At 31.5% G+C, this 72,089-nt stretch overlaps 3 protein-coding genes and 1 long non-coding RNA gene across 4 annotated transcripts in view; 1 reads left to right on the top strand and 3 right to left on the bottom strand.

The window, feature by feature from the left end:
• LOC132741086 (uncharacterized) overlaps positions 1–40,547 on the top strand; it is a 40,656-nt gene extending 109 nt beyond the window's left edge. Inside the window, exons 1-8 of the mRNA XM_060729171.1 lie at positions 1–300; positions 29,355–29,446; positions 32,234–32,294; positions 37,209–37,532; positions 38,200–38,300; positions 38,872–39,100; positions 39,593–39,669; positions 40,497–40,547. The exon at positions 1–300 is cut by the window's left edge and continues 109 nt beyond it. Coding sequence (XP_060585154.1) covers positions 29,441–29,446; positions 32,234–32,294; positions 37,209–37,532; positions 38,200–38,300; positions 38,872–39,100; positions 39,593–39,669; positions 40,497–40,547 — 849 coding nt within the window. The 5' untranslated portion in view covers positions 1–300; positions 29,355–29,440. The remainder of the gene's footprint in view (positions 301–29,354; positions 29,447–32,233; positions 32,295–37,208; positions 37,533–38,199; positions 38,301–38,871; positions 39,101–39,592; positions 39,670–40,496) is intronic.
• LOC132741085 (peroxidasin homolog) lies at positions 13,747–18,302 on the bottom strand. Its single transcript, XM_060729170.1, has 6 exons — positions 17,795–18,302; positions 17,187–17,477; positions 16,464–16,763; positions 14,938–15,040; positions 14,587–14,627; positions 13,747–14,174 (listed from the first exon to the last, which is right to left on the bottom strand). Exons 1-6 carry the CDS (start codon positions 17,832–17,834, stop codon positions 13,996–13,998), a joined length of 954 nt encoding a protein of 317 aa, XP_060585153.1. The 5' UTR covers positions 17,835–18,302; the 3' UTR covers positions 13,747–13,995.
• Positions 18,100–23,181, bottom strand: LOC132741087 (uncharacterized). Its single transcript, XM_060729173.1, has 5 exons — positions 23,139–23,181; positions 22,577–22,628; positions 20,624–20,959; positions 18,920–19,265; positions 18,100–18,109 (listed from the first exon to the last, which is right to left on the bottom strand). The coding sequence occupies exons 2-5, from the start codon at positions 22,614–22,616 to the stop codon at positions 18,100–18,102; spliced, it is 732 nt and encodes a 243-aa protein (XP_060585156.1). The 5' UTR covers positions 22,617–22,628; positions 23,139–23,181.
• Positions 40,548–62,695: 22,148 nt separating the features above from the next.
• LOC132741084 (uncharacterized) lies at positions 62,696–69,726 on the bottom strand. Its single transcript, XR_009627238.1, has 3 exons — positions 69,610–69,726; positions 68,520–68,589; positions 62,696–62,801 (listed from the first exon to the last, which is right to left on the bottom strand). It is a non-coding gene; the product is annotated as an uncharacterized LOC132741084 (long non-coding RNA).
• Positions 69,727–72,089: the final 2,363 nt, after the last annotated feature.

Below are 72,089 nucleotides of genomic sequence, written 5' to 3'. Positions count from 1 at the left end.
GTGGTATCAACATTAATTACAACATACAGGGTCTTTAAATATCTAAATATTCACCCAAAGTTTACGTGCACACATTTGCATTTTGTTAATGTAAATGCAAGTTGCAAGTTGCCTATTGTTCCACACATTGAAAGGACAATAACGCAATACAAACTTTGAACCGATTTGGTGGTTATGTTTAAAATGTTATTCATTTGTAAACTCGTTAACAAAAGTTGTACGTCGATATTTGTATTTTTCCTTCTTCCTAAAACATATATTACTTACTGGAACGTGCGCACTTGAGGCTGGTAGTCTGCGGTAAGTTTTTCTTTTCTTTTTTTGTCATTAAGGAAGAATAATTATTATAAGAACAACATGTAAAGGATTAATTAATTTATATTTTCTTAAAGCTTTTAGCTTATTTTTATCATTTGTGACCTTTATTTATCAACAACAATTATCAAGGTTTCAAAAACTTTATATGTTGCTTTATTTGCTAGTGGTAAATATCTAGTTTTATAAAAGTATTTTTAAAAGTATAAGCTAATCGCAGGTTACACTCCATTGATTGAACATAAATAAAGTAAATAATGATAAAAATAATGTTTACAATTAATCAAACAATGTAACAATTAAAATCCACGTGAACAAATTTATAAGTATCTTTAACAGGAATGTTTTTGCCTCTTAGTGAAATGTTGTCTATCTCATAATTAAACAAATTACACAGGGTTTTCGAAATAAAATACAAAGTTGTATACCGTTTTTATTTGTTTTCTATTCATTTAAAAATGATCGTGTATGCTTATGAGTTATTGACTCTCATGTGTACCAACTTCAGTCATATTCATGTGCAAATTGTTTAGAAAATTACATACAATGTGATTCGTAGATTCACTGTTCCAGCATATATTTGCTTTATTTGACTTGATTTGACTCGAAAATGTGACATATATGGTACGTCGTAAGACCTAAAGCTGCATGCCTACAGATGAGTCAAACTATTTCAATAGAATCAAACTTGAGAAATATGAAGATTTAAGGAAAAGTTAAACGATTAAAGATTCAAGTAATATTTTTCCATGTTATGTGCGATTAATGACTTTCAGTATTTAGAATTATATTTCTACTGCGTTACTAACGCGCTGAACGTTATTTATGGATATTTTGACCATTTGTCTGGTAACTGATTTATATGGGTTGTAAGTGCAATTGATAATGTGTTAATTGCTTCATTTTGCTTATTTCTCACAATTTTACATTCCAATACATTTCAAACTTTTTATTAAAATAAGCATGAATCTGGGGGAATGCAACTTTAAACATGCCAATCAAAATCATAAAATATGCTTTTACAAATACAGCTGAGAATTCTTTAATCATTTGTTAATATAAACATGTATTCAGATATTATAATATCAAATTCAAAAGAAAAAATTTCATATCGGAATATAAGACAAATTAACATTGACTTACCCGAGTATGTAAAAAAATTCCGTAACGAATGTTTTTCAAATCGTATATTATTGCGCTCACTGACTACTTGGTCCGAGAGATAAATAAGGTGGGTATAAAGATAGCGATTATATCTATGAATCCTCGCTGATATGTGATTTTTTTCTGAAGTTCACACATAATGAAGACAGGGAAATCGTTTTATTTTTGGTGTCATCATACACAATAGAAAGAACATACCGTCAGCTCTCTCATTTTTACTCGGGCGGGATGGGGATGGCATATACTCGGGGTCTACATCCGTCGTGAAAATCCGATAACCTCAAATAAGATGCTCTCTTTATGTAATGACTTATAAAATACAAAGATATTTGTAATATCATATTGCATGCAGACAAACAAACCTCTCCAACCTTTAGAAATAAGAATAATAAAACTAGACAAAATTTAAAAATAAGAATGTGTGTTTAATTTTGTCAAAAGAAACGATGGTTAGAGATTAAATCTTATCAATACTTTGAAACAAAGTCCTGTCTAATAAAGAAACAATAATTTTTTTTGAAATATGAATTTGTATTAATTTAAAGCTTAATTTAGTAAAGAGTTTGAATATTTGAAGATGAATTATTAGTCTTCTCAAAGTTAACATTTGTACATAACATCTTTAAAAAACCAAAAATAAAACAACAACAAAAAAACAAAAAACAAAAAACATATTTTGTTTTGAAGGTTGTATTATGCTGGCTGTATTATCTTATTTTGTTGATCATTTTTTATAAAGTAATAGTGTTATTATATTACTCAACTAGATTTTACAAATTTATAAAGTTATACTGAATCAAATAGACAACGAAACTAAGTATCAGGAAGCATAATTGTTTCCTTTTCTTTTTTATGGAGTATTTTCATTGGTCCGAGGTTTTCATGTGACCAATGAAAATACTCCATTTGAAAACAATCTGCTGCGCCATATTACTTTCATTAAGGATGGAGAATTGACATATGGGAAAAAGGTGCGTTATAGTTTCATATGATGCTTTGATTGAACAATAATTACAAATAATAATTTAGATTTATCATATTTAAATACGCAATACAAAGAAATATATATATATATATATATATATATATATATATATATATATATATATATATATATATATATATATATATATATATATATATATAAATCCAATAACACTAAAAGTCAGTACAAACCCTAGACAGAGTGCTCGATGGTATCCCAGAGCTGTATGTATGGATTTATATTCAATCAACACATTGAAAAACACATTTTCCTTTACTAATTAGTTTCATGCGCAAAACGCAATCTTCAGAAGTGTAAATGGTAGTTCTCAATAAAGGGACGTAACTATGAAGTGTAAATGGTGGTTTCTCAATAAAGGGGCGTAACTATATTAATACTGTTCATTTTTTAAAGTTGCTTAATAGATATTTCCTGGAATGTCTGCAGGTTGATACAAGTTCGTTTCTTTTGTTAAGTTTAGCGTTTTCTTGTTTGCAGATAATGAACAGTATTAATATAGTTACGCCCCTTTATTGAGAAACCACCATTTACACTTCATAGTTACGTCCCTTTATTGAGAACTACCATTTACACTTCTGAAGATTGCGTTTTGCGCATGAAACTAATTAGTAAAGGAAAATGTGTTTTTCAATGTGTTGATTGAATATAAATCCATATATATATATATATATATATATAATAAATATTAATAAAATTTAATATATATAAAATAAACTGGGATGTTTAAGTTGTATATGCTTTAAGAATAATATGTATGTGTATGTTCATATATGTTCATACATTTTTTATGATACTCGATGACATTAATGTCATATGGACAAAAATATTTAACTGAACTATGACTATATCTCGAAGAAGAGAACAAATGACACGTGTCCTTCATGACTACGTTAAGTGAGATAAAGCATGACTTTTCAAAAATTAATAAAAAACTTGAACTGTGTCCAAAGGACACGGATGCCCCCACTGACAACATATGTATGGTATATAGTGAAACAATCAACAAAGGGCCATAGTTCTGTTAAATTTGGTCGCAGCGAAAATTCATTCCTTTACTACCATCTACACATTAAGGTTGTTCATCCTGGAAGTTTTAGCAAAATCTGCCATCCGGTTTAAGAGGAGTTGCGTTCAAAAGATTTCGGGACGTACGGACGGACGTACGAACGGACGTTCTAACAGGAGAGTAATAATGTGGCTACTCTATTGTTCTCTCTATTGTTCTTTTTGCCACACAAAAGAAAATAGCCACATAAAAGCATTACGGAATGAATGACGTCAAAAAGAAAGAACAGTTACCTATTGTCCCTCTAGCCACATAATTACTGTCCTGTGAGTGCGGACAGACGTACGAACGGACGTTCCAACATTTTGGCTTGAGGGGCTATTTTCTTTGTTATTTTATTTGTTTTCTTAAGGGCTACTAGCCCCTAAACCCTTTGATCACGGAATGAACCTATTGTTCTCTTTTGTTCTCTTTACTGTAATGTAGCCTTAACCCAAAATGTTTGCTCGGACAGACGGACGTACGGACAAGTGCAACGCTATATGCACTCCACTTTGTGGGGGCATAAAAACTATTTTAGAAGTATAATCTAAATTAGTCAGGTACAGGTGTAGTGTCATTCAAGATTCTTCGCCATGAACAATACGAAATTTATAATCTCTTATCTAATGTCATGATTTTTCACAGGCCCGTAATAGATTTTATTTTGTAAATTCACTCAAAGAACTCTTTAATACAATTCAATCAAAAACATCATTGATTATTTGAAAGAGATAAACTTGTATTCTAGGATCTCATTGGTTCATTTTGATTGTCATTTATAAAGTTTAACATAACATTTTAAGCCTATTATAGAATCCGGCACGATTACCCAGTTATGTGTTGACGTGGCGTAAAAATCCAAACAAACAAATCTAGCGCGTATATTTACTTTGTGAACTGTCAACGTATGGTTTCGCTTTAAAGCGAGTTTGTCTTCACTGAACACATTTTCCATAAATATTTCAAATATTTGTAAAAACTTAAGAAATATATCATTAAGCATATTGCTTGAAAGACAAATGCTGATAAAGTTCCATGTGACAAGGTATGCACAATTTTATGATGAATAATAATATCTCATTATACAACATTGTATTACATGTATCTGCTACTGTACATAAATATATGTAATATCTAATAAATTAATGTATTTCACACTTACCAAAAACATTCATGTGTAATTTTAAGCCATTACTTCATGAGAATTTTGTGAAAATGGCCAATTTAATAGGAAAGCCTCCTGTTACAAGAAACTATAAAAAAAGACTTCAATACTGTTCAAACTTGGCACAAATGTTGACTGGGCCATACCCTTTGTAATAGCATACTCAATCTTAAATTTACCATGTTACCATGGCAACGAGGGGACATTTCGAAATTGCCTTTAAGTTAAATAAATATTTTGCGTTGGTTTTTCCATCAAAACTGATTCTAAAGTGCTGCAACTTCTCAATGGAATTTAGATAGAGTCAAAGGATTTTCAGCGTTAGTTACACGTAACCTGAAGGTCGACCTGAGGCAATCTGTAGACTCTCACAAGTCGAGCATTTTTCAAAAGTCTACTGACCCCCTTCAAATCTCCAATCAGAATGGGGCACATCTCGTCTCTGGCAGACCCTTGATGTATCTATTTGATAGGGGATAACGCAGAAAAGTGATCACTGTGCTAACAACATTTTCTCAAACGAAAACAAGTGATTGTGGTCTAAATAGGGCATTTTTTCACTATAATCCGAGCACAATAAACAGAACTGTCTTCATATTTATTTATAGAACAGAGCAGTCCATATTAATACTATATAGGTAAATGAAATATTGCACATCTCAATGATTGTACGTTTGACTGATAATTGTAAAAGTTAATAATAAATGTCGCAATAGCTCCATCGGTAGAGCACTATGCTCAGAAGAAACCTTCTCCTACATCTCGGGATGTTTCTTCAAAAAAATGGTCTTGGCCTAACAGCCTCTTGATGTTGACACAGCCAGTGTTATATCCTCGTAACTAACTCTTTCATATACTATAACTATTACATGTAATTATTTGGTTAATCACTTGCAGTTACATATTTTTACCCGAAAAATTTGTTGTAACAGGAGGCTTTTCAATTAAAACGGCCATTTTTCACATATACATTGTACTCATGCGGTAAAAGGTTAAGGCTTCATTTTTTGGTTGAATTTTTAAGCACCTGTCATAAGCATCCAAAAATTCCCAAAAGTGTGTCGAATGCAAAATACACCCATATGACAACGTGTTCTAGTAATGCCTTAGCATGCTTACAAACTTGTTCTTGTGAGTTCGAAACTAATGGGGATGGTTTTCATTTGCAGTATTGTGATGCAAATTTTCAATATGCCAGTGTACCTTAGACGCTGTTTCTTAATAATTATTAGAAACTTAAAATCAGTATTTGAAATAAAGAATTATTACTCTCTAACCATTTAATTTGTAATGTCATATTATAAATTAAACTACGATATTTTGCAAGTAATGTATGCGTTTCATTCAGTCATTTTAAGTTCAGCGCCGTGAAACTTAACTACTGGTTTTGTCCTATTGCATTTTTTTTATTGTCAATGAGAACAGACGGAATATATTTTTTGAACAGTAATTTGATATTTGCAATGCAGTATCATTCTTTTCCATAATAAATTTTAAATGTTCAAAATCAAGTAATAAATTATAAAGCAGGTGTCTGTTTTGCAATGTAAGCCGGGATGAGACAAATTTAGGTCAGCACATCGCGTTGTGTTTTCCATAGACTTAAGACATGACATCTTCACATGTACATTTAAAATAAAGGTCAGTTACTTTAGGACATACTTAAGCCAGAAGCTCTTTAAACTTAAACGTGAAAGATAAAATTCCTGTACTTTTCAGTTTTATTTTAAGGATTTGAGTTAAATGTGTTCACTTAATGAAATGTTGTTTGATTTATGTTATAACCTTGTATTTGTATGTAAACATTGAGTAAAACACACCTAGCATATAAACACACTTATATATAAATTGCAATATAAAAAGATCTTATGCAGTGAAATAAAAATATGTGCTAGACTACCTTAGCTTATTTTGTTTATTTTGAACAATAAAATGCTTTCAAACCTACAACGAATGCACTTTATGTTTGATCAGTTGAAGGTTTTTTCTATTGTCAGATATCATTTTTAAAAAATGCATGAGCGTATACCGATGATAAAGCAAAATATTTAGTTTTATTAGGTGCGTGGTACCCGTGCTAACAGTCAAAATCAAGTTTGCAAAAACAACTATGAACAGCTATGCTACAGTTAGAATTATCGTCCACAGGTAGTTTAAATGTAACTTATACATTAGCCTTCTTGCCATTAAATGTAATATTATAATCTCATCAAAAGTACTTATAGTTTGCAAAACACAATTTAAAAGGATTATGGTACATAACAATCTGACATAAGTTTTGCCTGTCGTAGTTCTGACTGATATTTTGATGAACCATCAGTTACTTGAATTTTTTTAATAAAGTCAGGAATGCGTTAAATATATTCAATTGTCCTGTGTTGAGTGATATTGCATACTACCTCTTATTTAGCTTACAATATGTGGGCTCATTTAACAGATTGCAATTTTAAAAAGATACATTTTAACGTCTCGATTACTACCCGGTATTTCTATTTAACCTTCAATTAAAGCTGTCATGGAAATCACAAAAACATTAACAAGTTAGTAGAGATTAAACCCATTTCTCGCTATTTCATAGTTCAGGTTTTAAAAAGCTTTTGAGGGCATACTTCCTCGTCTGGATGAAATGGTTCATTTAAAGGTATGCAGTTTACATATTAAGTACACTGCGCACTTGAGGTCACGATCTGATATATGTCTCATAAAAATAAAACTCTAAATTTTTTGTCATCATGATAGTTAAATGAGATATGCTTTCACTAACTTTTAAGCAACTTTTTCAGTCTTAAAGAATTGCAAAATTGTTAGTCTAACTAATAGCTATAATCTACAAGTTTATATTCCCTTCGTTATATCTTTAGTGATTCTTAAAATAGATTTCAATAAATCAGATCGGGGTATGAGCTATTCAATTTCTCAATTTTACTCGTATATATAAATTGTAATTTTAATTCAATTTACTTTCAATAAATATAAACAATCAAGCTTTAAGATTAAATGTTGTCGTGTATGTGTTACGAATTAAGCAAAATTTGAGAAATGGAAACGTAATTTTAATGATAATGAAATTTATTATATACCTATAAATTTTCTCCCTAAAATACACGCAAATATTGAAGCGCAAATACGCTTCTACGGATAGAAATTTCCATATTATGTTAGTGACAAATACGGTACCATATATGGAAGTGCCGGACTATTTTTGACGTTGGTTCCGATCTTAGCTTTGTATAACGTTGCATTTGAAAACGGGAACCAAAATTATCAAAGGCGTGGCCGGTTTGCAAGAATTACGTATTCATCCGTCAGTCACGAATTTATTTCTTGACAACTACATTTCATTTTCTGAATACAACGAAAAGGTATATAATAAAAGGAAAATTATGTTATAGTAGCTTTCTGAGACTATGTATTTTTCTACTCGCAACGTTGGAAAATTTATATCTCGCTCGACCTTCGGTCTCGCGAGATATCAATTTTCCACCGCTGCTCGTAGAAAAATACAAAGCCTCAGAAAGCTACTACAACATAATATTCCGTATAGATTGAAACTCCTCAGTATTCAATATTCCTTTTATGTCTACAATTGAGACAAACCTTCAAAGTTTTCAATATATTAAGTTTTTAATCAAATAAATATCTTTCTAAATGCAACTTGTCATCTAGCAATTTGTACGATGTTTGGTCTATACATTTAATATGGAAATGTCAAATATCTCAAGTTTTCAGGAACATAGATCAAATATGGTTATTATATAATGGGTAGAAAGTACCCCTAATATTTAGACATATTTTTTCGATGGTATAATAGGTAAACATAACTTTCAACTTTATCACTATATTGTGTTATATTTAAAATGAAATACAAGTTTGATATATTTTTGTCTTATCTCAATTATTGCATTATAATTGAACAAAAAAATACACAATTACGAAGAAAATGGTCAAGTTTTGAGAAATCATACCGTAGCACCACACAAATTATGAACATACGTTTACACTCAAACAGAGAAGGGATCTTCTATCTGCTTTTTTCATTTTATATATATATTGGAAATAGAAATACTCCCCTCATATATGTGAGAGACTAAAATATATATACATTAGATAAATACACATATCTTATAGATAATTTAACACGGGCTTTAGGAGTGTTCAAATATGAATGCATCTTGAACGTTATATTGTTCAATTTTGCCAGAAACACAAACTGGGAAGATATTAGCTTTACCCATTAAAAGCCGTTTACTTTAGTTGTGACTTTAAGTCACGTTATATTGTCCACTCGTATATTTTAACACAACAATGGTTGACATGACGTTTAAAATGGTCGTTTATTGACAATCGTTGTTTCTTTGGCATTTCTCTCTATCGGTCGAACGTTTAAACAAGTGTCTAAAATAGCATATCTGGCCTAGTGTGTGAAGAAATTTTCGATGAAATATGTTCTGTATATGGACAAAATGCAATGCCATTTGATCAGTTATTCGTTGGTTTAATACATTCAAATTGGGTTAATTTCGAATAAGGATGCAACCCATGCCAATTGGCCTAGAACGATAAGTAAAGTATGTCAAAATGTTTGCTTAAGTGAAAGAAATAGTTAATACCGATGTACTGATGTACCACTATGTAAATAGCTAGAGTCGTTGGCATCTCATTAGGAGCAGCTGATTATACCTTACTTAAACGTGATTTGATGTAAGAAAGATATGTGCTATATGGATTTCAAATTAGTTAACCGATGAGTAGAATAAGGCCCGAGTGCAAAGTAACATGTTGTTGCCTAAAATGTATCCAGACAACAATGCACTTTTTGCTTTTGCTGTTGTCATTTAACCTTATTTTATTTCTTATTTTATTTTTGGAAATGATGTAACTGGTGACGAAAAATGTATTATTGATTTTTTTGAGCCACAATGAGAGCACCAAAACAATATTTGAATCGTAGAATAACAGCTAAGTGTAGTCTTAGCAATTATACGAAACCCTATGAAATTGATATAAATTGAATACCTATTTAAGTTATTTTATTTCATCAGAAAATGACATTATTTAAAGGACTAAAATTACTAGCGATTTTTGTTCGTAACGTTTCTCGGATTTGGGAGAATTTACTTCCCGTTTCACACGACTGCTGTTAATGCGTGACAGTGAATTTACGTAAATATCTAAACACATTGTATTATAAGACTTTTTATGCAGTAACTAAGTAATAAAATGTGTTTATAAACAATAAATAATGTACCTGCTACTTGTATTGTGTAAAGATAAAAAAAATATTTTCTACACTGCTTGTATTTCTAAATTTATATGATCATTACGTGGCTCTGATTGATACAGGGGATTTAAGGTGGTTAAAGCTAGGACACCTTAATTCCTGTGTAAATAATTGTTCTAAACACCTACAAACGCTTTAATATCAGAAAATTATTAATAATCCTAACTATTCTAAACGTCATGTTTATTATATATCATACAATATTTACACATTTAAGGTACATGCAATAGTTTAATATAGATATATAAACTATGCAGACAAAACTGTATATCTTAATTAACATAAAATGTTCATGATCTTAGAATATGAAAACAGTTTTGTGCCATGGAGCTCAATTTTGCATTATCTGACATTGAACATATTTTTTATTTCGTGTCGTTTGAAGTCTGGCACACCTTTTTGTTTTTACTATTGGGTTATATTCTTTATAACGTCATTTTTTTGTTAATTTACAATCGAAAAAAAAATTAAAAAAATTAAACATATCGCTCTAAAACTGAATTTGAATTTTTTCCATACTAACCTTAAAGTTAAGAAAAAGGTATATTATCTATCAATAAAACTTCAAGTGGAGTTTAAAACAATCGTGAAATGGCTGTGAAGTATTATTGTTACACAACCGCTGTGCACTGTAAATTTTAAGAAGGGCCGAATTAAAATCTACCTTGACGAATGTCTTTTTAGTTCCGAGCACTTTTGAATGAGAATCATATAGGCGAGGAAATTCGATTGTGTCCGTACAAGTGCTCGTTTTAGACTGTAATATGGCGGTTAGCCTAAATCAATTCCGTTGGTAAAAAGCAAATAAATTTGCCGATTATCTGACACTACGAGTCTTATATTTAAGGAAAATTCTGATACGCGCGTATTTGTTTATCATTATGCCTTTGGCATAAATCAAGTTTTGAAAAGTAAAGTATCAAATAATAAATAGCACAAAATAAAGCTTAAATTCTTAAAGTTTTAGTCCTTTCTGAAATTTTAGCATTTAGCCGCCATCTTGGCACCACAATGGTTACCAATGTCGTCACGCTTTTGACTTTTAATGAGTGGTTCAACAATATAGAAATATAGATGTACAATGTAATTATAATACAGTAATATTCTTTTTTAAGATTTACCTTTAATGCCTTATCAACAAAATTAAAAAAGCGGCCTTTCATGTTGTTGTTGATGTTTGTTTTAATTTTTTAAAGCCAGAACTACACCACATAGTTCTTTTCAGAAGATCTCAAACGGTAAAATCTTAGAAGATATAATAATAATCTATTTAAATTTGTTCAAGACGAACTTATATGAATAAAAAAACATCAGATATATTATTGCAATGCAATGCATCAGCTTTTAAAATCCGATACGTTTCGACAAATGCAAAAGCGCTCCTTTAGATACTATTAGAGAAAATGTGTTTTACGCAGGATTCAATTTAGTTTTGTAACACAATATAACGTCTTTGTAAATATCCTTTAGTACAACCTCACTATTCATTAAATATGGAGATAAGGGAAAATTGCCTTTCACAAGTGTACTTAATAATAAAACAAACAAAAAATAGTTTTGCATGAAGTTATAAATGGGTCAACAAGTATAAGAATGTTGCTAATCCGCAGTGTATGTATGCGTTTTATTCAAAATCAAATAAGGATAAAACAATAAATGGATAAAACTTGTCTGTAACTTATATTGATATAAAAACGAAATAAATATACCAATATTTTCAGAAATCACATTTTCAAAGATTGTGTATATATATAAATCGAAAACTAAATGTATGTTTCAGATACAATGAATTTCAACTTGATTTAAGGATTTTTCAAGGTGTTTTCATTTAAGTTGTGGGTATATATCAGTTATATCAGATAATATATTAAATACACGTATATTTTATTATATAAAAACGTCAATCGTTGGTCAATGTTGAAAATAAGGTTTTATTAAATAAAAATTATATTCAACAATAAGTAATGAAATTTGAGTACTAAAAGTTTTTGTTGGAATATGATCTCAACACTTCACTAGAAACACAAATATCTGTGTAACCTTCATCTTTACAACTACAAAATATACAGCGCACAGGTAGAATAAATCACTTTTTAGGTCCTGGTGTCATTTAAACTCATTGGGTGTTTACATTCATCCATTTTAAGTTCGAAAATGTCTGCAGCTAGCTAAATTGCCAATTGTATGTTTGTTTCAATACAGGTAATATCGTCGACCTTGATGGTTGGTCTTTTTACCTGACAATGAGTGTCGCGAATTGAATTCATCAGGTTGCATCCACATTGAAACTTCATTCACTAAGTTTCAGTGAATTAGATTGATTTGTATTGAAATAAATTTTCATAAACGATTGCTTAGGATATAAGGTTAACTGTCCCCGACGCTGACGTTGACATAAATCTCCATTTTTCTTCAATTATAACAAAAAAACTAGCAGTAAGATTTCAAATATATATAATTTGCTGATTAAAGCTATTGTATTGGTATAGATTTTCTGATTCATTACATTTTTTCTTATCATAGATATAATGAAAAAAGACAATACGGCTGTTTAAAAGGTTCATGGACTGTTGCTCTATTGTCCGCATTTTTTAATTAGCGTGCACAAAACACATTGGAACATGTCCCTAATAAACAGTGAAAAAATAAATACAATATATTCAACAAAAACAAATCTGTGAAAATTCCAAATAATAGGGGATACGCGACTCGGCGCACGCTCATTATGCAATATCAATGAAAAATATCATCCTCGTCATTGTTTTTGAAAGTGTTCAAAGTCTTCGGACCAAATCATCAATAACATATTTATGTGTATTATGATAAAGCGAGAAAAAACAGCGTTCACAATTTTGCTTAATTCTCCACAAGCCGAAAGCCGGCTACTTTTCGTTCTTTTTCGAGATTTTTGAGTAATCTCGACACTAATCGGTCTTAAGAATTATCAGTCTTTATATTATTTTATCAAATGACAATTACACTCTGCGGTATCTACTGCACACCGACTAGCTTTTGTCATAAAACAAATCAGGGCAATACATGCAATACAAATAGTAAATACATATATTTATTGTAAATATGCGTATATCCTCATGAATAAAATACGATATTGCTTAAATTAAATTGTTTGGTCAGAATTGAATGTGTTCGACGGTTGCACAAATAAAACATCCTGGAAACACTCCGCAAACCTTTCATAACTTCCGCATTTCTTCGTGTATAGATAATTTTTTGCCAATTGAACAATTTACTGAACAATTTACCCGCTTTAGCCGCCCTTTCCTCCCCGCCCCCTTTCTTCTTATTAGCCGAATATGAAATCGCTTAATTCCACCTGAAAACCGAGAGGACTTCGCTTCCGACATTACCCCTTTTATTAAATCTTAAACCACTTATTTCAGATTAATTTCATTTAAATGTAAATAGATGATAACCCGCTTTTGCATTTAGAAAACTGAAACGTTATATTTAATTCATTTGATTATATTTTAACATTATAAGATCATTTCGGAATGAGCCTATATAACGTTGCCATGGTATGTATGTGCATAATTATATAACATTGCCATGGTAATTAAAATTCACGTGATTTAATGTATGGAATGATAATGAGTTCTACCATTTCTCACTCTAGCAGTTTTCTTAAAATGTTTTAAATGAAAAAATAATCAAACATGCACAAACAGTGAATGACACATTTATTTGTTTGTAAATAAAAGTACGTTTAAAACTTTATAAAAAAAACTAAAGATGGAATTTGTTTTAATGAAATTCAATGTGATACGACAACGGATAGCAGAGAATAATAGAATATTAGTTATAATTAAATTGATAGGGCTCTTTTCCGTGATCACATTCTATAGATAATGTCAAAAAAACGAAACAATGTTCACGAAAAATAGATTTGAGTTACAAAATATCCAAACAATAAATGGAAAAAGAAAAGTAATAATAATTACAAATCGACTTTACATAAACACGGTGTATGCTATCGATGTCTTTTTAACAGTTTAGGTCTATATTGCTGGGGTTAAATAACCTCTGTTTGGATACTTGTCCGCTTCCAGAGTTTGCAATTCCGTGTATCTTTCATCATCAAAACAATGCTCATACAGTTGGCTATAGGCATGCATTGTATGAACTGTATGAACATCAGGATTGAAATTCAATGATGTCTGACTTCCTGAGATGATCTCTAAAGAAATAAAAAAAACATTTTTACCAAAATAATAAACTTTTAACATGTAGGCTGTACCCTTGATATTTTTATAATATTTTGTAATCTGTTAATAAACCTTGCAGAACGTCTTTTATTTTTTTCAAAACAAAAATATCTCTTGTCATATCATATTTTTTATTTGTTTTAAATATTTTTTTTGATATCAAACAAATAAGGTATATGTTGACATACATACTAGGGCCACTCTGAATGAAAAAAAAACACATTCAATGAGTCCCTCATCTTTGATTTTTAAACATGTTCATTCAAGGCAGTTATTCAAGATCACCGTACTGTCACGTTTTTATCTTAATTGTTACTAAGTGAGTCTTTATCTGAATGTTAATGAAACAAAATTCATAGCTTCATAACATAGTATAATACTTACCAGCTGTTTGAGTAACGGATAGGTTAAGGGTTCCTCTTCTTCTGGAATTGAAAGGTTTTAAAAAGTATTAACTGTCTCAATACCAGTATTAAATTTTCCTTTAACCAAAACTATAACTTCACAATTTTTAAGCGGAGTTTATATTTGATTATTTCGTACACTGATAAAGTGTAGAAAACTGTACATTGGATATGTGTTGTTGTTTTTTTACTAACTTACATATGTTTTGTTTCTTTTTATTCTGTTTTCTTCGTAAAATCTTTGACGTTTATATTTTTATAAGTATGCTATATTTAGCATCTGGTGTGCGGTTACTTATTTCATTGCCACACAATTTCAATTTTACATTACCTTATAAATACCATTACAACAACTGAAATGGTGAAAACAAATGTTCCAACTGAAACGCATGTTATTACCCACTTCATTGTAGAGTATGTTGTCTGTTGTGTTGCTGTAATTGTGGAAAGAAAAATGATATGGAAAAAATGAGGCTAGGCTTACTGAATATTAAAACACGCTATTTGTTTCAAGGTTCAAGGTTAAAAAGGTAAATGTTAACTTTAAAAATACTATATTTCTATCTATATCTATCTATATTCTGTCGCTTATATAAAGACAATGTTATCAGTAAGTATCAGACCATATACAGTTATATTAATGCTAGTAAGAATCACATTCATATCTTAGTTTGCATAGGACAGATTGTTTTTAAACAAGATTGTTCAATCACATTGTCTACAAGATTTACTATCTTTAAGAAATATAAAAGCGCAAGGTTCACCAAGCCCCAAAAGGCCCCATTTAAGATATTGATAAGACACTTAATGTGTAGAGAACTAGGAGGGTCAATTTGGTGTGTAGTTGGTAGTTTGATTTTCGAATAACGAACTACCTACTAGCTGAGAGTTCGTTATTCGTAATCCCCAACTACCTACCAGCAGGTAGTTGGTAATCGAACTGTGCATGTTTTCCTCTAAAAAACAGAAAGTACCTATATAATTTTTCGGAATAAATAAAATGGATAAAACTTATATAGCATGAAACACCTTGTTTAACTATGTCCATCAGCGGAATCAAGTTGGTTATAGTTTAAAATATTTATGACTATTCTGCTTTACCTTTTTAAATTTTTAAATGGAAAGCCTGAATCTATAGAGAAAAATTAGGGTTTTGACGTAAAATTTTTTTAAGCAATGTGAGATATATTACAAATTCTACATCTTACAAAACAATAAAACCACTAATGACCGATTACAATTTAATTATTATTACTTATTAATAAGTGACTCAAGCAGTATTTTTATAGTGACTAGTGCTAACTAGTTAGATTTATAAATGAACTATTGTTTTTATTTGTCGAGGAAACTTATGTACTACTGACCAAATGAATGTAAGAAATCTTTTCATTTTGTATTTTACACAAACTGTTTAAATCTATATAATCCACATTATCATTGTCCATGACAAAATTTTATTTTGCTCATTAACGTGAATGGCCTAAACTTAATTTGATCTAAAACTCAACTTTAATAGCACTTATTTATTGTTAAAATCAAAAATACAAATATTAAACATTGATTCTCTTTTCGGTTAATTAAACAAGTATTTTAGCCATTATCAGCAAAAACTTGATTTAATTAATTTACAGTGGCAACGTACATGTTTATTATATTGAAATAGCACTTCGTTCCACATGAAAACAAGACAATGGCAGATGCCAAACGAATAAGACATATGGCATGGTCTTTAAAGAGTTGGTTTAAATTATTTCCAAAATGCTTTATAGCAGGATACCATATTTAGTTTATGATTTGGATTTTAGATGCAAATGATATATCCTCAGTTTTATTCCGGAATAATTATTTTATATTTACCATTTGCATTTAGAAAATACAACTGTTCTAAGAATCCAACTGCATTATGTATCCTCAGTTTGTATTGTCCGTAATCTTCTTCTGTAATAACGCTTATAGTTAGACTGGAATAATGTCCACGCGTTCTGATTTCGTATTTCACGTCACTACTAATTGTCTTCCATGAAGAGTTGTCAAATTTATACCATAGGAATTCCGGTGCTGGATAGGCAATTGCTTTGAATGCAAAAGTAACAGTTACATTCTCTGCACTGGTAATGTTTGTTTTCAGATCAAACTCCGGTGATAGAAGTGGTATGCCTAAAATATAAAAGCTATTTTATCAGAAAACTTACCATAATGATATATTCGTAACAAAACATGATTTCTGCCAAAACATATGTTTACATCTTCTATGCTATCTTCATCATATATTTTAAAAATATAATTCGGTTCTGTATAATATGATATAGTTTTCGAAAAGAAAAAAGTGTCAAATTATGACCAAAAAAATCAGTTTGACATAGCCTGTAAAAACTATATGCATGACAAAAGTAAATTATTATGTTGTTATATGACATCTGGTATGTTGCAAAACTAACCTATTTATCATGATTAGATGAAAAACTTCCTTTTAAGGAGCGCATTACCAGTGACCTTAGACTGGAACACAGAAACAGTTTGAAATTGCTGTTTTGAATTGATCTTATGTGATTAAATTTCGACAAGAAATACGTAACTTACATCTAACAAGCAATGTCACGTTTTTTAAAGATGGTTTTATATTGTATATGTTGTGTGCTGCACATTGATAAACACCACCATCAAGACAAGAGTTGACTCTATAAGCAGAACTTAAGCTGTTTGTGGATTCACTGCGCACCAGTTCTCTTTGTTTTAATGATATTGCTATTGATGACACTGGATTACTGTCAACACTGCATATAAAGAGGACAGTTTCGTTTTCAGTGACTTCGAAATGTTTTCTCCTTCTTTTAAGATCAGTAACACTGAACTGTAATATCTTACTTCTATCTGCATAATAGATACAGTTTCGAAATTTATTTCACTATTTTAGTAATAAAGAAGTATAACGGTCAACACTTGATAACCCATTCGAATATTGAATATTAAATATATGAGACTACATCATATGTAATAAATATGACCACTAAATGTGAAGAAAATTTTCATTATCATTTCGATTTACTTAAATGTAAATAATTAAATGATATATAATTCTGTACAAAGCCGTTGAAAAACACATGTGTTTATAAGAAATAATAATAAAAAGAAATTTAAGCAGCAAGTGAACGTATTTACAATTGAAGTTATAAAAACAATCAATTTACATCTAACATCTATGTCAAGGCTTGTCGTCGATTGCGTCATATATTTGTCATTTTTTGAAAACCTTCGAATCACGTTTTTCGCAATACATTCATACAATCCGGTGTTTTCTTTTGTTATATTTGTAAACGTTAGATTTTGAGATTTTGCATGATTTTCAATGTTCCATGTGCATGTCGGAGGAGGATCACCATCGGATCTACATTGAACAGTAAAACTGCTTCCTTCCTTAACGAATAGTTTATTATGTTGTAATTCACCATCACTTGCAATTTTATTTTGATCGAAAAATAGAAGCAATGGCTCACTAGGAGGATCTGAAAAATTGAAAACATTAATTCGTTCTTTTAAAACAAATTAACAAGAAATCGAAACTATGAAAACTATAAATATCACATCAATTAACAAAAAAAAAAAAAAAAAAAAAAAAGACAATGAAAATTGAAATATATAAACTGTCGCATGAGATATATTCAAGTATTTTATTATTTAAATTCCGGGTTTATACAAATCATTGAAATACACTATCGCAGGAATTTGAGTCACCACTTGGGTTCCGATGTGACAGCAATGACCTATTAAAATTGTATTGAGTTTGTATAGAATATGCGATGTGCATTAAATAATGGATTACTTGTTATAATAAACAGAACAAGTTTGTATTAATTCATAAGAAAGAACGAAATAATTTTAAAAGAATACTTTTATGTATGAAAAAATTATATTTATTTCAACATTGCAAAATTATATGTTGACTAATTGAATTCAAATTTAAACAAACTTATATGGTATTTCAATTACTATGGTATAATTTTCAACACGAGAGCTATTATTTTAACAGCCTATAAACTTAATCTCTCGGTCCAGCTACTTGTATTATATGCATGTAAATTGATAATAAACAAAATAGTTGCCGGAACATGTAACAAATGAATATCTATATACTCCAATATTTATATCTGTAAACTGAAACAGTATTCAGAAAAGTGCATATTGTCAACATAATTATGACTTGAGTGAATTAATTAACTGATTGACTCTATATTGCAAATAACAGGAACATCAAGTATCTGCTTTTGATATTAGAAACATTTTGATGCTTAGCGACATGTTTAATTGGTACATACAGCACGTATTTGCACTTACATTGGACATGAAGTGTTACTTCAGTTTTTATTATATTTGATACTTCGTTTGCTGATTCACAAATTATCCGTGTATCATTGTCCCCTCGAAGTGGTTTCAAATCAATGCTGCTTTGTGCAAGTAGCATACCATTTCTAAGTTTAGTTACTTTATATTTGGCATTATGTGTAAGATCTGTTCTCATTTCTGTCTTAGATACTTTAGTCCAAGTAATGTCAGCAGCAGGTCGTCCTTCAGATGTCTCACATGTTAACGTTGTTTCCACATGTTCTACTGTCTCTATGATATTGTCGGAACTGTTTCCAATTTTCACGTATTTGATGGGAACTGAAAAAACAGAAATTTCTAAACTCACTGCTTATGCAAGGGATAATCCATGAATACCGGATTTACCAATAAGTGCAATAATGTTTATTAAAAAATCATATAACAAACACCATAATAATGCGTAATTTATTATTTGTATATAGGAATTGCAACAATTAAACATATTATGACAACAACATGCATACGGCGCAGCCTAAATGCTGTCAAAACGTCATAAGTAGCGACGTCAAAAACATCCAAAGCTGTTTACAAATTCCGGGTTATGTTAGATCATCCCTCGTATTGTATTTATCTGTCAAAAAATCAGAACAGTAACTATAGGTATATTTCGATGCAAAAAACATGTATCGCCTTTTTACCCGGTTGTATTATAGGAAAGTCCCCGACGGGATGACAGACGGTTTGGCAGGTGGGTGTTTGGCGTCAAATTTGTTTGGAGCATATCTCCTACATATACAGAGGGATTTTATAAAAACTACATAGAATTGTAGGTGTGCAAAATTCAGGTACCTGTGGTCAAGGTCAAACATATGGGTCAAAGATCAGATAAAAATATGAAAATGTGTATTGGAACCACTGAGTCATCATTTATCGAGGGATTGTAATACATATGGTCATTATCATGGCTTAATCGGTGATACTTGCTTTTTTTATATCAATATATGCAAGGTCAAGGTCACTAAAGATGATAAAAGAAATATTGATTTTGTCTGAAACCCATCTCCTACACGCCTAGGGGGATTTTAATGGAACTTTATAGAATTGTTTACTTCTATGAGAAGCGATAAGCTTGTCCATAAACCAGGTATGTAAGTTTTGAGCAAAATTTATACATGCATAGGTTGATTTTAATTTAACTTGGTACACATGTTCACCATTGTAAGACAGATTGTCAAACGCAAAATTCATGATCCTGCGGCTTAGGTCAAGGTCACATTTAAGGGTCAAAGTTCAGATATAAAATTGAAGATGTATAGGGACAATTTAGTCATCAATTATTGAGGGATTGTAACACAAATGGTCATTATCATGAATACCGCCATGGCACTTGTATATTAGGTCAATTAACGCAAGGTCAATGTCACTAAAGATGATAAAATATCTGAATTTTGTTTGCAGCATATCTCCTTCATACGTGGAATATTTTCATGATACTTTATAGAAATATTCACTACAATTAAGTGTAGTGCTTCATACATGATGCAGGTCAAATGTAAGGTCACTTTTAGAGATTATTGCTATGTATATCTATAATGCCCTCATGTCCATCAAAAGCTTTTATGACGGGCGTATTTTGCGACAATTTTGCCCTTGTTGTACTTTGAAAATGAATAAACGATGGCAACAGAAATTCTTACCTTTAACATTGATATTTGCAATACTACTCATATTAAACTCATCAAAACAATACCATCCTTGGCCATGGTGACGGACTGTTAACCGTTTGATTTTTACTTTAAAGGTGCCATTACTATAACAACTTATTTCATAATTTCGATCTTCAGCAAGGAACCCGTCTGTTGTACAAGTCCCATTTGGCCCAGAAAACATGTATGAAAACTTGTTTTCATCGTTGACTATACCCCATTTGGAAAAAATTGTGTTTTGAGGAGCATAACACGTCAATTCCAAAGTGTTGTTTTCCATTTCATCACTAACAAGCGGTGACAGAATCGGGTTTTCTGATGACAGACCTGTAATAGCAATTTGAATGTATTGGCAGTTAAAAATAAGAAAGAAAGAAAGAAAGAAAGAAAGAAAGATAGAAAGAAAAAGAAACACATATAGGCTCTTTAATGGATATGGAACTATTTATAATACAATACAACTATTATCTTTGTAACATGCAACCATTATGGTCGAGTCTGGAAAATGTTGAATGTAACATAAATTTCTCTTTGGTTTATAGGGTATTAAGCAATATCTTATTAGGTTTTTTATCAGAGCTATCAACATTAAAATTTTACTTTAAGATCGAGTCTCGCAATAGTTGCCTTTGTTTTTACGCTTGAGTATTAAACGCGAACAGAATGATATGATCCGAATAAAACATTATAATGTTATTTTAATTAGGAATTTAACCATTAAACAATGATATTGTGCATGAACAATTTACATCTGATAAAAATATACTTCCTTATTTCATTCTCATGCAATCATAATGCAATCTCATACAATGGAAGGCAAAATAAATCAATTTCTTTGAATTTATGTACAGTAACTTTATTTTTATTTGTTTGGTTTAACGGCACATTGACACCTAACTGGCCATACCGGGTCAAAACTATAATTGTTAACTTTAGATTATTCATCCTAATAAAAGGTTATTTCAAGGCTATTAAATGATTTAGAGAAATGTTAAAATACAAGTTTATTCCTTTCATACATGCAAAGTGTAATGTAAACAGAATATTTTTTTCCGAAGAAAGTATAATGCTGCTGCTTGTCAACATTACTGACACCTAAACTTTATATTTACATGTACAGTGTAACTTCCGAAAACCGAACACCCATGGGACTTGTCAAAAAGTTCGGATTTCAGAGGTTTCCGGAATTCAGAGGTTTATGATAATGTGGACAAGACTAAGCCACTTAATATCACTAAATGTCAAGGAAGATGTGGCCATTACTGTAATATCATATATAGTAGTCTTTTAATCAAGATGAAGATGTGAATGAAAAGAATACATTTTTATCTTACACCTGCAAATGCTTTTGAATTTCTATCAGTTTGTAGAAATGTTGTCAATTGCATAAAGTTACATATCGTCCGATGCTAGTTAATTAATTATTACATCAAATGCAATAAAATCCCTAAAGACGTTTGATGCATACATTGTCCCAACTAATTGTGATTTAATCCGCTAATAAACACTTCAAATTAACTGACCGCGGTCAATTACTTTGATTAACCGCATCACTTTCACAGTTTGTGATTTTAACGCGTGTCAAATTACACGATCACCGCTAATTAGTACACAATCGATAGGGAGATTAAATCTTCCTGCAGGGTAAACATTCTCGATTTACAAGTATTTCACACCTTTGGATATTTCCGGTTTTCGTAGGTAAAATTGCATTGATTTGACTCTAATTTTACGAAAATATCGTCCGGAATTCAAAATTTAGAAGTTCCAGAATTCAGAAGTATTATATTAATAGAAAATAGAAGGGAAAAAATCGGGACCGAAAAAATTGTTCGGTTTTTAGAAGTTTCAGGATTTCAGAAGTTCCGGAATTCGGAAGTTACACTGTACAATATGTAGCCCATTTAGATGATGCAACATATTTTTTTTAGAAATGAAACGTACAAAAGTTTACCAAGCCAAGTAGAAACGCTCGCCAAAACATGTTCAATGCAACCTAAAATAATCAAAATGGTAAAGTATTAGTGAACAAATTCTTTAATAGTACGCCTATATGACTGAAATACTGTTGGGAAAAGGAGTAAAATGAAACAAAAAACTTTAATAGTAGTTATTAATACTATACATGTGTTTGTAAGAATGTCTTTTATAATAAGTGATTTACATGACTGTATAATTTAATGTCGTTTTAACAAATTCTGAAATACCGACGAATTCTTCGAAGCATGTAGAAGAGGTCACTAAACATGTAGAAGGTCATTAAACTTGCAAAAGTACATTACAAATGATATTTCAAAGATGAAAAATAAAAATGCAACATATAATTGCATCGAACTTACTACAGTTCTAAAGTGTTCTAGATATAATCTTTCATAGTTTCGTATTTGTATCTATTTCCGCAGTATTTAAAACATAGTTACACAGAAATAAATTCAAAGTCTGTAAGTTGCCTTGTTAAGCATTTCATATTGTCTGAGAAATAAATACATATGTTTAAACTACTTACTTTACACTAATGGTAAATATGATTTTTAAAATTGATATTCCTTGTCGATGAGAAACGTCAAAATACCGCAATTTACTAAATTTTAATAGAAACTCATGCCTGCACATTCTCTAGAGGAAAAATCAGTCAGTTAATAACCGGCAGAAACAGAGAACACACGTGATGTAATTGTATGCAATACTATGAAAGACGAGGGGGTACGAAATACTACGAAAAACGATTAGGGACAATTCTACTTCAGTAATTCGAAGTTCGTGAATTCATAATTTTAACATAACTGTGAATGCACGTTTTCATCATACATATTTCATGAATTCACCATTTCAATAAACGAGTTAAGTTTCCCGAATCATCAATTTTAACTTCATGAAGTCACGATTTTAACTTGGATTCTACTTCGTGAATTAACGTTTTGAGCGTCACGATTTTAACTTCACAAAATCACGATTTTAATTTAACGAAATGACGAGTTCAACTCCACGAAATTACGATTTCAACTAGTACGATATCAGCTCACGACATCACGATTTCAACTTCACGAAGGAATTTAGATACAGATGATATTGAACGAGTGTAAGTTTAATATTGTATTTATTGAACGAGTTGAATAAAATTATATTATGAGAGCCTCTGGCGAGCATGATATTAATTTATTCAACGAGTTCAATAAATTCAGTAATAAACTTAAATTAATATTATTTTTATCACATACCAAAAATACAGACCGTTTGAAGTGAAAAAGACACATTTTTCATTTACGCACCTATAGTATAACGCTTATATTAAGTGCGTCATAACACTATTATTATGTAACGCAAATGACGTCACGTCAAAAAATATTGCACGGCCGTGCAATACCATTTTTATGGTCTCGCAAAAGCTTCACGGGTATGTGATAAAACAATCTGTATTTTGGGAAGTTGAAATAGTGAAATTCAAACATGAATTCTTAAAAATAAATTCATGAAGTTTAAATCGTGAATTTGTGAAGTCGAAATTGTGAATTCATGAAGTTGAAATCGTGAATTTACGAAGTTGATATAGTAACGTTGAAATCGTGTTTTCGCGAAGTTTAATTCGTGAAGTTGACATCGGGAAATCATGATGTTGAAATCATGAATTCATAAAGTTAAACTCTTAAATTCGTGAAATCCGTATGTTGAAAACATAAATTCACGATCTTAAAATTCTGAACTCACGCAGATAACATCCAGAATTTATGAAGTTGAAATATCCCCACCGGTCTTTCGTAAAATTGACATATATTTCTTCAGTAGCCTGATCAATTGAACTTTTAATTGCACTTTCCGTTCAACAATAAGATTAAATAATTTCCTTTTTCATTATATTCATAAAAATGACACAACTTACACAGAATATCAATTATCTTTTTTATTATTCATACTGCAGTGACTAAGAGGTTGATGATTAGTAATTAAAATTGTTGAATTCAACAATGATGTTTTGTAATTTTCGAAACAAAGTAAAACTTAAAAAAATGATCATAATAAATTAATAAATATTAAAATTTAATACAAAAACTAGCTTCCTATTTCCACCAATCAACAAGCGTAGTTAAATTATCTTATAGGATGTTTTGATTTGCTTTATCAATCTTTTTGAATTCCTATTCCTACACAAGTTTGCTTATACAGTTTTCATCTAAAATATATTATAGTCCAATCAATTTCGACACAAACTATTTAAATTATAAGACAACATAAAAAATTTAAGTGCTGAAGGCACTGCAGTTGGGACGTTCTTGAAGTAGGTGCGTCATAAGATCAATATCAAAATAAACATTTTTTACTATTTCGGGGCAAATAATTTTATGAGTGAAGGGTGTTGCCGGTTGATAAATATAAAGTGCTCGATTCAGTAAATGAATATTAGTTCAATCAAATATTCTATGACATACATATTTAGTTTCTAACATGTAGGTCTATCAAAAACTGTAATTGGTCATTTTTGACAAGAGCAACAACTGAAGTAAAAGCTGCCAGAGGAAACTGCTTGCTCGACTATTTTAACACATACCATAATAAAGGGAGACAAAACTATGAATCAAATATCAATTATGATATAAGTGCAGTGTATATTTCTGTATCAGTAGCAAGAAAACACTCAAATTGTCAATATTTTGCATCACATTATATGAATGTGGCCATGTCATTAAAAATTATGATGGCTTTTTAACACTGTATCTGTCAAGCTTATCTCTTTCCATGTGTGAAGTTTGATTCAAATTTATTTAATATTTAAATACTCTCTCTGAGCAAGTATCATGAAATAATATAAAAGGAGATAATTAAAAAACTAAGTAATGTAGAATTTTGGTTATTTGACACAACACTTCTGCTCACTTGTCTCTACAACCGGGTTAAGTTTGAGTGAGATATCATTGAAAGTAAAAGAAGATATACTCCAGACAACCATTATTTTAAATTTTGATGTATTATCTGAGATGATAATTGTAAAAATAAGCTAGGAAAACATATGGTTTTTTGAAACTACACTTTCTTTCACTTGAATGTATTGGCTGTGTCAAATTTTAAACAAATTCCCTCAACTCTTTTTAAGCTTTTATGCGGACAAGCATTATTAAGCTCATGTATAATAAAGGGAGATAATTTAATAATAAAGCAATGTAGTTATGGTTCTTTGACACTTTGACAAATTCAAGTCTGTACAACTGTGTATAGTTTCAGTGATAGTTTGGAAGTTAAACTAACTAAAGCTTTTTTAACTTGTATTCACTCTCTTTTGGGAGCATGAATGAAAATAGAAGGGGGCTAATAACAACAATTTATTCTTGTTTCACTTCTCAGGTTTATTATTTTTCATTAAACCAAGAAAGTCAAGCTACATGTAATAACTTATTAAGTATGCTAGCTCCGAATGTATTTCATTGCTAAACATTACACATTATTTTAATGAATTGAAATGTGCAGTTATACAATCATGTATGTTACAGGACCTTTAATTTATAAAAGCTTTTGTTGAAATCAGTCAAAATATCACCATTAATTTAATATATCACTGCTTGGTAAGAGTGATGGTTTTGTTCGAAGCCAAAACAGCAAGATTTAACATTTTCCTCCAAGAAGACTAAAAGATAAATTGTGATAATTATACCATGTATCAACATATACAGATATAGGTGATAATGAAATTTAAAAAAGTTGTAAACTTTTTCAAAAGTCCTATAATTATGTCAAAATTGATGTCAAAAAAGCACTTTTACTGGCAAATCATGACATTTTAAATTATCTATGACTATTTGAAATGATAAATTCTAACGTACAGCATATTTAAGATGTGTGAAGTTGGCCGCTGGTATGTAGTGAAACATGTGTCAAGCTTGTCGTAATATTAGCAATAAGCAGATGACATATAATAACATGGTGAATCACCACAGACCTATATTTTACAGTCTATATCTATGAAATTTTCGAAGGGCTGACATGAATTGGTCGATTATCTCGAGATATAGTACCAATGTTTCATATCTTAAAATACCTTGACTTTCGAACTGTTTTCGTCAAAGTAATATGCTCCAGAATGAATCATACGAATTGTATCAATAAGATCTGTATGGCTTAAAGTAAATAAAGTAATCAATAAAGAAATGTTTATAGCTGCAAATCACAATAATTTGCGATACTAGTTTGGCACATATTTTGACCATATAAGCGGGATAAAGATTTTTGCAAGGAAAGGGAAACAACTCGCACAAAATAACCTATTCACACTTGCAGAGTTCTCGCCCCGACAATACATTCTGAAAATTTTGCACAATGATTATGTTAATATCTACATATAACTACCAAATACATATTTTATTCTAATATGATTGACATTCGTCTGTAAACATATATATATATATATATATATATATATATATATATATATATATATATATATATATATATATATATATATATATATATATATATATATATATATATATATATATATATATATATATATATATATATAAAGTGTACATTTTAATTTAAAAAACAATCGAGCCTTAAAATAAAGAACTAGGAATAGAAAAAATAGGAGTTAATCAACGTCTTGATATTTAGTTTTAACAAGCCGGTCAGAGATCTACACATGTCTAGACACAATTTTGTAAACGAAAGTCGGCAATGTCAGTACATCGCTTTACTCTTCGGTATATAGCCAAGGCTTGTATTCATTCCCGGGCAATTCGAATATCTGCTAACACTGATTCAGTTTAAATGAAACTTTAATGAATTTTTTTAAGTAGCTCAGGTATTTGAGCATCTTACACTGGTTTTCCGCTTTAATGAGTTTTTGCGGAGTTGTGGCCCTTGGATACTCATATTATACCACTTACGGAATTTAGATGAAACTTTACAGGATAAATCCGTAGCTCAAGTTCTTGTGCATCTTACACAGGCTTTCGCTTGAACAATTTTTCCGAGTTATGGCCCTTGAATAAAAAAGTGTTTGTCTGTGTTGCAAGCAGCACAGTAGCTTGTCTGGACCTCTTCCTCAGTACCACTGGTGCAATTTCATCCAAACCGTTCACGAATGATTAAAGCCATGTTTTGTTGCGCATCTGGCCGGCATTTTACAGTTAATATATTTGTGTCAAGGTCATGGTCCTTTATTCGTTTTTGATTTTTAAAATTGTCAAGAATACTCTTCTCATACCACTAATGAAATGTCAATGAAACTTTACAGGATTGGTCGGTAGGTCATCCATTTACACATATTTCTTGGGTTTTCAGCTTGATAAATTTTAGCGAGTTAAGGCCCCTAAATAAAAGACGCGTTTAGCATCGTAAGTGATCCGTGGGTCTCCTGCTACACAGTAGGTGCAACATACAATACAACTGGCTATCATAAGGTGACACATGTGATCACTGATTGCTCTTAGTTCAATTTAAACTTTGTAATATTTTTTTCCTCACTTTTTTTCTTTATGCCATTGATACACGATTCCTTATTGTTTTTTTTTTCTATCCACCCTACTTTCTCTAATTATACATTTTCTTTATACTGGAGAAAACAATTCATGTTTTTTTACTACTTAGATTTATTAAATAAACGCGATACATTTACTCTGAATCTGATACATTTAACATCAGTAATCAGTAATAAGTTCAGATCGGTTTAAATTTAAAGGGACCGTTATTTTTATATGCGCATACATATTATACATATTGACCTAAATTCTTTGGAATGATCGAAGAATAAAATATTAAACTAGTTAGATTATTTGTTCATTATTTTACTAGCATGTTTTCACCGCTTACCACCGTCTTTCCATGACCTTTTGTTTTAGGCCAGTACCTTCATTGGTCGAGGCATCAAAAATAGTCCAAAGATTCTGTTTCATCAACGGATTAAGATTGAATACGACACAGGTTGGATATAAAAGGACCTGTTCTGTGCATGTTTATAATGTTGAATATGATAGCCGTATGTTTGCGTAGAGATATCTATTTGACTATTTAAAAGAAAAAGACGAAAAAAAAAAAAAAAAAAAAAAAGAAACAACATCGTAATGAAATTGTGAATATGACAAAGGCAGATACGAATATATCATTGTTGGAATGATAATATTGCGGTAGTTGCTTAAAACAATTATAGTTTTAGCACACTTTCCTTATCATTAATTAAAGTAAATGTATGTTACTGTCTTGATACTTAATAAAGGTAACAAAGTAAACTTCAAATCAGTTCAATTGAAATGTAATGTTAACATTTTACTACCCTCTGAAGAAAGAGACTTGAATGAAGTGGCACAAGCTGGATCTTTTCAGCTGCATGATGATACTGTAGGCAATTCCATTTTGATACATTTGATGGTGACATTTGATGGTGTCATTTGAACAATGACGTAGAGATATTGCCTTATTAATTTGGATTTTCTTTTTATAAAAACGTATCTCCCTGCAATAATGGTAACACTACCTTTTAGAGTCACAACATGACATCACGTGTTTGCAATCAATGTTGAGTTGACACAATTTTCACTGTTGTGGTCATTGAAATTAAGTAGGACTACATCATATGTACAAAACGGTGGAATTTCCTCATTTGATTGTTGATCATTATGTATTAAAGCAATACGAAATATATATTAAATGTATAGTCTATTTTATGTACTTATTTATTTATTTATTTATTTTATTCATTTTTTGTTATATTTTATTTAATTTATATTTTTACTTTCAGAATCTACTTTCTGAACAAAAAGTGGTTTAAAGAATTGTTTGTTACCTGGACATTGTTCCCAACCAGAGTTTTGTTTAAGCCAGACAATGACTGTAAGCAAATATGTTTATTAATAACAGGATATCTTTTTTCGTTTGAGTGAAATATGGAATATGTTTTCACAAAAAAAATATAAAATGCCACAAATTTTCACGAGCTTAATCATTAAAGTTTAATTTAGCACCTAAATTTCACTTTCAAAGACGAAAATTATCATTTTTTGACGAGTGTTTTGTAGTATATACTAAAGTTTTCCGACGAACTCCTTACCAATTATCACAATAACTCCTGACAAGTTATCATAAGAGCTCAATCCTCCGCGTAACAGTTCCTCCCCCGAGAGTGTGTGACGCATTCAGATACGTATATATAGATAGGAGCAAAATATTTCGCAGCACTGTTTTTCGCTAGAATATGGAGGTAACTAAATGTGTGAAAATATTGAAGCGAAGCAATAAGGTTATAGTGGAGCGGGAAATTCCTGTCAAAATAGTGCAAATTGTGATACAAGCATGAAACTTTCAGGAAATCATCTTTAGACTATAGAAATGCAAAAAGTGAAGTGGGCCCATCCAAAATGGCCGCCATTTTCAAAATGGCTGCCTTATAAATTTGACATACATAATAGCTTATTCAGTGAATTTTTTTGTGCAGACCTGAAACTAACACTCATGTATAAAGTTTCTCCTTTACAAAAATTCAAATCTTGAACCAAATCAGCGTTCAGCCCTCTTCAGAATTCAAGATGGCGCCCATCTTAGATTGAGAAGAGGTATGAACGCGGAATTGTGTAAGATTTAAATTTTTGTAAAGGAGACGCTTCATACATGCTATCGTGTAAGTTTCAGGTCTTTACAAAAAAAATGACTGAATAAGTTATTTATGTATGTCAAATTTATATGGCGGCCATTTTGAAAATGGCGGCCATCTTGAATGAGCAGAGATATTTTTGGGCCCACTTCACTTTTGAAATCTTTGTGGTCTAAAGATGATTTCCTGAAAGTTTCATGCTTGTATCACTATTTTCAGTATCTTCTCAATTTCCCGCCCAATATTATCCGTGGTGAATGGAAGTGATTTTAACTTTGCACTAATTCTGTTAAATCTGTGTTCTAAGATGACGATAGGAGGACCTAATCTAAAAAGCAAAACTGCTGAAAGGGACACCATGTCATCGTCAGGATATGTACATAAAAGATAACCTGATGTCAAGAGAAACAATCTTATCCGTAAATTGTTACCTGTGTTTTTTAAATGATTATTGAATAAGCTTTTTTTAGCTGTTCAAATTACCCATGTATTGTAACGAAAATATACCTTATGCTTAACTTGGTTACCTCCCTTTTCTATAAATTCGCCATTTGCATTAAAAAATGTAGCAATGTATCTATAAATTCATCATGATATAAAGAGTAGGTATTTCAATCAGTTGTACTTTCAAATCTGATTAAAATAGGGGTATCATTCAAAGTGTTTATATTTGAAATTGTTCATCTATTGTTTCAGTAGTTCATAAGAAAAATATCTTTAAGTAACAGACGCTTATGATGTTTTGTTAAAAACAGTATCAAGAAATGTCTGTTTTTTATATGCCAATCAAATCATTGTTTTTTATTCACTGCGGAGATGGTGAATCACAAGTATAAATAGAGCAGGAGCAGCGCAAAAGAGTCAGTTAAGTTTTGTCCGTGAGGCAGATCAGAGCACTATTATATTTATTGGAACGCAAAATCTCAGATATCTGGTTCTAAAAATATCTTGCTGTTTCTGTGAAACCTCATGGACAAACGTTTGGAAGAAGAAAGTGTAAGAAATGGGTATTAAGTTTAGTCTGAATATGTATGTGTCTGGAAGGGAACACGTAGTAAATACATACTAGTATACATAAATCGCAGATATTTGGCATAAAGGTCGTTTTACTATTTCTGTCGAATCTCTTACTAAATGTTTAGTTTAAGTATTTTTGAGAAAAAGATATTTGACATTTATTTGGTTATGTCCTCGTAAGAGTCGAATCGTAATGATAGTAGCTTTTCTTGTACACAGAAATCTCAGATAGCTGGTAATGAAGTGTTTTATTGTTTCAGCAAGACCTCTCGGGTCAACGGTTGATTTGAAATATTTTGGTTGATGTTTAAGCTTATACATGTATAGTTACTAGTACACACATATCTTGGATATCTGGTACTAAGGATGCTATGTGTATAAGGCAAATGATTAATGAGGAACTATTTTGTATGAATGAAGTATTGAATTTTCGGAAAAAAATATATGATAAGAGATTGTTGAAAATAAAATCTGGGGAATGAGGGATAGGTTTACTTTTAGATTGATATCTGGTTGGGACTAATTTTTAAAAACAAATAATTTGTTATTGGAATAAATATTTTTGATTGATTTTAGAAAAAGATTAAGATTGTTATCATGAATTGAATGTTTTTTTTTAGTTATTTTCAAATCATAAAGTTAATAATCCCTAGAAAAATTACATGTATTTGCATTTAAAAATATCAAGATTAATAATCAACCGCTCCGTGCACGCTACAGTATTTCATGAGCACTTCGTATTTTCTTTTAATAAATGTAGTCTCAAACCCTTACGGACAACTCTAGTATTTGACCTATTATGATAAATATCATATTTTATTTATAACTTACTTTAACAAAAACTAATAAAATACTCTACTTTTACACATTTGGAAAAAGCAAGAAAAAGAAAAAAAAAGATTTACAAAACCACGTATTTGTTGTCAACAAAAGCAATGTAAAATTCATTTAAGAGGATTTTTTTAAAGTAAGAATTTGAGACACAAGTCGTTTTTCTTCATTTTTATTTTCAGTTCTATGTGATATTCTCAATATTGATCCTGGCATTTAGCACAACCTTCTTCGAATGCATAGGTAATCTACTTTTTTGTTTAGTTTCTTCTTCTCTATGGTTAAACTGAATTTTGGTATTGAAAGATAATTGAACTTTTAAAGATCCTGTTACACAATTTTTTATGATTTTAAATTATTTAAATGCTCAAATTAAGATTATTTATCAATAGTGTAGGTTCCAAAAAGCATTATTCATAAAGATATTTCCGAATTTAACATCTCATGCAAATAAAGGGAGTTAATAACAAAATTATTTTCTATATTCTATAAAGTTTAAGTCAAATTTTACAATAAGAAATGAATGCATATATTTTAATGATTACATATAATATGCACAGATATTTGCAGTATATATTTTACATATTCTTCGATGTTTGAAAGTTGTTCTATTTGCATAATTTTTTACATATATATAATTTCATTTAGTGTGGTTTACCACTTTGATCACAACATACAGGATCTTTAAACCCATGTATTCACAAAGTATGCAGGGGTTATATTTTGGCTAATAACATTGACCAGTGGACCTCTCAAAAGTAAAATAAATATTTCACCTACTGTCAAATCGGGCTGTAGCCCGGGATTCAATTCATTAATTTAAACTTGTAAAGTAAAAATGATTTAAAATATTTCTTTTTGAAAACTAAAATGTCTGAACCTGCAGCATTACGTAGAGATCTTCAACAAAATTGATATAAACAATGTTCCCAAAGCTGGCATCAAAATTGCCCCGGCTAGTTAATAGCCATTTTAGTCGCACAAACACAGTGTATGTCTGATATGGAATTTCCAGGTTGCCTGTTGGAAGAAGATCTCATGTGCAAAAAGGGTTTTAGTATTTTTGTGATACTTCAATGCAAAGAGCTTATATTGGCATGTAACTTTGTGTAATGGGTCTCTCCAAAGGAACCATAAACGGCAAGGCCAGGCGTGTAGACATTTAGTATGATGCATCACCAAGTGTTCTTATACAAAAGTAATATAAAATCATGCTCCTAGCAAAATTGGTCCCGCTCCGTGTGTTGTGGCGGTCACTGAGTTTATAAAGACTTGTAAAGGAAAATAAGTTCATTCTTGCCTTTTCTAATGAAACTTACAAAATTGTTTTTTTTTCTACAAAAGTTATAAATTTATCCCCTCGGGGTCAAAAATGACCCAATACTTGTGTTCACTTATTTTCTTCTACTTAAGGGCATTAAATATTTCCCTTTTAGCATCGCCTTTAAGTCTTTTTCAAAGGCTATAAATCAAAGCCTTAAGGACAAAATTGGCCCTATCCCGGGGGTCACTTTTATAAAGACTTATATAGAAATATTTTTTGTGAAACAACAGTGCTTAGAGGTAAGAAGTTTGACGAGTAGCATTGCCTAGTGGACCTCAATAAATAAATATAAGTCTTTATATAAGTGGAATGAGCATTGCATCTTTGGTCAGGAATGATCCCGCTCTAGGACTCGACTTATTTTACGTAGACCTTGTTAAATTGTAAACAATGTCTTAGAAAACTTGTTCTTGTTCTAAAATTACAATCCCAAGAGCTTAGGTATTTTGCATTAAAAACATCTCTCCTTTTCAAACATTACATTGATTATGCCCCACGAGTAAAACTGGTCCTACATGGGGTCATTTAGTTTAAATAAACTTGATTAGATAGGAAAATACATGACAGTCTTCTTTTTCATAAACTTTAATTTAATGAGTTTAGATTTCTGGCGTACATGGTATTGCCTATTTGACTTCTAAGCAGGTTAGGTAAGTCATGCCACTGTGGTTAAAAATAATGCAACCCTAAAGGTCGCTTAGATTAAATAGCCTTGTAAAGTTCTTCCTTAAGAGCACACTTCCAAGAATTTAGATATTTGATATTTTGCATTTAGCATCATCATGTAGTCATCAATAGAAGTTACATAACTCATGTTCCTGGGGTCGAAATTGACCCGTGGGTTATTTTGTTTACATGAAAGTGTATAGTAAATAGACAAATCAAACATTGTTATAATTTAAATATAATATTTAAATGTTAACTTATGTGCCAATTTCCGAGTTTAAATTCTGCTTAAATTAGACCAAATAATAAATGTGTTACTTATTGGTCACTACAAGCCTCACGACCTGGCTACCAAATTATTATGCCCCCTACCCCCCTTCGAAGAAGAGGGAGTATTTTGTTTTGCTATTGTCGGTCGGTCGGTCGGTCTTCATATTTCACATACTGATTGGCCATAACTAGTGGATGACTTTTCTGGATTTTGGGGTCACTAGGTCAAAGGTCAAGGCCACATGAGCCTTAAATATCAGAATGGTTTCCGCTGATTATCTTGAAAACTATTTATCACTTAGCCTTCATATTTCACATAGTGATTGGCCATAACTTGTATATGTCTTCTATTGATTTTGGGGTCACTAGGTCAAAGGTCAAGGTTGACAGGGGCCTTAAATGTCAGAATAGTTTCCTTTTTGAAAGCTTTTAATCACAAAGTCTTCATATTTCACATATTGATTAACTTGTAGATGACCCCTATTGATATTAGGGACACTTTATCAAATGTCAAGGTCACAGGGACCTTGAATGTAAGTATGGTTCCCGTTCACTATCGTGCAAGCTATTTATCACATTTTTTTGATATTTCACATAGTGAGTGATCAAAAACTAGTAGGTGACCCCTATTGATTTTGGGGTCACTAGGTCAAGGTCAAGGTCACAGTGGCCGTGAATGTTTGTATTGTATCCGCTTATTATCTTGAAAGCTATCTACTATAAAGTCTCCATATTTCACAAACTGATTGGTCGTAACTAGTAGATGTCCCCTATTGATATTGGGATCTCTAGTTCAAAGGTCAAAATCACAGGGGCCTTAAATGTAAATATGGTTTCCACTTTTTACTTTGAAAACTTTTGATCACAAAATCTTCATATTTCACATATTTATTAGTCATAATGTGGTCACTAGTTCTAAGGTCAAGGCCTTCATATTTCAAATATTGATTGGTTATAACCAGTAGGTCATTGTCTTTTTTTCTAATACTGAACACTTCTGTTGTAAAGTTGGATTCCAACTACAACAGGTTATATAATAATTACATAATATTGTATAATATTACTCAAGAAATAAATCATATACAATATTCATATATATTTTTCAAGAAATATTAAGGATTTAACCTTTAACTTAGATTTAAGTTTATTTTAAAGTTTAATCATTGAACATGTATTGTTTTATAGACATTTCATTCTTATCATTCATTAGTTGAATTTTGATTATAGTTTGTAGAACTTATTGATACACTTTTTAACAGTAACTTAGCATGACCTAAGACTCTTTATATATAACATATAGAGAAGAGAATGGTTCTACTTTTACTTATACTGGCCTTAAAACTTAGTGGGATACAAGTTACTGATTTAGCATTCATATATGTTTGTAAATATTTTTAGTTGATATTAGTTTCTAGTTTTATTGTTTAGAATATTTTTGTAAAAGTTTATTACTTTATTATTTTTGTGATCATGGTCAATTGATACTGTTGCAAAATTTTCCATGAATCATAATCCATTTTTAGGATAGTTATGTAAAGTCCTAATGAGCACTGATTTGGCCAAATTCCTTGACCAATCAGAACAGTTCTGCATTTTTACTGTTCCCACAAAAGTGCTGGTTCCCAGTAGTGTGCATAAATACAGGCACTTTACACAATTTTGTCATTCTGCTGCTAATTTTTTGGAAATGTATCATCTCTAACAGCTCTCTAAGGTTAATTAATTAATTATTTTATTTATTTTAGGCACTTTGGCATTTAAATGAACCTTAGAGATTATCTAAATTTACTAAAACACTTTTGATATATTTATAAGTAATTTTAGTAATTATTTTTTTCAGAATTAATTAAGATTAATTAATATCTTTTCTTTGTTTTAAGTGGCAGCCATCTTGAATTATTAGATCTTTATTTTTGTTCATATAGATTAAAACAAGGCTTGCTACTATTAAGATTAATTAGTTCAATAGCACGGAATCATTTAGGTTAGTTTTCATATTTTCAGTTTAAACATTTTAACAACTTTCAACTTATTCAAATCTTCTATTCAACTAGTTTATTCTGATTTTAATATTTTTGGTTTAAATAATAACTGTTTCTTTTTAGTTCACATTGATAACTTGTTTAGCTTTAAGTAACTTTTAGTTAAGTGTAAATAAAAGCTTAGTTCATTAAAAATTTGGTTGATTTAAATTTATTCAACATTTGTGTTTTATTTCCCTTTGCATTCAAAGGGTGGTGTCATCCTGACGATTAGATTTTTCCCTATTCAAGAGTACTCCTGAGCAAACTAAGAACATTAGGTAATAAGTAACTAAATTCTATTTATAGAAAACATAAGGCTTTCAATTTTCAACACCACAACAATGGTGCCAAGTGGGATAGAGGCCTACTTCAATTTTTAGAAACACCTATTAACAATATAATTTTTTCATCACCACAACACTTCCATGTACCCCTTTATTGAAGTTTCTATAACAAAATTACAAACAACGAGAGTCAATGGCTAGAAAGGAGGGCATATGTGTCGTTCGACATTTCTTGTTTAATTTAGCTTTTGATTGTGATAACGCTGTTATCATTATCGAGTTTGACATATATTTAGGCAAAACGGCTCTTTTGACAAAATTAACATTTCCTTTGATGTGTGCATTTATTTTGCTTCAAGTTAAAAAAAAATCGAGTATCTTTAGAATATTTTTTACGATAAGGTATGTGCTTCTCATAGAGAAAACAGTAAGCATTGTAACTTAAATTAGTAAAATTCTATTGACTTTAGTTAAATTTTTTTTTTTGATTTTATCGAATATAAATGTTTTGCCGAGTAATTTCACAGTTTAAGTTACTTCATTGTTATATTTTTTGCTAATAAATGTCATATGTTTAATTTGAATTCAGGAGCAAACATTTTTATTAAGAAAACAGACAACCAGACTGATGAGATAACTTTTGAATGTGGCGAAAATAAAACATTAACTTGCATGTTTAAAAAAAACAAAACAATTGAATGGATGAATAAAAATAACTCAAGGGCAATAGCAATGTGTGTTCTAAATACGTGCACGTTAAATCCTGATTATGGTGGACAGTACAGCATTTCAGCCGATATGCAACGAAATATTTTTAATTTAACAATACTAAAGATCACTAGGAAAGACGATGGAAGAAGGCTTGTTTGTTCGGATGGTTCTCATACTGATTCTGTATTATTAAGAGACATAGGTAAATATATGCATTTCATTAACTTACCTATATTCTGTTTATATACTACATGATGTGCAACTTACGATGTGTGTGTGTGTGTGCGTGTGTGTGTTGGTGTGTGTGATTGTGCGTGTGCGTGTGTGTGTGTTTTGTCTAGACTTATTGACATATATTTATTATAAGCAATCAATGTAAATATTCCCTCGGTAAGATTCTGCATTTAACCCTAATGCATTTAATATATGTATAGATACGTAGATATGACACTTTCATCCTTTAATTGAAAAAGATAAAAATATTATACCTGATGCTTAAGTGTTTTTGGTTCAAACACAGATGCATTGATAATAACCTTGCCTGGGGTTTTAACTTTTTCTGTGGCAGTGAAATGAGGGATAATTGTAACGACACATCATTGTTTCAACATTTTAATTTGATTGAAACTTGAAAGATATCGTAACAGTTTAACTACCATAAACATGTAGCAAATATTAAAAGCATCCATGCTGAAAAGTTAATTTACTCGATCGTTCTACTTAATTTTAAATATGACCACGTTTTCAACACATCTCATTACTTTGTATAATTCATAATTCCAACAAAACGAATGCTATTTCTTTAAGAAAGTTTATGTATCATGGATATTAGCTATTTGTAAACGTTAATAACGACATTTCTTTTACAGACTATAAGCCTCAGATTTTTGAAGATACACATTCTGGGACAGTAAAAGTGACATCTGGCTGTGTTTCCCAAAGAACAAAAGTTTCCTTTAAGTGGACAAGGGTATATTTTTCTTTTCTTTAACTACAAATACAAGTATTTTAAATGAAAGTATTTCCATCTGTGATCCGAGTTTCGATTCCATCTGTTGTTTGTAATGTAAACTCCTTGTTGGCTTAAAAGGAGATACAAATGACGTTTGAAATCAATTCTAAATTAAAGTGTATTTCAATTTAGACTTAAGTTACTTTAGAAAAACATTGTTGAGTTTATTTGGAAAAGAAATGTCTTGAATACATTAATAATGACTTTTTGATTATTTAATTAAATTGACAAAATATCAAAGATAATTTTCCGAGCACAAAATGTAGTTGGCAAATTAAAGGTTCATTGTATAAGATCTTGTGCTATTAGCCGCATTTTGTTTCTTTTCACATAAAACCCCTCACAACCATGCGCGTGAAATGTTCAGAGGGCAATTATAGCTATGGTGACAATTTTATCCAAGTATGTGCTTTCATTTTATAAAGCAATAAATATATAGAGGATTCAATAAATGTAAATATTAGAAACATATCACGCGTCCCTGCAATATAAAATACTGAATATATAACGCGTTCCTTGTTTCTTTTAGAAAATCAACACTTTTGAAGAAGAATTCTTTCCACAACTTCAATCCAACTATTCAACAAACTGTTCAAGTGATGTTGATTGCAGGCATTACCAGCATATACGATATACGGAGATTGTTTATGTGACAGCAAATGAAGTTGGGAAATACCATTTTAAAATAGTAGCGGTGCATGGGAATAAAAGCAAAGAATCAAACATTGTTGTTGAAATGTACATCATCGAAAGTAAAAGTAATGTTTACATATTGTATCCTTCGGCATTGTTTTCTAATGCGCCTTCAGTTGTTTTATTATTAAAGCTGCATTTAAAATAAGGATTATTTAAGCATAGCTGTTTTAAAGAAACATCCGTTCTGATTTTAAATCATACGTATAGATCTAAATGTGTTCATGAAGTAATATGTTTTATAGCATTGTTGTCGAATCTTTATATAATTAAACGATAATTAGACTTAAATAATAGGCGTTTTTTAAGTTCAATGTGCAAATATTAGATATAGTTATAGTTATTTTCCGCTCAATTACTGACTTTTTTCTATCAAGATGTAAAGGCACTCACAAATTTATGGTTTTGTAAGAAAATGTTTTTTTTCCCGAAAAGCTGAATTAATGTATTTTAAAAGTATATGGCATTTAAGGTAAAGAAAAAGTAAACAATGTATAAATTATAAAGCTAAAAAATATATGGTAAAATGAATTAATATATGTATTTTTGTTTCACAGGGGAAAACAATGGTAATCTTCTGATCGAACACATTGTCGTGATTATTATAGCAAGCCTCATACTGATCTGTATGTACGTATGTTATATTATATATTTTCAACACCATATATACTAAGCTATAACATTACTGCGTGATTATTGAAATGTAGGAAACATGTCGGTTTAGTCTTTTAGTGACCTCTGAATATTCATAATGTGTTTATCTGTACTGTGTACTTGAAATATTAATTTGAGAAAGATGATTCAGATGCCTATTAAGCCTTAAAAAATGATAATATTTTCATTTTCCATTCTTTTTCTTTCATTTTTTCAAATCATTTTCCAAAGTGTTTCTCAATGGCCATTTAATTGAGCAGTGTTTTTTTTTGCTTTGGTGATAAGAACATTTATAGTGATTTAGTATTTTGTATTGAAGTCAAAATACCACTCTGTTTTCATTTTTCAAACCGTTATGAGTAATTATTTCACATTCAACGCTATTTACTTCATTTATAAGCATTTATATCGGTCAACATCCATAAATACATTATTTATAAAATACAAATTTGCCTTTTCTAAAGATAAGCACAATTGCTGAGGCTTAATGTCCCCTTTAGTGTATGATAAAATAATAAGTGTTAAAAATGTGCCTGTCTTTCCTAAATTTCTGTCGAGTTCTGATACTTTTAAGGACACCTAGTCCAGTATATTGGCATAAATCAAAGCTTTCAACTATGGCACATAATGAGAATAGTTTGTTTCTGTTTTATAGCAGTGTGTTGCGTACAAGATATGTTACAAGAGCTCATGAAATGAGATGTTATCTCAGTCAATTGCTTCTTAAGATAAAGCGATTGTGTAATTTGACGTTATATCATTTTAGTTTCGCTTTTCACAAATAACATCGTTTATATCTTTATTCAGCTATATCGCGATTCAAAGGAGGAGAAACTCACATCAATATCGTCAGGTTGATACTGCAGATGACAACCCGTCCGCACAAGAAGGTACAATAAACGATCAAGACAATACCGCCAATGGAATCCCAAATAATGGCAACATTCGAAATAGTCCGGCTCCTACTGCAGAAGACAACCCGTCCGCACAAGAAGGTACAATAAACGATCAAGACAATACTGCTAATGGGCTCCCAAATAATGGCAACATTCGAAATCGTCCGGTTCCTATATCAGAGGACAACCCGTCCGCACAAGAAGGTGCAATAAACGATCAAGACAATACTGCCAATGGGCTCCCAAATAATGGCAACATTCGAAATCGTGCGGTTCTACTGCAGAAGGCACCCGTCCGCACAAAAAGGTACAATAAACGATCAAGACAATACTGCCAATGGGCTCCCAAATAATGGCAACATTCGAAATCGTGAGGCACCTACTGCAGAAGGCAATCCGTCCGCACAAGAAGGTACAATAAACGATCAAGACAATATTGCTAATGGGCTCCAAAATAATGGCAACATTCGAAATTGTCAGGCTCCTACTGCAGAAGGCAACCCGTCCGCACAAGAAGGTACAATAAACGATCAAGACAATACTGCCAATGGGCTCCCAAATAATGGCAACATTCGAAATCGTCAGGCTCCTACTGCAGAAGGCAATCCGTCCGCACAAGAAAGTACAATAAACGATCAAAACAATACTGCCAAAGGGCTCAAAAATAATGGCAACATTCGAAATAGTCCGGTTCCTTCTGCAGAAGGCAACCCGTCCGCACAAGAAGGTACTATAAATGATCAAGACAATACTGCTAATGGGCTCCCAAATAATGGCAACATTCGAAATCGTCAGGCTTCTACTGCAGAAGGCAACCCGTACGCACAAGAAGGTACAATAAACGATCAAGACAATACTGCCAATGGGCTCCCAAATAATGGCAACATTCGAAATCGTCAGGCTCCTACTGCAGAAGGCAATCCGTCCGCACAAGAAGGTACAATAAACGATCAAAACAATACTGCCAAAGGGATCAAAAATAATGGCAACATTCGAAATAGTCCGGTTCCTACTGCAGAAGGCAACCCGTCCGCACAAGAAGGTACAATAAACGATCAAGACAATACTGCTAATGGGCTCCAAAATAATGGCAACATTCGAAATCGTCAGGCTTTAACTGCAGAAGGCAACCCGTCCGCACAAGAAGGTACAATAAACGATCAAGACAATACTGCCAATGGGCTCCCAAATAATGGCAACATTCGATATCGTCAGGCTCCTACTGCCGAAAGCAATCTGTCCGCACAAGAAGGTACAATAAACGATCAAGACAATGCTGCCAAAGGGCTAAAAAATAATGGCAACATTCGAAATAGTCCGGTTCCTACTGCAGAAGGCAACCCGTCCGCACAAGAAGGTACAATAAACGATCAAGACAATACTGCTAATGGGCTCCAAAATAATGGCAACATTCGAAATCAACAGGCTTCTACTGCAGAAGGCAACCCGTCCGCACAAGAAGGTACAATAAACGATGAAGACAATACTGCCAATTGGCTCCAAATAATGGCAACATTCGAAATCGTCAGGCTCCTACTGCAGAAGGCAAACCGTCCGCACAAGAAGGTACAATAAACGATCAAGACAATACTGCCAATGGGCTCCAAATAATTGCAACATTCGAAATCGTCAGGCTCCTACTGCAGAAGGCAATCGGTCCGCACAAGAAGGTACAAAAAACGATCAAGACAATACTGCCAATGGGCTCCCAAATAATTGCAACATTCGAAATCGTCAGGCTTCTACTGCAGAACGCAATCCGTCCGCACAAGAAGGTACAATAAACGATCAAGACAATACTGCTAATGTGCTCCAAAATAATGGCAACATTCGAAATCGTCAGGCTTCTACTGCAGAAGGCAACCCGTCCGCACAAGAAGGTACAATAAACGATCAAGACAATACTGCCAATGGGCTCCAAAATAATGGGAACATTCGAAATTGTCAGGTTCCTACTACAGAAGGCAATCCGTTCGCACTAGAAGGTACAATAAACGATCAAGACAATACTGTCAATGGGCTTACAAATAATGGCATCATTCGAAATCGTCAGGTTGCTACTGCAGAAGGCAATACGTCCGCTCAAGAAGGTACAATAAACGATCAAGACAATACTGCCAATGGGCTCCCAATAATGGCATCATTCGAAATCGTCAGGTTGCTACTGCAGAAGGCAATATGTCCGCACAAGAAGGTACACTAAACGATCATCCGGTTCGAGATACCAATGTAGTGCCCCAAGGAATTGTTCAAACAAGGGTCAAAGGATATGAACCTAAAATATAGTCATCTGTAATATATGAAAATTTAAATGGTTTAAAAATGAAAGAACAAACTAATAAAACAAAGAAAATGCTATATTATATTGATATTATCAATGTTTTATTCCGAGTGGCAAAATGTTGTTTTTTTTTTTTTTTTTTTTTTTTTTTTTTTTTTTTTTTTTTATTCAAATCACAAATATATTTCAACACACAGTAAAGCACGTGAAAGAGCCAGAAAATTAAACCTCAAATCTTATTTAAGTTAGCGTTTTGGTTTTCATTATAAATTCATGTTTTATTGAAGCAGAAAACTTTATACATTTCAACACTTAATTCAATACGACATAGTTGACTTTTATAGACGACGTTCAAATGGCTGTCTTTCATTGAGATTCATGTTTGATTTAATCGAATCGCTCAACATTTAAACAGGCACTCAAAATGTATTTCATCAATGATAACGTTATGGTCCTCTTATATGTTATGTTTCCATTTCGGCTTGCTAAATTCGATTATAAAGGGCGTATGCATGGTAATAGAACAACCACATCCTGCAGCAATTGCATACGATTAAATTGGTTTTCGATATGATAATTATCATTGCCTATCATCTTATTTGTTTCAATGCTCACTATTATTTAGTTAATTTGAGCTCGAACATGTTTTGTTTTGTATCTTTATTGATTTTGCACAGGCGTTTGGTTCATTGTGGCGGGTAGGACTCTGGCAAAAAATTCTTGAATATAATAGAAATGGCAAGTTCTTCCGACTGATTAAAAATTTGTACCAAAATGTAAAATCGTGCATCTCCCTAAATGGTGAAAACAGTAATTTCTTTTCATGTAATTGTGGGGTCCGTTAAGGGGAAAATCTTTCACCGGTTTTATTCAGCCTATTTCTTAATGATTTAGAACAATTCTTGGCAGAAAAGGTCACACGGGAGTGAAATTCATTGATATAGAACCAAACATAGATACTTTTTTAAAAATATTGATACTTTTCTATGCAGATGACACAATCTTAGTAAGTGATGATCCAAAAAAACTACAAAATTGCCTAAATGATTTTGCCGAATACTGTAGAATCTGGAAATTTAAAATCTATGTTAGTAAAACTAAAGCAATGGTAATTGGATCACATAATGACAGGAACTTATCTTTTAAAATAAATGAAGCACCAATTGAAATAGTATCAATAATATCAAATATATAAATATATGTTTGAAATGCCAAATTTTGAATCAAAATGGATAAAAGGAATAAAAAAACATTTTAAATGAAATAGGGCGAAATGATATTTGGAAAAATCAAAATAACCTCCAAAGTCAAAATTTGGGAAAAAACAGTAAAACAAATATTATTGGACCAGCATTATCAAAACTGGCTTCTATGCAAGTCTCAACTAAAGGACTAAATTATTCAATTTTCAAAGAGTCAATTAACCTTGAGGGCTATTTACTTAATTAAAAAAAGTCTGACTGGCTGTCTTTAATAAAATTTAGATGCGGCAATCATTACTTCCCATGTGAAACTGGAAGGTGGCAAAATATAGACTATAATGAAAGAATATGTCAACTGTGTTTAAATGAGAATAGTACCCCAGAAATAGGAGATGAGTTTCACTATTTATTGACCTGTCCCTTTTTTAATCAGACTACAAAATTATACAGTAAACCTTATTATTTAAGAAGATGTATTACTCTTAAATTTAAAGAGCTACTTAATACACAGTCAAAAAAGCTATGTACATTTATTAAAATTATTTTAGAAACGGTTAAACAGTAAGGAATCACATGAATATTTTCTCTGTAAAAATGGTAATACTGTCTGTCATAGGATCTGTACACCAATACTGTATTAAAGTTTTATTTATTCCATTTGCTTTTCCTCGAAACTGCTGTCAGTATAGTTGATCAGTTTTAATATACAAGTATTATAATCTTTTTTCATCTTTTTTTTGTAATTAATGCAAACTGTCACTTCATTGATACAGATTAACTCATATGGTCATTTTCTATTCTATTTTTTCATAGGTCAAGCTTTTTTCCTTGACTTCTATAGTTCTAGTTTTACAGTATTGAGTACATTTTTTTCCTCATGCTGAATATAGGTCAGGTTTTGTTTTGTTTGTTTTTTGTTTTTCATTAGATCTAGCACATTTTTTTTCTTATGTTGAATATAGGTCATGCTTGTTTTCATTAACATTTTACACCTGTCAATATGCCTATATAGATGTAGTTTATCAGCTGTATACAATCAAATTAATCCTTTTCCACGAGTATACAATAGCTATGCACATTCTTATTTAATTGATGTTTACATGTTCTACTTCTGTGAAGACACGTGACATTATCAGGTTATGACATTTCTCAGTCTTCTGCTAAATTTTCTAAACTGATACTTTTATGATCAAATGGTGAATACTTCCAGATGCTTCGAAACATTTTACATCCATCTTTCGAATATTTAAACTAATCATTCGTTGATAATCGTATATTAATTAATATATCTTACTTAACACATTTTACGCGAAGTTACCTGGTAAGGCTTTACACAGCGGACGATTACACTACCTTTTGGGTATAGCGCGGTTTCGATGCAGCGATTTAATTCAGGCTGCACAAATACAATAAGAATAAACTCTGTTTCTTTTAAAAACAATAAAAAATGGTGTTAATAGTGTTCAAAATTCACATAACTATTAACAGCGTAGATTATTAAATTAGTTTCAGGCACCCAATATCCAAAAATGGAACATTCCCAGACAAGAATTTATAGTCCTTTTCAAAAAATAAATGGAATAACACACTATTACTATTGTCAACCCCGTTAAGCAAACAATCTGTCACGTGACCTCACAAGGTATTTTTGTTCAAATGTATTATTCGCTGTATGCTCACATGCTTGTTATCATTGCTTGAGCTAAATAAAGTTTATGTTGTTGTTGTTGTTGTTGTTGTTATTATTATAAATAACTATATGTCGTATTCTAACATACTTCATCATACCCCTCTATCAAACATATGGAACAATCAGGTGCATTATTGCACCATACATGCACAGCATAAAAACCTCAAATGCGTACGCTTCATGTGACGTCAGATATGACATCAACAAACTCATGACATAAAGAAAAGTACTTTACGTTAAATGTGGTTGGAGATGTATTTATCAATTCTCTTTTTATCAGCATGTTAGAATGTAAATATATATTTTTGTATTATAGTACAGCAATGCCCGGTTTAAATGCTTTTTAATTTATCATACAGGCCTTTCGGTCATCGTGCTGATATTCATCCGCATTTCAGCTTGAACCATGCACTATTCTACAGCAATACACTGACAATATATATATATTTCCTTAATAATCATTACGTGTTGTCTTTTGATTTTTTTGTCTACAGTGATACGCTATTTGAGGTTTACCGTAAATATAATGTATGTTCATTTATATAGCAGCTCGAAGGTAAGATAAACTATCTTTACATTTAATTGACAAATCGTTTAGATAATAAATATTTAATGGCCGTACATATTTTAAGGAGACGTTTACATATAGGCAACTCTCTGAGTGTGTAGTTTTATAATTTGGGTAGAGAAAATGTTGTTTTGACACGGGTTTTGTTAATTTGTTGAATTCGTTTGAATTCATTTGCGGTGAATTACCTAAATTATATGGATTATTTCGTTTTATTTGTTTGTATTTGATTGTTGGTTTATATGTGGTGGTTTAGTTATATTTGTTTGTTTACATATATTTGGATGGTATTAGGTCAGTGGTACTTTTGTCATGTCAAGTTGTTTAAAGTTGAATTAGAGATATCTATGTGTAGGAGTATTGAAGGTTTTGGGTTTGAAGCTGTTTTGAGATGCTGATAAGGTTCTTTGCAATTTATGTTTGGATAAATGTTTGTGGTTCATACTTTATTTTAAAGTTAATTACAATAAATAAATGAATACCAAACTGAAAAACAAGAGCAGTTAATTCATTTAAAAAAAAAAAACAAAAAAAAAAAAAAAACAAACAAACAATATCAAATTTTGTAAGATATATGAGGTATATTTGGCAACTTAATTTTTCAGCTTAAAACAATTTTGTTGTTGTTTTTTTGTTGTTTTTTTTTTCATGCATTCTGAAATGGTCCATATTACGTAATTGTACGTTTTATACAATCATGCATATTTACAATACAGCGAGATTATATTTCAAAGATAAAAATAAAAAACCCTTTCTTAATTCATTCATATGCACGCTTTACAGATAAAGATAAAGATTATTTGCTGTAACAAAGACTTAAAAAATATGCCGCAGCGTTATAGTTGTTAATATGCGAATTGATATAAAAATTAAATATGTTTTATTTTTAATATATTCATACAAGTTATGGATTTTTGAATAATACTTGATATTAAACTTGTTTAATAAGTAACAGGTGTTAATCATTCTTTGAAAAAAATAGAAAAAAGTCCATTGAAGACGCATCCTTACGTACTATATCGAAAGCAGAGAAATGTGATTATTAGTTATGGCAAAGTTCTTGCTCTGGTTAATATACATCATGAAATGATCTACAATGTCAAGCTCTCTAACCAATAGAGCTATGCGGACTGGCAGGATGTAACATACAGTTAAGTGTTCAAAACGAATGTTTTTAAAGCATTTCTAGCTAGAATTATATACATATTGATGATTAATTGCGATCGTCATTAAATAAGTTATGTTTGATTTGGTTTTCAGTTTTACTAGCGGAAAAGGAATACGGTAGTCCCTCTCAGCATTATTTTAAGCACAAACAGGCGCCTTAGAAGAACCACCGATGTTTCGTAAGCTAGCTTGATAACTTCCTCAAATACAAAAGCCAAGATCCCTGGTGGGATTCAAACCAACAAAGGTGAAGTGGTTGGGAGTCCACTACCTTTACCACTCGGCCACGGACACGCACAAAATAAGAACAGCGAATTTAGTCTATATAAAAATATTTGCATCCTAGAGTCGGAACCACACAAATACCGAATTAAATGTTCATGTTTTCACATAAAATTCCATTTTACTGCAACATTTCGTAGTTTATAAGAGAAATATTGAAAGTTCTGTTTGCTAAAAATAGTAAGTATACATTTGTGTATTTGAAGAATCGAAATAGTTAATATATACATGTATAATATTTAAAAAAATGTTCATATACCGATTAATCATAAAAATGTTACATACATAGCAGATAGAACTCAATAAATAGAAACAAAATCAAATACACAAAAGTTCCTTATCATACAAATAAATAGTTGAGTGTTTTATCAGCATTCTAAAATGCAAAATATAGTTTTAAATGGAAAACGAGACATGTTAAATCAGTCATTCGTGACACATATTATGCAATATAGTTGAAGAAGTTATCTGCCTTAACAGATAATTTCCTTCCCTTATATATAAAAATCAAGTAGATGCAATAATGCTGTTTTGAACTTTAAATAACAAAATGTTATGACAAGTTCTGGAAAGGACATTAAGATAATGTTCACTTTAACGACACCAATGCGTTATAAAATGTAAATCTGGAGATCTGGAGATTTCGGAAAAGCTGAATCATTTATTCATATTCATTACTTAGACAGGTTTATGTTTACGTTTTTTTACGTATTGTAATATTTGCGTATTTGTATGTACAATGTATTGAATAAAAATAGTTTATTATAAGTTATATATTGTTTGAAATCTTGTCATACTGCATCCATTGTTAGAGAATCTATAGAATGTCAGTTGTACTAAATATGTACCGAGGGTAACCGACGATGCGCTGCACCTCAACCAGGATGTTCTCCATCTGATGTATCAAGTCGAGTCAAGTTCATTTGATGACAGTAATTCGTACAATATACATATATATATATATATATATATATATATATATATATATATATATATATATATATATATATATATATATATATATATATATGTGTGTATTTTTTCTTTTTCTTGTTTTGTATGTTTTTGTTTTTTTGTTTTTTTTTGTTTTTTCTTTCCTTATGTTTTTCCTTCTTTTTTTTTACCTAGCATCATAAAATATTTATATAAAATAAAGAAAAAAAAGAAAGAAAAAGAAAATAAAAAAAATACAAAACAAGAAAAAGAAAAAAGAAAAAAAATCATATGAATACTTCATCATATGGATAAGTTTAGAGATATCAATAATATTTCAACGAAGCATTAAAGCTGCATGAAATGTACACTAGTATAAAATAACAAAAGAACAGAAGAAATAAAAGACAGTTATTGGTTTTGTTAACAATTATTCTCATTTAAATTACCAATGCCAAGAACATAAATTGACGGAGTTATAAATTGTGAATCTTTGCCGGCTTTTATTTTTGCGATTCTATTACAAGCACGATCATTATCATTTTATTTACTCATGAATCGCAAACATGTCAGAAGAATAAAAGCTTTACAGATTTACATTGTTAGAAAAAACATCAATGTGATATTTTTTTTTTTACATTTAGACCAAAAGAATTTCTGCCTTAGTTCTGAATTTCTGTGTATAATTGTCTTTTATCTTCCTATTAAGAGCGTGCCGACAATGTTTTTAATATCAAATCCTATATGATTAAAGGTATTCCAACGAGGTTTTTTTGACATGGCGATGCAAGAAAATATCTAGTTACAAATATAGAAAGGATTGTTGTTTGGCCGAAACACAGTGTTTTGGGGTGTAAATATTAATGTTATTTTACACAGATGGTGAATACATAAAAACAACAAGTGACTCTTTTTCACACATAAAAACAGAAACATGTACGTGGGTGCATCAATCAATAAATTTGTAAACTAATTCAATAGCGGGGAAATTATTTAATTCAAGCACCTAAATGATTACTTCTTCTCATAGTAACGTCCCATGCACGATTTGCACTTGTCCCATCTCTCGACCCTTTACTCGAACACGTGTTGTAGCCCGTCACGTGACATCTCCTGCGACTGTTTGTCCACGGCACACCTAAGTTCCTCTCTTGACTCAAATTTCGTACTAATATGACTGTTTTTTATAGTTGGAAACAACCAGAAGTCACAAATTGCTAGATCCGGACTTCAGGGTGGGTGCGATAGCAGTTCGACGTCGAGTTTTCATAGTGGATCCATGACAACGTCGCTTCAATGGCTCGACGAGTTGTCGTGATGTAATATGAATCTGGACCTAAGTAGATGTGGGCGTTTTCTTCTTATTACCGCCATGAGTTCCGTTCTAAGTAATGTTGCGGCTGACTCGGAAATTACCGCTTTTGAAGGGGAAGGCAAGGAAGGATGCTTCCAGACAGAACTTTGACGTTTGCTTTCTGGTTAAAAAAAGTGAATCCACGTTTCATCACATGTTATTACTCGATTTAGAAAATATCGCTTCTTTACGATACCTCCTGTCGTATTGCTGAGACAGTTTCACCCTTACCCTCATCTGCTTCGACGTCAACAAACGAGACACCCATCTTGCTGAAACACAACGCATTCCTAATCTATCAGTCATAATGCTTTAGCTGTACCATATGAAATAGCGAACTTATCTGCTACATGCTCCACACTTACTCGTCTATCTCAGAGTATATATTCCTGAATAGCAGTCACTAGTTCTCACCTGTTACAGTCACTGGTCTACCTGCACGACTGTCGTCTTCAGTTGGCTTCTTAACGTCTTGAAACCGCTTCATCCACTTTGAAATGGCACATTTTTACAGAGCAGCCTCTCCGTAACATTTTGCAAATCTTCACAAATATCGGAAAAAGACTTTCCGAGTTTTGTGTCAAACTTTGTAACGATGCGCTGTTCATTGACGCTGTGTGACGCCATTTTCGAACGGACGCCCATAACGTGACGTCATTTACGGTTTATGACGTCATAAGTGATAACGTCAAAGTTGTGTACATATGAATATCAGTATGCGCCAGGTCTAGGCTGCATTTTTGATTGCTCTGCAAACTTGATTGTTTTGTGAAAGTTATACTTGACTGAAATTTTTCAAAGTTTGATATATTACGTAGTTTTATTTTGTAATCACAGTGATTATATTGCATGTGAATTACTCTTGTGGTTTTAAAGATATTTGGAATTTAAAACTTTGATGATTCTACAGATTTTAATATTTTTTTAAAGCATACAACAATAATGTGTTTTAGTGAGCGAAACTCGACGAGGATTATATATACACGGTAAGACCTGCATAATATCGGGCAATTACCAAGTTTACAAAAAGGACTTAATCCTATTATAATCAACACTTTGAAAGGACTTAAGGTATTAGGACCCTAATGGGCACTATCAGGAACTAAAAAATTGACATCATAGGTCAGATGCATACCTTAAAGTACACCTGTATGCAAAATTTAAACAAAGTTTACCGTACGAAAATCAAGTTATGGCCACTTTTCTGAACTCAAGCTAGGATGTTATGAGGGCCCTTTTTTTAGAAATGAGGAACCTTTAAATAATCTGCAATAACATTCTAATGAAAAATGTTTTCCAATTAATTTTGGTAAGAAACAAATAGTACCATTCAGCTAACAATCCACAGAAGCAAAATTATGGTTTCTACTTAAAATTTATGAAATCTGTATAAAAATGTTACCCTACCCCAACCATTTTTACCACGTGTCTGACCATTTTTCTACTTAGGGAGCCTAATTTAAAAAAATTCTTAAAATTTACCATTATGAGTGACTGTTTTCAAAGTTTCCCTAAATTTTTAGAAAAAGTATATTGGTTGATCATGTAAAATATGAAATACTTTTACCGTCTAGTTTTGATTATATTACACTTTGAAAATATCAGGTACCATATTTATTACTAGATTTAGCATAACTTAGCCAATAAATACCTATATAAATTAAAAAATCAAAATTAAACACTTTTTTTCTTTCCAAATGGGACATGAGAGATACATAAATAATGTTAAAAGAAAAAAAGAAAGAAAAAAAAAGTTGACCCTTCTGGGGATTGAACCCATGACCCTCATTTTCAATGTAGTTAACAGTAGTTCTAGCCTATTTGAATACTCTTCAAAACGGAGGTAATGCATTAGGATGCTAATACCTTAAGTTAATGCAATACAGAGTACAATTTACAGTTACTTCCCCAAGAAATAACAAAAGATAATCAGGGAAGACGTATAGAAAACTCACTCAGCATGTGCAATGTGAAAAACTTAATCCGGGTAAATCTTGAACACAGTACAACAGTAAAAGGCCAAACACACAAAAATATGTTTAATGAACACACGCTCAGTGAAAAACAAAACCCTATTCAAATGTGACTTTATTCTCTCAAATGAGTTTGATATATGTGCCATAACTCAAACATGGCTAGGTAGTTCCGTTGATAATGTGTGTATCAGTGAACTTGTACCTCCTGGCTACAAAATGAAACATGTCCCGCGTGTTGGTAGGTGAGGTGGGGGTGTAGCTATTATCCATTAATCTTCTATACAAGTCACCACTTAGTCGTCAAGTCAAAGCAAGGAATTCTCACAATTTGAGTTCATGGACTGTAATGTAGTTATTGGACGGTACTCTATGAGGCTAGCGGTAATATACAGACCACCTCCTTCTAAACAGAAAGGCTTAAATACAAACACTTTCCTTGATCATGAGTGGCCCCTTTTCTTAACTAAGTACGCTACAGTTGACAATTCTGCAATCATAGTAGGCGAACCCTCATCTAGATATACCAGACAACAGCGATACGAGAAAATTTACAAGTAACCTTGATGCATGTGGTATGCATCAGCATGTACAAGAACCAACCCATGTTGCAGGTCATACCTTGGACGTAGTGATATCAAGGGAAACAGACAACATTGTATCAAACATAGAGGTCATAGATCCTGGACTCTCTGATTCTAGTGAAAATATCTCACGTGACCATTTTGCTGTTACATTTGCTGTTAAAGCCTCAAAACCTGCACCGGTACGGAAATTGGTTTCTTACAGAAAACTTCGCGCAATTGACATTGATTCCTTTCGAGATGACATACGGAAAACGGAATTCTTCAACAAAGAGTTCATCCCTTCTGACATAGATGGTTTTATGATGGAGTATTCAGACAGTCTTACCTCTATTTTGGATAAACATGCTCCGATGATTTACAAGACTTTTTCTTTGAGACCTGCTTGTCCGTGGTATACAGAGCAACTCCACGAAGCCTATCATGAAAAACGTAAACTGGAACGGAAATGGCGTGAAACTAAACTTACAATAGACCATCAGGTCTACAGAACACAGTTTTCTAGTGTGAACAAGATGTTAAAACAAGCTCGTGTAGAATACTATACATTCAAGTAAAATGGAGTCTTGTGGCAATGATCATAAAAGTCTATCTAAGATTACTAAAGGTCTACTTGGAAATACAAATGAAGTGACTCTACCATCTGAGTCATCTTCAGAGCGCCTTGTCCAGAAATTCAGTGACTTCTTTATCGGAAAGACTGAAACAATAAGGAATAACATACGTTCTCAAACACAATCGGTACCTGATAATGTAGATATGGAATCTGAATATACGGGTGTCAAATATACTGTGTTTGCTCCAGCCACAGAACAAGAAGTGAAAGCATTGATTAAAAGATCAGCAACTAAATCCTGTGAGTTAGATCAAATTCCAACATGGCTGTTAAAAGAATGCCTAGATGAACTAACACCAGTGATAACCAGTTTCGTAAACGTGTCCTTGGTTCCGCTTATGTACCAAAAATGTTCAAACGCTCACGAATAATACCACTTCTAAAGAAACCAAATCTAGATCCTAACGAACTGAAAAACTATAGGCCTGTGTCTAACTTGTCATTCCTGTCTAAAAATCTTAGAAAAGGTCGTTGACGTACGACTTTGGAGCCATCTGAAGACAAAAAATCTACACGAGGTCAACCAATCTGCTTATCGCAAGTTCCATTCGCCCGAGACTGCATTGTTAAAAGTTCAAAATGACATTCTACAGTTTTTGGATGATAACAATGTGACTATTCTCGTGATGCTTGATTTGTCTGCTTTTGATACAATTGATCACGGAACGCTCCTTCGCCGCCTTGAACGACACTTTGGAATAATAGGCAAGCATGGGTGACGTCATACCTGACCGACCGATACCAGACTGTATGCATAAACAACAAACTATCACAGCCAGTCCACATGGAGTACAGTGTACCTCAAGGGTCTGTCCTGGGACCCAAGAGCTATATGATGTATACGAAACCTTACGGAGAAATATGCCGTAAACATGAGCTAAACAACCATTTCTTCGCAGATGACATCCTTTAAACCAGTGACTAGTTATTCAATTCAAGAGAATATAAACCGTATTGAAAGGTGTCTTGATGATATTGTAAGTTGGATGAATGCCAACATGCTGAAGCTAAACGGCGACAAAACAGAGTTGATCATCTTCTCATCTGAACATAACGCACAACCCGTTTCAAATGTTACAGTAACAGTCGACGGTTCGAAAATCAGCCAATCATCTAGTGTGGGCAATCTTGGTCAATTCTTGACTCGAACATGAGGATGGAACAAGGTTATGCACAATTAAGACAAATTGGTCAAATCAGACCCTATCTTACTGTTAAAGCAACCAAATCTCTAGTAAATTCACTTGTTATCTCTAGGTTAGACTACTGTAATGCACTGTTATATGGAGTCTCTAAGCAGTCAATGACCAAGTTACAACATGTTCAAAATACAGCAGCTAGAATTGTGACCAAAACACTCAAATATGACCACATAACACTTATCTTACGTGAACTGCACTGGCTTCCGGTAGAATATCGGGTCGAATATAAAATTTTGACTTATACATGTAAATCCCTCATCGATCAATCACCAGCCTATATAAAAGACATGATAGACGTGTACATCCCAGCCAGGAATCTGAGGTCCCAAAATAACTCAGGGGCATTAGTTGTGCCTAAATCTCGGACAGTACGATATGGTGACAGGTGCTTTCAGACAGCCTCAGCGAAATTATGGAATGCGTTACCACCTGGCATTAGAGACCATAATACCTTGACAAGTTTTAAGAGAGCTCTCAAAACACATTATTTTATAAAGTTTTTTGGACGTAAGTTTCATAAAATAGCATACATGTATTACTTTTGCTATAATATCAGTGTAAATTGTGTGTTTGATTTTATGTCTTAGGGTTTTACTTTATAATTGGTTTCTTTTTTACTTTTGTTTGCTACTTTGTTAACAACTTATTTCGTTCAAATCTTTTATAGGATTCTTTTTTGTTTAATTGAGCCTTGATTTTAAACTAAATGTGTCTGAGTGTATTTCTTACCATTTTTACTGGTTTTAGATTATCATTATTGTTTAATAGGTTTACTTAATTAATATTGTACTTTATGTCTTATATACATACATGTATATATATGAACTGTGTTATCAGATTTATGTAAAGCACTTTTGAACATTTATTATTTATAAAAAGAGTGCTAGAGAAATGTGGTATATAATAAAATAGTACGAATCAATTTGAAAAAAATCTGTTTTCATAGTATTTAAAGTTTCATTTTAAACGGACCAGTAGTTTTGACGCTATAGAATTAGTTTACGAATTTATATGCGCAATACTATGTCTCACACGTTTTGCTCCAAACAAGCGTTTTTCAAGGAGATCTAAGTGTGACATGGACCTTTGAGATAGGGTCCTGGTTCATGCGCAGGGCATTGCGTCTCTTGGCGGTGAACAATTATATAAAGTAACATCAAAATTTCTCCAGTAGGCTTAACAAAGCTTTGCACTCAAATCGTGCTAAGAAGGGCACAAAGAACGGTTTTCAACTAATTTCTAAATTATATATTTCTTGATAATATTTTATATCTTTCTGTTTGAAGTGTCCTAGCTGATCTACGTCGACATTAAACTTTCATATTTGAAATTCTATGACTTTGAGTCTCAGTGGAAATCCTTTATTTATGTGCTACTGAGGTGAAAGACTGGGTGTAGGTTTGGGCTGACTTGGCTCACTAAACATCCTCATATAAGTTTTTATTACCTTTCCAGATGTTTCTTTTTATTTATTTTAATTTTGATCCGCCGAAACAAATGATCTAACCGAGCAAGACAGGTAATATACACATTAAAGGAACTACACTGAGGTTTATAAGCCTAAAACATAATATTTTAATTTTTCACATAGATAAACATGAGCACTTTTAACAAAAATATAAATATAATATAACTAAGAAATACACAAAAAATACATTGACAATTGTATATTTGTGCTATTCTCAGTCCGATTTGAGTGAAAAGCGTTTAAACGCTTTTCAATTTTGGGTCATTTTTCACTATTATAACAATTATTCCGGAAAAACGGAGCGAGCTAATGATATGAAATGTTATTAGTATAAATCTACATCAAATAGGGTAATAATCTCAAAAATTATTTCCAGTCCCGTCATGTCAAAAAAACCTTAGTGGAGTCCCTTTAGATTTCCCCGTTTGGGAAGGGGAATAAAATTATTATTTGGGCTTTGGAGTGATGTGTGGTAGAAAAAAATATCACCCTCGCCGTGATTTAAAACTTTGGCAGGTAATTTATCCACATTTATCACTCCATTACTCCGAAAACCGAAATAACATATAAATTAAATATAATTTTATAACAATATAAAAGTGTATGAAATAATCAATTTGTTTCCTCCCTATATATAATTATGTTACCTCTCTTTATTTCATTATAATAATTTTCAATGGGGATGCTATAAATTGTACGTAACATTGGAAAAATATATAATTATAAAGAAACAGGGATGTTTAAATTGTTCATGCACTTTTAGAAAACATATACTTTAAGAATGATATAAGAAGGTATATATCTTAACTATCAGGGTATTATAAAATGTACGCGCAAGTATAAGAAGCAAAATATAAAACTGAATACGCTCTGAAAAAGCACACAGACCACATGCTACTAGTAACACCATGTTTGACGTCATTTAAACAACATGTTTATCACATAAGTTCGCGAAGATTCAATACTGAACTGGTTGCACTCGTTGGGTGGAACATTGTTATGTTCACAAGAGGTCTGCATATTGTAGGTTTTTTTTTGTTGGTTTCTTTTCACCCGTTCAACAGATTTTGACAAAATATTGAATCAACATTTAATCCTCAATATACGTTTTGTTCGTTTACATTCACTTACTTCAGCTATATTGAGAATAACATGCTACTGTCTTTTGATATCAATTTTATCAGGCGAGAATGATATGGGCTAGAAAGAGCGAGGCTTGCCGAGCCATTTCTTCCCATATCAGCCGAGCCTGATAAAAATGATATCAAAAGACAGTAGCATGTTTTTTCTATTTATCATGTAACACATAAAAACTGTCAAAATTACAAAATAATCTACTTATAAATAGCGAATTTCGTAGAAAGGGGCATTTTTGTTCAAAGAAATAATTGTTGATAACAAATTCCTCCGCCCCTGAAACTTTGAATTTTTAAATAACGGCCATTTTTTCTTACATCGATCCAAAAAAATCCCTAAGAATCACATTTAAACTTTATATCACTTTTTGTCTTGAATTGTCAAATTTATAAGTTCATGATAATTTTAATTAAACAAAAGTCAAATAGGCAATCAAATACAAGCTACACAAACATGCGTCTTTTTCAAAACGAAACAATTTGTTCACTTAAAGTAAATATTTACAAGTTCTCAAAGAAAATCTTCTAGCCTGTGTGTTATGATTACATGTTTAGTATGACGTGAACATCGATGATGCCAATTGTAATATAAATTATGACGTCACTTCAATTAGTTGGTGCTTAACTATTTGCTATCTTATTTATTCGTAATTGAAATCGAAATAATAAATAAATTGATGTCGCATCTTGATTCAAGACTTGTAAGGGTATGAGATTACAAAGTAGAATTCACATGCTGGTAAAAATGAGAATATAAGCAATTGAAAAATGTCCGTAAAATGGACGGGGCTTATTTTTGATATCAGGTTACTGACACAAAAGATTGGTCTCTATTCTAACCTTGTATTTGAATAACAACAGATTAAACAACAAACATTGACATGTGTTATTTTGTTAACAATTACGTTGTGGTGAAATTCTTATTGAAATCTACTTATTTTGTAATAGGAATCAAACAGGTAAGGATCTATGAACTCTTTCAAAGTTATCTTTATACAACACTTTATTGTTTTCTATTTTTTAACTTTGAATTCGATGGAGAAAACAAACTTGTCAGATGGCAAATATAAAATGTATTGTTCTGTGTAAGACACCTATTCACCGATATTAAACTAGAAAGTATTCAATTATACCTGCTCAACGTTCAAGTCATTCAAACATGTAAATATAAAAACACTCTTAGTCCAAGGGCAGGAGGTGATAGCCGAATAATTGTTTTGATTTTGGGAGTTCAAATCGGCGATAAATGCAAATCTATTTACAAAGGGAGAAATATCTACTCTGACCCTTATATTGATTTGAGTATTTAATTACATTTTTAAACAAAGCTTATTTTCTTAAATACTCAGCGTGCACTACACTTATTTAAATCCATTTACTTTACCAAGAACAAATAGGGAAGGAGATTAAGCGGCTACATATTCAGATTGAGCATCTCCGGAAGATTTGGGAGATGAAAATGTAGATATGAACATTCGCTTTCAAGTCATTGATCGGGGATATGTTCTTGATTTCCTTATATATATAAACTCCTATTTATTATAAGATCTAATTGATATATATGTGTGTCTTGTGTTTGCAGGTGAATGAAATTGCAGGTGCCTGTCACAGCTGTAAATCTAAGCATTACCTCGGTCGTGCTGTTGATCTACATAACCCACCCGGACAGTCAAGTACCATGCTAAGTCTGTGCAAGAGTATGGGAGGTTGGGCACAGAACGAAGGAAATCACGTGCATTGCGAGTTTTAATCCATTAACTTTTTGTGCGCTTATTTACTAGTAATTGGAATAAATATTGATTAAAAATTTGATTTATTTATATTCAGAGAAAAATAAAAAGAATATAATGTTTTATAAATATAAAGATTTCAATCAACAACAGTCATTGTCAATGTAATGTGGTTCACCTTACATTTGTTATTTGTAAATTGTCATATACATTTCCACTTTACATTGATAAAATTTCTTTCTAACTTACTTACTTACTTTAAATACTCATTAATTGATAAATTAATTAATGTACTTATATGTTATATCCAGCAATTTTTGGCGGGAAAAAGAAAATAGTCAAATATTGGACAAAGTTATTGTTTTTTTGTTTGTTTTTTTTTTTGTTGTTTAAAGGATGGCGAATTGTATACTACTGTCGATCTTGACATATTTCTTTTGACGGTTCGTATTTCAGCTGACGCTCCGTCTTAGACTGAATAAATGAAGCATGCATTTTACTCACTACAGTGTTGCGAATAGAGTCGTACCTCTAGACGCTTGCATAAATCATGATCACAATGTAGAAATGTATCACCTTGTTCGCCACTCGTACACTTTTCATTTATACTAGCAAATAAATCGTGTGAACAGAAGAATAAAACGTCTTAAAGTACATTTCGGTTCGTTAAAAGCGAGATTTTGGAATTTTATCATTTAAGCGCCTTGTTCGGTATATACCGGTTACGGTATTCAGTGTGGTGCACTTTTTTCAAGGGGCAGGACGTGAAGTGGTTGCACCAAAATGTGCTTGAACAAGATCTTTTTGTGTATTGAACGTTATCTTCGGACTTGCAAACTAAACCACTTGTACAGCATTGACAGAAACATATTTTGTTATTGTTAAGTGCAGTTTAAAACTTACAAATTCGAATAAATTAGGAGAAAAACTGACCAGAACAGTCACATGTCAAATTTCAAAATATCTACATGATCAGTTTATATCTTCAATAACTTCGTCAAAACATAATCTAGGATGCTGAAACCTTTAACCGAGTGTGGCATATATATTGCATTATAGAATAGACATACTAATGAACTTCAAAATAACAAAGAAACCCACTTGCCTGGCAAAAATTCGTTCACCCGTTTCAAAACATTACGCCGATATCGCCATTTTGTCAAGTTTGCAACCAATTCGCTCGCTTGAACCAAGTGTGCAACCACTTCACGTCCTGCCCCTTGTTTTTTGTTTAACTCATGGAGAATACTTTAATAGAGCACATGATTAATATATAAAACCGAATCTTTAAACAAATCAACAAGCTATTTCATAAGATGTATAAATAACAGTCAAAACCTATTTGTTATCATCAACAGTTAAATAAATAACTTTTACGGTTACATTCTTTATAAAAATTTGTTTTTGATCTCTTTATCAGTTACTAAAATGTTTTTTAAATGTAATACTTAGACGAGGCTTATGCTTATGTCGCAATTAAATGTATCCAGTAAACATTTGAAAGATATTTATAAAATTTAAAGGGACTCAACTGAGGTTTTCTGACATTACGGGGCTGGTGATTAATGCTCTTTTTGATGTAGGTCTAGACCAATAATGTTAAATAATGATACGCGGAAATGTTTTATGAATGATCGTCAGCTCGGAACTGCCGAGATATTCCAGACAGGTTTCAAGTGCATATAAATTGTGATCGGTTTTCAGCATTTGAAAATATAAACACATTACCAAATATTTCAACTGTGAGTAACGATTGTAAATGACTAAACTGAATCTTATACGACACAAATAACATGTATGTACAATTTCAGATCAGTTGCTCACTCCAATTTTAAGAATAAATATTTCAATTGTGAAAAATGACCCAAAACTGAAAAGCGTTGCAACGCTTTTCACTTAAATCGTGTTCAGACAAGCATAACAAATACGGGTTTAATTTATTTCTTGTATGTTTCTTAATTATCGTTTGCATATCTGTATGTTTCACGTGCCCCAGGTGATTTTTATCAGAAAGAAGTATTATTTAACATTGTCCGATTATAAGGTTAACGTACCTAACAATTTAAACACGCTCTATTAATGCTTCAGAAAAAAAATCCCGGCGTTATCTAATATTTGTCCCGTTTAGTTAAATGGTATCAATAGATGTAATTTAAATAAACGCTGACTAATTTTGCTTCCTCTTTCATTGTACTGCCGATCGTCGGATACCCACGGTTGATTACCATGTAACATAACTTCTAATCATCTGATAAATGTTTTTTTTTGTTATTGATCTTCCTGTAAATTTTTGAGAAATGAAAATACAACTATATACATCATAATTTGTTAAATCGTTGCGTACGGCAACCACCTCTTACACATATTATTGTCATTATATTTAGTCATTTTGATTAATTGGATATCATGTTGAAAATAATTTAAAGTCCAAATTTAGAGCAACATCTTCGAACACGTTGTATCCTTTATGCTTAAAGTATTTGTTGTTGTTGTTGTTGCAAAATTTGATTTTATAATTTGTTATTTTTAATTTTATTGTTTTGAATCATCATAAAGGTTTCCATTTTTTACTCTTTCCCATTGACTTTTTTAAATACATTTATAAATAAATATGTTTAAACATTTATAGTCATATATCTGATGCAATAAGGTGTGAAAATCGGATAAACATTTATTAATAAACATGTATACATATATCTAGGTTAAGAAATTAAATCAAATCAAAGAAATGTGAATTAAATTCAAGCATACATATATTTGACCAAAAAGACAAAAGAACATGTAAGTAAGATAGTAGCCGCACTTGGAATATGTCTTCATATTATTTACATACACTGGTTAGTGTTTTAGATACCTCGATCGCTACGCTCTCTCCTGCGTCTTCAAATCGTCACCAGGCGTCTGTCAATACTATGGAGACCTATTCCAGCGTACGGTAACTATTACTTATCCGGAACTCAACAAAAGTGGATTTATTCCTAGCTTCCATCCCTCCCCCCGGTAAATATTCCTTTACGGTTAGAGATTAACGTTGTACCCAGCAATCAGAGTTGTTCAGTCAGCATCGTTTTGCATACCCACCTTATTTAACCTTGCTTCTATGTTCGTTCGTACACCTGATTATCTTGGGAAACCTCCTAAACACCTATTTTAAACTTCTAACTTCAATAATTTCTTGGTCAGTCCGTTCTCACAAATTCAAACATCTCCGCGTAGATTTAAACCTGCGCAACTCATCCTTCCACCTAACGTATTATTTATAACTGAGCAACGGTCCACTTAGACATTACACCTCGGTCTTTGTCTGTAATATCTCCTTTTAGAACTAACCTTTGTTATTATGTAACCGCGATATGTGACCCATTCAACCCGATTTTACTAACTGCATTGTTTAAACCTTATAACCGTAATAATCCGTGTTCGCTTTCAAAAGTAACTTGTGATAAATTAGTTATAAATACAGAAAGGGATTATTTGTCTCCGCTCAGACATATTACCTCGCACACGCCGGCTCATCACCATCATTGTGTACTCCAGCTCTGGTTGCATGTCACTGGCTAATCGAGTCATCACACGCTATACTTCCCACAAGAAGATGTACAAGCTCAACACCTTCTACTCATATATTCAGGCAGCGTTTCTTATTTCTTAATCCGCACTTATGGAACATGAATCGCAGTTATGCAGTATTATCCACCGTGCAGGAGATCCATACGGGACGTGACCTTGATGCTCAGGCCATGACCTAACTATACTGTATACTCATAAGATCGGTGGGTGTTTTGAGCCTTACATTATAAAATGTCTTAGGACAGGTCTGGATCATATATAGTACTATTCTCAAAAATTCAGGGTAAGCGGGAGTCAAGGCTTTGGTATGCCACTACGTGACTTGTGTATTTGTATTTGTATATTAAAAAGTATGTAACATCCGTGAGTTCTTCCTCCGTTATACGACAACGGTTGATTTGGCGCCTAAGACCAGCGATGTCGAAGCGACGATTTTGCACAGCGGGACACAACGAAGTACCTGAAATAGAAAATTAAAGGTGAGTGATCGTTTATATACCTGTAGTTTGCTAATTTTGAAGATGTCAGATCAAGATATAGCTACAATTTTTGAAAATTTGTCAGATAAATTGAACAATATTTCAACTATCATAGGTACACAGGGTTTATCAGAAATAGTACAAAATTTTGATGGAAATTCTAAAATATTTTAATGACTGGATAAAATCTATAGAAAAATATGCTGTTTTAAAAAGGTTTGGATGATAATAAAATAAAATTAGTCGCATTTCAATCAAGTAAAGGAACTGTAAGCGATTTTATATGTAGATATTTGCGTGATAATATCACCGTAATTCGTGGGAACAATTAAAAGAAGAAATAAGTACTAGATTTGGGGAAATTAAAGATTTAAATCATGAATTTTATCTTTTGAGAAATTTAAAACAAGATTTGGGAGAAAGTGTTCAAATTTTTGGGGAAAAATTTATTAATTGTGCTGAAACTGCTTATGAAAATTATAAACTAGGAGATAATAGTTTAATTGAACTTCAGTTAGTAGAATTGTTTACGGATAATTTAGCGCATAATTATTTAAAACTTAAACTTATGAGAGAAAAGCCAAAAACTTTACAAGAAGCAATTACGTGCGCAATGAATGAACAGAATTTCAGAGCTAGATTTTCTGCCAGAGTAAAATTTTCTAATTCTCAATATCACGCAAAATATAATAATTACAGAGCAAATAATTCTAATCATTATTATACAAAAAATTTGTGCATGTACTGTAAGAGACCAGGTCACCATGTACGTAGTTGTAGATTTAGGAAAAATGAAATATATTCTGTATTTCACCGACAAAATTTTTCACGATTTAGGAAAAATAATAGCAATAATAGTTTGAAATCAAAGATTAAGTGCTGGAAATGTAATAATTTTGGTCATATTATGCGTGAATGTCGTAAACAAAATTTTTACGACAGAAACAAAATAAATTTTCAGGAAAACTAGCAAGTTCCTGTCACAAAGGGGTCATTGACAGGAACGATAAAATACCAAAATTTAGTATATAGCATTAGCTGGAAGCCCTAATTCGTGTTTGATTAAAATAGAAAACTATAAATACAGATCGTTAGTAGATTCAGGTGCTGAAGTTTGTCTCCTGCATCGCAGAATATATAGAAAATTGAAGAATCCCCCTCAACTTATAAAACAGAAAATAAATTTATGTTCAGTTGACGGAAATTATTTACATATAGATGGTTATATAAATCTTAATTTTCAAATAGGGAAAACAGAAAACAACTCAAAAATTCTATGTTGTTTCTAAATGAATAGAAATATTATTTTAGGCCGTGATTGGTTAACACAAAATGGCGTTAGATTATATTTTGATTTAGGCTGCTTAAGAGTTAATAATACATATGTACCCCTCGAAAGAAGATATTCATATTGCATCAATTGTTAGATTAAAAAAGGATGTTATTCTGAAACCTCAAACGGTTAATGTGTGCACTGCTAAGTTAAAACAAAATCCAGGCTTGGAAAATGATAAATTACATGAATTAAAAAGTATAGAAACTGGAATGATTGCTTCTGAACCAGGTCTTATGATAACAAATTCTGTTATGAAACTTTCGGCTGATAGAAGATTTCCTATTATGATTGTCAATAATACACATAAAACTATAAGATTGAAACGAGATTCAGTAGTTGCTAAAGTTTCAGAAGTTGACAGCATTAACTCGGTCACAGAGGCTCTTCAAACAACTTCCCCTCTTAACAACGATTTCGAACGTGATATTCATACACCTTCAGAGCATTTTAATATTGTTAGAGACTTATTAAGGAAAAATAAAAATATTTTCGCAAATAAAGATTCTGAATTATCACAGACAGATACTGTAACCATGAAAATACCAACAGGTAATCATCCTCCAATCAAATTAAGCCCATATCGCACACCTTTAAACAATAGAAAATTTATGAGTGACGCAATCGATGAGATGTTAGATGCTAATATTATAAGAAGAAGTCATAGCCCTTATTCATTTCCTGTTGTTATTGTCGGGAAACGTGACGGCAGTAAACGGTTTTGTGTTGATTTTAGACAATTGAATAAAATTACAAAGCCAACATCATATCCTCTCCCATTAATTGACGATATTTTAACACTACTAGGGTCTTCAAAATATTTTACAACACTAGACATGCGCTCAGGGTTTTGGCAAATACCCGTGCATGAATCAGACAAGGAAAAAACGGCTTTTACGACATTCCGAGGCTTGTTCGAGTTCAACCGAACCCCTTTTGGCCTAGTTTCTGCCCCTGGAGTTTTCCAAGAACTCATGTCACATGTCTTACAAGGTTTAGAGGCATTTGCTGTCAGTTATCTTGACGACATTCTAATATTTTCGAAGTCATTAAATGAACATTTATCACATATACAGACAGTATTTTCAAAGCTTAAAGAACATAAATTAAAACTTAAACTGAAAAAGTGCAGTTTTATTCAGCAACAAACAAAGTACCTTGGTTTTTATAATTGATCATGAAGGTATAAAACCAGACCCAGAAAAAGTAAAAAGCTATTAGGTCACTTCCGGTACCAAAATGTGTTAAAGATGTCAGATCTTTACTTGGTGCTGCTGGTTTTTATAGAAGATTTTGCCCTAAATATTTCTAAAATTGTTGAACCTCTAATCAATCTTACAAGAAAACGTGTTTTGTTTAAATGGACAAAAGAATGTCAAGAAAGTTTTGAACAATTAAAGAAAATGTTAACACGTATTCCACTTTTAGCATTCCCAGACCCAAATAAGCCTTATATTCTATACACGGACTCCTCAGATTTAGTGGTCGGAGCATGTTTAAGTCAGAAATGTGACAAATCTGGTATTGAAAAACCTATATACTTCTTATCTCATAAATTAAGTGAATCTCAAAGAAAGTACAGTACCATAGAAAAAGAAGCATTCAGTATTCATTATGCGTTACAAAAATTAGATGTTTATTTACATAATGCAGAGTTTACTATATTTACAGACCATAAACCTTTAAAATATCTTCTAGAAGCACCTATGCAAAACAAAAGAATTCAGCTTTGGGCTTTAAATATTTCTGCTTATAACTGTAAAATTGAATATTTGCCAGGAAAATTAAATTTAATTGCCGATTTCTTTTCTTGACCTCCAGCTGATGATAAAAATGCTAACAAATCCGATATTGAACTTTATGAGCCTGATATAAATGACAATGCCTTCGAAATAACAGTCTCAAATTCAAGTAATAATTCAAATAATGATAATGTACATGTTGTGAAAAATGATGAAAGCTATGAAGTAAATGCTTTTGATTCTACGCACTTTAATGCCAAAGAAATAGCAAACAAAGAATAACAATTTCAAGAGCCAATTGTAGAAGATATTAAACAATTCGAAAAATTAAATATGGCCTCAGAGCAAGATAAAGATCAAACTATTCTTGAACTGAAAATGTTACTACGTCACGGACAGCCAACTAAATCAGTGCAGAGCAAATATTTAGAAATTGACCAAATTCTTTATTATCTGTCTAATGTAGATGATAATCCTAATCTTAGATTGTTTGTTCCGCAACACTTAAAACACCTTGTCATTACTCAATATCATTTAAATAATGGTCACCCAGGAACACAGAGGTTATTTACAACAATAAAACAAAAATATTTTTGGCCAAATATGTTCAAAGAATTGTATGAATATGTTTCTAAATGTGTTGATTGTCAGTCACGTAATCTTACAAAAATAAAAGCACCTATGGGCGAAACAAGAGTACCAATGTATTCATTTCAGACCATGAGTATCGACGTTATAGGGCCATATGAGAAAACATAAAGTGGTAACCGCTACATTATTTGTTTTATTGACCTTTACAGTGGTTATCCCGAGTGTTTCCCTACTGCTGACAAAAGTACTGATACAATTATACATTTACTTTTAGAAGAAATTTACCCTAGATACGCATGTCCATTACAAATTGTCACTGACAATGGATCAGAATTCACAAGTAATGCTTTCAAAGAAACACTTAATGAGTTAAGAATTGATCACGTGCGTACAACTACCTATCATGCTGCCGGAAACGCGAAAAATGAACGTTCTCACCATGTCATACATGATATCTTAGCTAAAAGAATCCAGAGAAATCTCAAAACAATGGGATATTCATCTTAACATGACACTAGCCGCACTTAGATTCAATGTCTCTAGGACTTCAAAGCATAGTCCATTTTATTTGTTATATAACCGTGATCCAATTCTCCGGTCGACCTGTTGCTACAACCAAGGCAGCGCTATCATGGCGAAGAGTATCACAAAATTGCATTACAAGAACAACATAATACTTTTCTATCTGTTTATAAGAACCTTAAAAAAGCAAAACGAGAACAAGCTAGCTATGCAGATAAGACCGCAAAAGATATCAAATTTGAAATAGGCGATCCCGTATTTTTATAAAAATTTTCGTAAGAGAAGCAAACTAGATGTGAATTGGAAGCCATTTTATAGAATTATGGAGAAAAGGTCACCATTAACTTATATAATAAAAAAATCAGTTTGACAATTCAACAGTTAAAGTCCATGCAGAACAAATTAGGCTCGCAAATATTAATGACTGGTCAATACCAAAGCAGATGATACTGGCCGACCAAAAAGAAATGCCACATTTGTAGTAACACCTGAAAATAGCGATACTGATGATGCTTCAGAAATACCAGAATCAGTATTACCCCAAGTTGCTAAAAATGTTAGAAAAGAAAGGTCAAATTCTGATAGTGAAGATGATATTCCATTAGCCGAATTACAGAAACATCTTCGACAACAACAACAAATTTCAAATAATGAAAATGCTCAAAGTAATGCACATTCAGACGAAATGCAATCGCAGACTGATTCAGAATTATCAGACTCAAATTCCATACAAGTAAATAGCAATCCTCAGTCACAAGCAGCATATAATGCTATGCAGTCAGATTCAATGGCTGATGATAATGATTCGGATAATGAAATGTTTATAAACTCTATTTCTAGCAAAAAGAAAAGTATTGTAAAACCACGATATAAAGTATCTGGTAAGGTAAACACAAAGGTACATAGTAATAATAAACGCTTGAAACCAAATGTTAAAATGTTTTTACAAGGATTAGCCAGTATGCTATAGAACGTTATATTCCGTGTTATATGCTATACTAATTTTCGGTAAATTGACCTCAGGCATTGTAAATAGTAATTATGGAAAGAAAAAAATATATATATGTTACAAGAAACGATAATAAAACAAAACAGAAAATTACATTATTTAATCATATATCTTTTTGGTGGTTGTATTCATTTATATCAAGTTTCAACTTGATTTTATTAGAATTATATATCTTAGATTTTTTTTATTATTGCTTATAATGATCGTTATTCGCTATATGTTTATTAATAGATCGGTTAATTAAAATGCATTTCAAAGTAAATGACAGCACTTAATCATGAGTTTCAAATTGATTATATACTTTATTTCATATTAGAATAACATGTGTATACATACATGTTTCAACTGTCAACGCACAATCATTAAATAAAGTTTAAATTGGGATAAGTCTTATTGTCGAAATAAAACTAAAGTTAATAGCTTAGTTAAAAACTAACAAAATATGTCTAGAAAAGTAAATTTTTTTTTAAAATATCAAGTATTACATAAATAAGATACTTACACTAGAGAACATCTTTCATTGGAATTCTTATCCTATACATTTTATGACAGTTGTCTTGTTGTTCATATATCTGAAACAAAATTATGTTTATTGTATATAATATCTATTAACCGATCTGACAACGGACGAAAATGCAAAATATTGGTCTAACGATCACTTGTCGTCCAGCCAAGACAGAGAGGTGCGAGCGAATTCGCCGGTACAGTCAAACACCGCCTGACTAGAAATATTACAGTCAGCCTCTACGATGTCAAACTATGTACAACAAAAAACCATGCAGATATAACCATAAAACACCTTCTTCGATGTAAAAACCATGCAGATATAACCATAAACACACCTTCTTCGATGCAAAAACCATGCAGATATTACCATAAACACCTTCTTCGATGTAAAACCATGCAGATATAACCATAAACACCTTCTTCGATGTAAAACCATGCAGATATAACCATAAACCCCTTCTTCGATGTAAAATTATATGAAATAAGCGTCTACGATGTTTAAAATACATAACTATACTGTTACAGCCGTCAACAACAACAACAACAACAACAACAACAACAACAAAATTGTGGAATCAAATAAACTTTTGTTCCTGTCTTCAACCAGAGAAGCCGAAAACTTCCGTTTATCGATAGAATGTGTTTTTCTATGTGTTATATAAACTTAAAAACAAAAACCCAGAGAAATACTGATGACAACTTCTTATCAAAATAATTATTTGTGCGCGACAGAGATATCCAAAATAAATATCACATAAGCAATTGCCAGAATCGTGCAACAGCAAACTGTAAATTTAATTATCTTTTACTCAAAAACGTTGCTACATAAATGAAGAATTATAGATCTATCATCACTTTGTTGTATTGTTCAATACAAGACATTCTTTTTACAACTACGAAACAAGAACAGCGTTTACAGATGTGCCAATAAATATTCGAATATAACTTTATCAACTTGTGTATCAAGTCTACGTTTACACGTATCAAATAGATATATACAAATTTAAAAGAATCTTCAAGAACATCAAACATTTATGAACAATTATGAGTGTCAATTTAAAATTATACTTTATAAAGCTACATACCAACGATTTGAAATTCCCGACACGTCACGACCACCAAGCCATACCGATGTCAGCAAGTACCTGTTACAAAAAATATACCTGTCACAGGAAGTGTTCAATGCGCATGCACAATACACGTTTTACAGGAAATGAAACACCTGGACATTTTATCAATTTAATATTTATTGAAAAACTTATAAAGCTATAATATTTACCTTATGTTACTTTAACATATTATTTCTGTATTTTTTTTGCATAAAGATTAATCGAACATTTAACAATAATTATTATTTTACTTATTCAAACTTTTTAAAACTAATATCAAAAGTAAACTTACCTGTGCTACATTGTATCTATCCAAATTTTTCTATTAAAATGAATTCAAACAAAAAGGTTACGCACGATATACAATTGACCAATCAGAGATTATATGACTTAAGGTGATTTTTTTCTTTTAAAGATAAAGTAATAAAAAGTCATTAGATAACATCTCTGACCGGACATCTCTGACCTGATATTACCTTAAGGGTAAAACAGATGTCAAGTTGATTTTAGATTTTAGATTTTTATAATTTGTTAGAACGAGTTTGAAATGTTTGATATTAAATAATAACTTGTTCAATACTTTTTTTTTTTAAATATTTGTTTTTATAAGTAATGGAGGAATTGTCGTATAGCTGGTTGCACAGGCTAATGAGTCATACACGCTATATTCAAAAAGAATGACTAGTCAACATATATATACATATATTAGGGTTTTTATTTCTTAATGTGCACTATGGAACATGACATGCAGGAGATGCATACGGACTGACCTTATGTCAGGATGATTAATATATGTAACTCTAAAACGTGTGTATTTATATACATTATAAAATGTCCTTAGGACAGGTTGATATTATATATACTATTCTCAAATGTCAGGGTAGGGGAGTTCAGCTTTGGTATTCCACTAGTTGACTTGTGTGTTTGTATTTGTATATTAAAAGTATGTAACATCCGTGAGTTCTTCCTCCGTTATACGACATTATAATTATATTACTTTTTTAAATAAAATCTTATTTTGTATTATATCTGAGCCTTAAATTTGTAAACAAGGGTGAGTTAACAGAGAGGGATAACGTAAATAACATAAATAGTGCATGAGTGCAACACTTTAACTTATACTAGTTAACAAATCTGCTCTCTCCTGAAATATTTCAAAACAAAAGTTATACAAATAATGTAGTGAAACAAACATAAAACATATATGAAACTCGTGTTACATAATCGTTTATTTTTTATCAATTGTATCGCGTAATCCAGTAAACTTATGAAGTTAAGTTTGTCTTTTAAATTACGCTGTATTCTTGTTAACATTTGTTGAATCATTACTGAAGTTGACAACGGAGTAAATTATCAATGAAAATACCTAAAATGAGATTTTTTGCTAAGTAGATTTATCAACCTTTTTTAAACACATTCGTGATTTAATTTTGGAAGCAGTTAGTACCTATCCCATTTTAATCTGCTATTTGCGTAACCTGTCAATTATCGATAACGCTCCGCCCAGTAAATCGAACACAGCACTAGTAAACCTGGGAAAAAGTATGAAATTAATTGTATATCCCAGTAGAAACTGTTTTTCTATGCCGTAGAAGTCAAGAAGTCAAGAAGGTCAGATCATTATGATCGAGTAATACCTTTTATTTCTATTAAAATATGTGAAGCATTTATATCAAGTTGGTGGAAAAAATATATAATGTCCCTGTCAGAAGCTCAGTTTTTTTTGTTATTTTAATTCATATATGAACGGAATGTCATACACGAATACACAGGCAAACCGACACTGGAATATTATAAAAATAATGCTGATTGTAATAATAATAAACTTAAAAAGTGAAACAATTAAATGCCTCGCTAGCGGTGCGCAAATGCGTTCCATTTCCCCCACCGAGTGCCTCAAATTTTACCGATAGTCACGTGACATGTGCGACAGATACCAGACGGACAGTAAATCACGTTAAGATTTGAAGAAAAATCTGCTTTAAACTGATATTAATCAGCAACTTTTTAATTGGTCAGATGTCACTGGGTCATAAAATGTTGTTAGAGTATGTAACCGCAACTTCTGACCCTCTCTGGTGCGATATTTGTGTGTTATGCAATTAATTAGCGTGAAATGCAGGGGTCCAAGAGAAAACAGCCGATTTATGACACTTCGTTTGATGCGGGTCGGACTTACTTTGAATCGGCATAACTTTTTTAATAATCAAGCAATTAACATGCAGTTTTAAGCATGTGAAAGGAAATTCATTTACAGAGGCAACCGTGTAAGGGATTTTTGTTTGCTCAATCAGCGACTTATTTATGGTTAATTACGTAATATATATGTTGAAAAATGTCGCTTAAAATGTTTGACGTTACGTTATTTTTCTTTTTGAGAAAAGATAAAAAAATTTGAGACACGGTTCTCCAGATATTATAAATATGTTTACAAAAAGTAAAAAAATGACTTTGCT

This window comes from Ruditapes philippinarum, unplaced genomic scaffold, assembly GCF_026571515.1.
Source record: "Ruditapes philippinarum isolate M1 unplaced genomic scaffold, ASM2657151v2 ctg3960_1_1_1_1, whole genome shotgun sequence".
Lineage (NCBI taxonomy): Eukaryota > Metazoa > Mollusca > Bivalvia > Venerida > Veneridae > Ruditapes > Ruditapes philippinarum.
The sequence above is the reverse complement of the archived record's forward strand: the minus strand, read 5'-3'. Positions and strand labels throughout refer to the sequence as shown.

What these genes read in the sequence shown, in the direction of transcription:
- LOC132741087 (XM_060729173.1), bottom strand. Translation starts at nt 22,616, where the DNA reads ATGTTTTGGCGAGCGTTTCTACTTGGCTTGGTAAACTTTT. An exon ending in ACTTGGCTTGGTAAACTTTT is followed by an intron (nt 20,960 to 22,576) that starts GTACGTTTCATT and finishes TTGCTATTACAG; the next exon opens with GTCTGTCATCAGAAAACCCG. An exon ending in TGCAAATATCAATGTTAAAG is followed by an intron (nt 19,266 to 20,623) that starts GTAAGAATTTCT and finishes CTGTTTTTTCAG; the next exon opens with TTCCCATCAAATACGTGAAA.
- LOC132741085 (XM_060729170.1), bottom strand. Translation starts at nt 17,834, where the DNA reads ATGACGCAATCGACGACAAGCCTTGACATAGATGTTAGAT. An exon ending in CGTGACATTGCTTGTTAGAT is followed by an intron (nt 16,764 to 17,186) that starts GTAAGTTACGTA and finishes TTTATATTTTAG; the next exon opens with GCATACCACTTCTATCACCG. An exon ending in GTTGTAATGGTATTTATAAG is followed by an intron (nt 14,628 to 14,937) that starts GTAATGTAAAAT and finishes TTTCAATTCCAG; the next exon opens with AAGAAGAGGAACCCTTAACC.